The sequence below is a fragment of the Lycium ferocissimum genome, chromosome 3, assembly GCF_029784015.1.
Source record: "Lycium ferocissimum isolate CSIRO_LF1 chromosome 3, AGI_CSIRO_Lferr_CH_V1, whole genome shotgun sequence".
NCBI lineage: Eukaryota > Viridiplantae > Streptophyta > Magnoliopsida > Solanales > Solanaceae > Lycium > Lycium ferocissimum.
The window spans coordinates 46,431,151-46,503,239 of NC_081344.1; the positions used below are offsets into that span (position 1 = coordinate 46,431,151).

Below are 72,089 nucleotides of genomic sequence, written 5' to 3' on the forward strand. Positions count from 1 at the left end.
GTTTTAGATAGTAAGAAATATAGAGAAAACTCTGCCGAAATTTTCCTAGAGATTAAAGGAGATAATATATAAGCTTGTAATATGTCCTAATGGGAAAAGATGTTTTTGTAAAAAAAAAAAAAAAAAAAAGTAATGGAAGGACGGGATTAAGTTAGGAGTATCGTTGACAACTACAAGAGATGAGTTAAATGTTATTGAATTGATAGTAACGGCAATTATAAGATTGACATTGATATGGTAAAGAGAAATACTAAGAGTAAATTAAGGAGACTGGTAGTACTGAAACATGACATACAAGAGAAAGGGTAACTCCAATAGAGGGCAATATTGAAGTATTGATGGGATGGATAAGCATAAGTAAAATATGACAAGCCTATTAGCACATAAAGTAACAAATCCGAGACAGAGAGGTACAAAATACGAATGGTTATAACGAATGTGAATGCATTGGTAAGACAACTTATGTGGTTAGTGTAATAGGGCTAATCGTAAAAGAGTAACAGGTTAAGTATACTTACTTCACGAGGTTTATTTTATTTTATAAGCGGGTTGCAAATGAGATCAAGAAGTGGCACTCTATAGAGTTGATTATGATCACGATATAACGAGAACGTAGCAAGAACTGTAATACAAAGTAAGTAAAGTATAGTGAGGAAACGACTAAAGAGGTTTATATGCTTTATATGAATTAAGAGTGAATGCAAGTGTGAAACCAATAAGCAAGCCATGGGGCAGTAGATAAGGAAGCTTATAAGACCTTGTTAGGAGAAAGTCCAACATTGTCACGAACCAACCCTATGGGCCGTGACTAGTGCCTGAGCTGGACACTCGTAAACATACCTGTTAGATATAATCGTATCAAAACAAGGAATACCAGCGGAAACTTGCAAAAACAAGACATTGTCTTAGAACGCCATATGTCATAATAAACCCATCTCCTGAGGAGTCACAGCGAACCAAAAGATAACACAATACGCAAGCCGACAAGGCTGCCACTATATACGGAAACATCCAAAATAAGTCATATCGACACAGCTGAACAACACCTATATACAACCCACACATATGTTTACAGACCTCTAAGAGTATCAATAGTGAAATATGACGAGACAGGGCCCCGCCATCCCCCTGGATAAACATAAATCTACATCAAAAAATCTGTACCAAAATAGCCTAGGCTTCGGAACAATGGAGCTCTCAAGACAACAGTGAAGTCTGAGCCGGGAGGATCACCAAATCGAGTATCTGTACCTGCGGTGATATGACCCTACTGTCTACAAGCCTTTAAGAAGAATTCGTCATATCATATGGGCGGGACAGGACCCCGCCATGCCCATAAATATATACACAAAAGAATCAATACCAAAAGCTGTAGCTCCGAATGAAATGGAGCTCCGCTCTTTAGTCCCTGAGAAATATAGCTATGGATCAAGTCCGTTCCCTACGAGCGGGCATGACGCAGCGTCCACAAATAAAAGGACGTCAGTACGAAGAATGTACTGAGTATGTAAAGCATGATCAACATCAATATGAAAGCATAATAGACAACATATGAAGTAGCATAGGATGGGAGATAATAGTATCATCGTCATAGCACTTACTTGCTTTTCATAGGGACATTCCATTTCTATTGCATATCCGTGTACACACATCCATATCCGTATCCGTACTCATTTACCTTTCGTATCCATTTTCGTATTCGTATTCATATTTCCATTCATACTCATATTCATATCTTGTGCATTGCATATACATAGTCTTTTACATAGCATTTACATATACTTAGCATAGTTGTACTCATAGTGATGTCATATACATAGCATTTGTGTAGCATACCTGACCACGAAGGTTCGGTGTTTCACATACCTGGCCCTACCAAGGCTCAGTGTCATACATACCTGGTCCTACCAAGCTCAGGGTTATCCGTACCCAACTGCAGTGGTGCGCGCGCATTGTATATATATACATATTTACTATATTCTACCCGGCCATATAAGCTCGGGGTTCCATAATAGCCATACATAGGCACATATACATATGATCTCATAAGCATCTTTAGCATTATTACTATCGTCGTTCATTTCATCTATCCTTAGAGGATTACTCGGCCTACAAAGAATTTAGTACAATCGTAACATATCGAGGATCATGAGCTTAGTAGCTTTTTAGAGATAGAATCATTGGAGAATATCATAGGCTCATAGAAGAATAGATAATTGGCCAAAGAACCATGTCTTATGAAAAAAGGGTTAGCCTTACATACTTTTCCGTTCAACTATTCTATCACTTGCACGTTCTCCTTCAATGCTCACGTTTCTACCTTCATTAAAGGTATACTATCTGTCACACCCTTAATCCGATAGGGTGTGATGGGCACCCGACCCTTACCTAGGGCCGAGCGAACCCGCTGACTCTCGTAATCGTACTGGGCCCTTAGCCATAACACAATTATGTAATGAAAAATTTTCTCGGAAAACAAACATGCCTTTCCGTCTTTCTCAAACCAAATAAAAATCTGTAATCATATAATATCTGTAATATAATGCATAACAGTACATCGGCTTATAGAGCCGCTTACATAACTGACACACTATACACATGACTATTCCGCAAAGTCTCTAACATAGAACAAACTTTCATAACATAAACATTCCGACTCCTGAAAGATTCTGAGGAAATGGAGCTCGCTAATCCCGCCGGAACATCTCTACTAATGTCTTCGGGCCACAATTGGCTGCAACGCGCGTTGCAGATGAAACGCAGCCTCCCCGAAGAAAGGGGGTCAAGATGAATATGTACCGAGTATGTAAAGCATGGAATACAAGACGAGATCGTAACCAAGTAAGGAGTACGTACAAAGCCGAACATAATAACCAAAATGTCAAGGTGCTTGTATCCGAAAGGCAAATCATACATACGAGGTGCGTAAGACCAATATAATGATCGAATGCCGAAATGCTGGTAGCTTTCTTTTAAAAAACATTGCCTCATATATTTGGAAAATAGTTCATATCATAGTAGCCGACATTAACCGACGTGGATTCGCCAAACCAATGTGATTCCCGCCAAACCAATGCGGGATTCGCCAAACCAAGATGGAATTTGCCTCATCACCGGGTTTGCCCCACCATTGGGTTTGCCCCACCACCGCTCGAAACCAAAAGTACCATATTTCCGAATACGTATATATAACATATCATCACCTTAAACACAATCATCATATTATCATATCATCGATTAAAGTAATCGTCATATTATCATATCATCGATTAAATAATCATCATATTATCATATCATCGTATTAAAATAATCGTCATATTACCAGATCAATCGTAACAAAGTTCATTATATTAATGATCATCACATTATCAAATCATCATATCATTAGATCATCAGATTATCATATCATATACCCTACGCGGTCCGTAATGTGACCATGATCGAACGCGGTCGCCTCTTCCCGCCCCTGCGCCACAACTCATCATACTTAAGTTTTCATATCTCCCTTCCTCACACATCATATCATAGTAATCCACGGTGCATCTACTAAGAGGGCCTCGTGGAATGACACATCATAACACCATAATATCGACGCCATCATACTTCGGAAGCTCATCATACTTTGATCACAAGACGATAGTAACCGCCCGGACTGCCAAGGAAGTAACAATAATGTGCACGGATGTTAATCGTAAGATCTATACGCAACTCAAAACATTTACACGTACTTAACTAATAATCAAACAAATTATCATTTACAAGCCAATGGCATTAGTCAATTCAAATCTCTTCCTGATATTACTCGAACTATATCAAATAAAACTTATCAATCATAGTTACGTATCCAAATCATATGCATACGAATTCTCATTTCGTACATTTACACAGATTCCATAAAACAATCAAAACAGACTATCATTTAAAAAAAACCAAGCCAATAGTCATAAATAAATCCAGCTTCTTTCGAATGTTACTCGTAGACTTGTCAACAGAACTTTAGCCATCATGGTTACGGATCAACATCATATACATACGATTTCTCATTTTATAAAGGCCGTATGTTGAGTAATCATATTCGAAAGTCGTTTTGTTAACTATATTAAGTTCTTTAACAAGTCATAGCAACTATACAAAGGAACGTCTTGCGGGCCCACGGACAAGTACCCAACGATCCGGGCCCGCCCGTGGAGGTTGAGATCATCATACGCTACGAATCCTCCTACGGACGTATCGAAGCGATCCGAGCCTTCCTATGGAAGTTACGATGTTCGTAGTTACCGTCCCTTTACGAACAAAATCTTTCTACGCATGTTCATATATAATCATACAAAAGGCAGGTGGACCACAATTTAACTATATTAATAATACGGATAGCACAACATAAAGAATCATAGACGTGCTCGGATCGTAGGAGTAGAGTTACCTCGGGGATCATATCATAGCCTACATGTACTAAGACATGCCAAAGAAAAGAGAGTCAAGCTTTACATACCTGTCGCCCTCTAAGCTAATCCAAACTTACGGCTCATTTCTCACGATCCACGATAATGTCATTAGACATCCGATTGTATTAGCCAACAGTACATTGAAGAACCCAATTCCAAGCCATCACTTTATCTACAAAAATTTCAAAGATTTCCCCTATATATTCACCAACCCCGAGAATTCAACTCGGCCAAATCTTCAACACAATACCAACAATCATATAAACAACATCCATAATTAATTCAAAACGCATTCTAGCATTAGCAATTCTTTCAGACATAACTCATCAACATTCCATTCACATTCAAATAAACTACGTGCCTTCAAACCAACATCATTGATCATACGTTCAAGTATTAATCCGAGACCATTCAAACGCGATTTAAGAACATTCCAAGCAATCCATACGATATTCAAAACAACCCAACCAATAGGCTATTCCACCCAAAACTCCCCACTACATTAAGCGGACATCTATAACACATTTTCGTCTTCCAAATTCATAAACCATGTCAACATTCCGCATGTTAACAATCATCATTTTCATCAATATATGAAACCATATTAAAATCATATCGATCTCCAAAACAGCCCACAACAATTTACAACTCCATTTAAATCATTAAACCTTCATTTTTCATCATGAAATTCACAACCACGACAAGCAAAATACTAAATGAAATTTGTTCATCTCTTCCACACGAAACAGCCACCATTCGGCCACTACACCAATCACACACACAACTTCATGAATTTCATCTATTTCAACACATTACAACATGCTCTAATGTCCATAATACAACAATCCAAACATGCCAAATAGATTAGTTCCTCACTCCTATACAACCTAAAAACACACACGGCCACACACAACTCACCACAACTTCATGAACTTCATTCATCTACACACTCCACAACATACACAATCATCTATAACATATGAAACGAGGATTAAACCTTACCTTCTTCACTCCACTTCTTCTTCTCTCTCTCTCTCGGCCAAAGACTTCTCGTAAGAACGGATGATTTTCTTGTTCCAACAACCACTCCACGTTGACGAGGGTCTTCCACTTAGTAGGAAAGCTAGAGGAATTAAATTTCCATGATCAATTTTAGTGATGATGTTCGCGGCCCCATCCTTGGCCGAACTCTCCATGCCTTTCTCCTTCTCTCTCTCTCTTGAATTTTCTAAAGCTTAAATGATGAATCATGTGTCTTGTTTGCTCCTCCCTTATATATATATACACATGCACATGGCACATGACCGGCCATGCTCTTTATTTTCTCCACTTTTCTAGATTTTTCCTTAAATAATAAAAGATGACTAGTCTTGCATGGTCATGTTTTTTATCTATGTATATTTTTGGCCCTTACAAATATAAGCATGGACACATAGGCCTCCTTGATGGCTTGAATTAATTGGCCAACCATGGAAGGGCCCACTCCTCCATGTACGTCACTACCACTTTGGCCTTTGGCCACTTTATGAAATAATTTTTCCAACTTCTAGCCTCCAATTCTCCTTATTCCAAATTTACCCTTAACGCTCCATACCAACAAAAAGATGAATATGCACTTATACTTAAATCAAGGTCGGAAAGTAGCCTTGTCCATAACTTCCCGCAATTGGCTCGGAATGTCCCGACGTACGAAATGCGGGATATAACACTATCATTAGGAAATTGATGACTTAGCATATATGACTAAAGCTAGAGAAAATTGGACAGCATCTCCTTTATTTATACGACTTTGCCCATATCATATATCAACTCCCAAACATTAATAATAACATTCACAACATCATCACAATAGCCTTTATTCACCTACATTATCCTTACTTCTCAATTCACTTCCAATTATCCATATTCATGGTCATATCACACGATTACGTTCATTCATATACAATGTCGATTCCATGTTCTCAATACTATTTATAACATGATCATAATCACAATGTATCAAGAATCATAACTCAATCCAAACATTTACTCAAAAATGACACTATTCCCACATTCATGACCCATTTCTATATTCTTTTGTAATCCAAGTGTTTCAACTTTCAAATACCTTAAACATCATGGAAATATCATAAAACTTACCTTAGCTGGTGTAGGAATGAACCTTGGGTGCAACCACCTCATTTGAGCAAAACCCTAGTTTCACCTTCACTTGAATTCTTGTCTTGGATGAACTTTAATGGGTTTCTTACACTTGATTCACTTGGTTTGATGAAGTTGAACACTAATTTCTCTTGAAATCTTGTGGGAGAAATGTAGAGAGATGTTATAGAGAGAAGTGGTGTGAAAGGGAAATGAAATAAATGAAACTGATCCCTTTTTAAATACACAACTGACCGATTAACTTACGATCCAACATACGGTCCGTAGCAATTTATACCGACCGTATGTCCGGCCGTAGATTTGGTCCGCAGAAGGTGTCAACTGGCCGAATGTGCCTATCAACATACGGTCCGTATGTTTTATGGTCCGCCGCATGTTTGGCCGTATAATGCCCAAATCATTCCGAACTTGTTCTCGTCGACTCGTTTGATCTCCAATCCCTTATGGAACCTTCTTGACACTTGTTTATCACCTCATTAATAATCTAAGGGATGTTATAACTCTTCTCTAAAGCATCGTTAAATCATCATTAACTTGTTACTCGTAAATCTCTCCCGATACTTATCATATGCCTTGCCTTCTCTTGGCAAACTTTCTCGTCTAACATCGAATGTCTTTACAATCTCACTTGGGGTCATCAAATGTCATTCTTTACTTATTGAAATATCATAAACTTCGTGTCCTTCCTTAGTCTATTCACTATACATCAACGAAAAACTTTTCGAGGTGTAACAACTAGCTTCTTATGTCACTAGAGGAGTTCAGAGTATCCTTTTCCGAGTCTTACATGCATTTATATATATTATATTATATATGGATCGGGCCGTACATTCCTCGGCACTATTATATTATATATGGATCGGGCCGTACGTTCCTCGGCACTATTATATTATACACCATTATATTATATATATGGATCGGGTCATACGTTCCTCGGCATTATTATATTATATATATGGATCGAGCCGTACGTTCCTCGGTACTATTATATTATATATGGATCGGGCAGTACGTTCCTCGGCACTATTATATTATATATGGATCGGGCCGTACGTTCCTCGGTACTATTATATTATATACGGATCGGGGTGCGTTCTGACAAGACTATCGTTTATATTATAACCCATGCCTATCATACGCCGTTAGTAAGTTTCATATAGAGTTACTAGTATATTCTCGTATGTTAGCCACAGATGCATTCAAATATTGAGACTATTTTTCATGATCCATCTGTACTTGATGTTCATATGTCTTACATACTCGGTACATTATTCGTACTGACGTCCCTTTGCCTGGGGGCGCTGTGTTCATGCCACATAGTCCCAGATTATTTTGCAGGTAAAAGTATTCAGCTAGGATGGTCTGGCTATCGCCTAGTATTAGCAAACCTCCATTTTTCTTCCGGAGCGCGTGCCGATTCATTATGATTATCATATATGTGTATGGGTATGTCGGGGCCCTGTCCCGACTCATATGATTCAGGTATTTACTCTTAGAGACTTTGCAAATAGTGTCCTGTGGTTAGCATGTTAAGATGTCGTATCGTGCCGAGTAAAGCGACCGTAGGCGATATGTCAGTTTGACTTGCTCGGTTTTTGATAAATTGAGTATCGTTCGCAAATTTCTATAGTTTGACAGAAAGTACTTTATTATATTTCAAAAAAAAATTTATATGTCGAGCTTAAATTAGCGTGAATGCCGTAGGTTCGTCGGCCTTAAGTGTTATATCCCGTATTTTTGTACATTGGGATATTTTAAGCTAATCGCGATAAGTTTAAGGACAAGACTATTTTGGGATATGAGATAGAGACTTTTAATCCCCAATTTTTATTAATACACGAATTGCTTATAAATTCTAATTGGTATGGAAATATTAGTGGAGATTAGGGATTAATTAACCATGATTAGATTATTAAATGAGGATTAAGATTAAAAAATTCACTAATTATGCATTGCGGGGCGTGTGGACCCACCCATGGCATGGCCAAATTTGATTGGCTCGACCCTTGAGTGGGAACGTGTCCCTCTCTAGGCAGCACATAAATACCAAATTGGATGACTAATGAACTCATTTTCATCATCTTCAAACTTGAGAATTATATAGAGATAGAGAAGGAGAAGCTCTCGCCATGGTCGGCTGAACTTGAGCTCTTGGTTGTTGATCCAAAAATAATTTTTCCAAGGTATTTCAACCCTTTGGAAGGTGCATAGCAACGTGAATTAATCCTTCAGGGCAGCAAGAGTGGTTATTAATTGAAGTTGCCAAATTCATTAAATTAAGGAGCTAATTTGTTAAGGTAAGACTTAATCTTTTTCTATGTGATTTAGAGTTGGTTTAGACTTGTATAATGTTGGTGGATGTGTATTGGATATAGAAAATTATGTGTGTTGATGATGGAATGTTATCGAAGCGGGGGGGGCTACTGCTTTATGTAAAGATGGTGAATTGATTGTGATTAGTATTTTGGTTGTTGTTGTTATGGATTTTGATGAGAATGAAGGCATTTAATGGTTAAAAGTTGAAGTTAAATTTGTTGGTGGGGTACATTAGAAGGATTATAGCGATAATAATGTAGTTTACTTGCATATGAATAGGTGATGTAGTTGTCGTGTAATTTTGCTGTTATATTTCACTAAAATTAGATGAAAAGATTGTATGAAATAATGTGTAAGAATCGTATGTGGTTTACTTGGTGTGTTCGTAGGTATTCGAAGATTTTTCGTAGCATCTTTTATGTTGTTAGTTAGGGAAATTTGTTTTGATATGTCGTTGTTGTTCTTGTTGAGCTTGGAAGATTAAGTGTGACTAAAGTTATACATGATGTTATCGTATTGGTTGGGCTGTTAGAAGATCATTTCGATGAAAACGTTAAGACTATGGGTCATTAAGGATAATTTGAATATGTGGTAGTCGTATGTGGATTGTTATCGAATGTTATGAATGTGGGCTGTTTGGAATGTTGTGCGGGCTGTTCGGAGTGTTCTCGAGTCTTGTCTTGAATAGTCTCGGATTAGTACTGAACGTGTGGTTACTAATGTTGTCTTAGTTGTTATGTAGTTGGTTTGAATATAAGGGAAACGTCGTCTAATTATCTAGAAAGGAGTTACTAACGTTGGAATACGTTTTGAATCTCTCCGTAGCTTAACTATAGTTCTTAACGTCTTAATATAGGTTGAGACACTATTGGGCAGCGTATACGTGTTGTGTTGCGAATAAACGCTAAAGGTATGTAAAGCTTTCCCTTCCTTCTTTTGGCATGTCTTAGACGTAAGTGATGTACGACATGAGCTTTGGGGTAATTCCATTCATAAGTTCCGAATGTGATTCATGATTCTTATTCACTTCTTGATATTAGAACTATTGAAGTAGTTGAACTATTGCCTCTTGAGTCTTCTATACGTTGGACAGTAGTTGGTATGTAAAAGTCCCTATTCTGAAAGACTCTATAATGATTAATACCCTTAACGTTCATAAGCTGTTTCGCATTACCTTGATACATGTCTATGATCCCCGAGGCTTTATTTGATATAGTTCATAATGACATTCAAAGAGTACTGAACATGACTATCGCCCTGATACTCGAGTGTTAATTAGCCTACTTACCTATTGAGTCTCAAATGATGATTTAAATGCATATGGTTACTCACTACTCTGCTCGTGCATACTGTTATTACATCTTTCACCGAGTCCCGGGCCGGGTATGTATTCGTGCACGCTTCATCGCATTGTTCACCGAGTCCTCACTAGAGAGGGGGCACGGTATATATATATATATATATGATGATATGATGACGGCACCGAGTCCCACGATGGGCCGGGCATGATATACATGTATATGACAACTCCACCGAGTCCATAATGGGCCGGATATGGTATATGATATAGGCATGCATGATTTTATTTCATAAGACACGGGTATGCTGATTCCTTGATTATCATACTTGCCTCCCGGATTCTCTACTTCGCTTATGATCTTTTCTTATTGTATTTCATGCTTATATACTCGATACATATCTCGTCGACCCCCCCTTTCCTCGGGGGGCTACGTTTCATGCCCGCAGGTACAGACACTCGCTTTGGTGATCCGCCAGCTTAGGATTTCTATTCAGCTATCTTGGAGTGCTCCCTTGTCCCGGAGCCTAGACTTTTGGTAAAGATCCTTTTGATGTATATATGTTTATTCAGGGGTACGGCGAGGCCCTGTCCCGTCCTATGTTACTGTCGATACTCTTGAGTGTCTCGAGACATATATGTGGGTTGTATATAGATGTTGTCTAGCTGTGTTAGCATGAATTATGTTTTGGGACGTTCCCATCGTAGTGGCGGCCTTGTCGGCTTGTGTATATGTATGTTTTGGGATATTTGCATGTAGTGGCAGCCTTGTCGGCTTGCTTATATATAGTTGGGACGTTCCCATACGCTATGACAGCCTTGTCGGCTTATGTACTATTTATCAATTGATGGTTGCGACTCCTCAGGAGACAGGTTGCATTGATATATATATATGTGACAGTTCTGAGATGACATTCTGTTTCTTTAAGTTCCATATTATGTTTAGTTGTGGATTGATTATAGCTAACACGGTGTATACGAGTGTCCAGCTCGGGCACTAGTCACAGCCTACGGGGTTGGGTCGTGACACTAAGTAAGAGTTGGGTGCCCATCATGCCCTGATGGGATTGGGGTGTGACACACTGTGGTGCTTCTATGTGGTTTTTGGGAACCTTAATAGTCATCCCTTCGTTTTATTGACTTGGCCTGTATTGGCATTATTGTTATTGTTCGTGAGTGACTTGATGTTGATCTTAAGTTCACAAATGGAGGACTTAATCTTGATAAATGAAATAATGGATTGAAAGTTTTTTAACTCTTCTTAATGGTTTCTCTAAGCTTGGTGAACGGTTTTATCTCTGGATTTCGAACTGCTTTATTTACATTGTTTCACTGCCTTATATTATATTATTTTTATTTTATATTATTTATTGTCTCGGAGACACTCACTGAGTACCCAGTACTCAGGCATACCATTATTGTTTTTGATGGTGTGTCAGGTAACGTAGAAGAGCCGGTTCGTGATACACCTATGACTTAGGAGAACTTGCTGCTTTAGAGACTATTTGATGAGCCCACATAATTGTTCGTGGGGCACCATTCTATCTTTACTTTTAGTGTTCTAGTTTTCGGGTTGCGTCCCGATGATTTAGACATTTATTCACTATCCTTGAAGCTCCATAGATAGTTATCAGATTGTGGGTAGTGTGTTGGAGTCTCGTATGACTCGTTGGGGTATTTTGCCATGTTTATTAACTAAGTATTTGATTTGAATTCCACTGAATTATCTCTAAGTATGATTATTCTTTTATCTAATTCATTAATGACATGTTTTCGTACTGATTAAGATAGGTTGTTAAACAGAAAGAATTAGATGTTTATTGATTCATAAGGTACTTCCGGTGTTATCCATAGCATCGGATGCCTGTTACGTCCAAGGTTAAGTTCGGGGCGTGACAGATGCAGGTACAAATTTGCAGGACGACAGGACCACACGCTAGGATCCGCACATATTAGCTATTGGTGAGCCCCACTTCATTCGGGGTGTTACCTTATATTCAATATTCATGTCATGTTACTCAGTCAGGTATTGTCGGGGGCCTTGTTCCGATAATAGTTTAGTATTTAGACTCACGTTAGAGGTTTCATAGACTGGTTTAGTATGTCATGTTTTCAGACTAGTTTCGCACTTATATGTACAGACACTATTTTCAGTATTATTATTACTTGCATGCATTACTCAGCTCTTACTGTTAAATCAAGTTTTGAATCACATTATACAAACAGTACATGTCCCATGTTGATTCAGCAAGCCATGTGATTCGCTCGGTCACATGCAATCAGGAACTGAGTGTCGTGTTATGCCCAGACCATAGCTCAAGGCGTGACAAACTTAGTAATTTTGTTGCAACAATTGAAGTAATCGTTGCAATAACTTAGTAAGTTGTTGGGACAACTCACTAATTTATTGGAGACAACTTCAGTTTTTATCTCTGTTTCATCCAACAACTGTAGAAGCTGTCGAACAACACCCACAGTTGTTACAACAACTGTTAGGGTTGTTAAAAATTATAGAAGTTGTCCAACAACTTTCACAGTTGTTGCAATAATTAGGGTAATTGTTGCAACAACTACAACAATTGTTTCAAATTTTTTATTATTTGTTGTAACAACTTCATAAGCTTTTATACAACATCTTTAGCAATTGTTGCAACAACTATAGTAGTTGTTGCAATGTTACAACAACTACTATATTTGTTGCAACTTCCTTATTAGTTGTTAGGATCGGGCTACTACCTAAGCACTCAAAGAACTAGGTTCTTTAAGCAACTATGTGAGAAGGTAATGTTGCAGAATAATAAATCAACACAAGAATTTTTGCGTGGAAAACTCCTTGCTAAAGGCATGCAAAAATCACGACCTATCTATTATAGGACTTTCCAACTTCACTAAACTCGAGAAGTTTATGCTTATAATCTTCCTTGAAATACCTAAGGAACTATTCCTTAACAGTCCTGCCTCTACCTACTTAACAATCTATCTCAAGACTCTACTCAGTTAAAAGATCCCTTATAATTTGATAAAAACACCTATTGCACAATGCTGCTAAAGGTAAATAGGTTGAACAACAGTTCGAACCTAACTATGAACAAAGAACTGAAATATAAAACTTGATAAGTGTCGCGACCTAAACCAATGATTCATGACGAGTGTCTGATCTCTAGTGACCAAACTGAACATCAAACGTCCATAAGTAACTCAAACTGATCTCATACTGCCTCACGAAAGGGATGACCTCATGAACTCTGCACAATCTGAATATAAATACATGCTGAAAAAACAGTGCAAGTCAACTAGGCCGCTACATATGTTGTACACAAAAGAGTAGGAGCCGACAAGGCTACATCATCAGGAGCCGACAAGGCTACATCATTTGACATATACTGATAGCATCCATGGTAGCTCAGAATTATTGAAGGACGTGGATGAAGATTTGGAAGTTCCAAGAAGACCCATGACAAGATCTCAAACGAGGAAATTGCAAGACAAGCTTAATGGGCTGCAATCAACAATTCAAAAGTGTCTTGTGATGGAAGAAGAGCTCCAGCCCAATTCGGATTTTTTCCTCAAGTCTTACACTTATTTGGAGGCCCAAATTAAAGTCCAAAGTGAGATGGAATGAGGCCCAAATCAGCCCCAAAAGAAGAAGTTTCAAAGAGCCCCATAATTAGCCCAAATATTAGTTTCTAGAATAAATATTTAATTGTTGTTTTAATCTATGTTGACTTGCATTGGTCCCAAGTGTGGGTAGTCTTCTAGGTTGTTTTAATCTATGTTGGATTTGCCTTGGTCCAAGTGTGGAAGTCTTCATGCTTCTAGGGAAGATAATTCCCATTTATTTCTATTTTGACTAGCTCCTTCTTTACAACTATATAAAGGGGTGATTGTCCTTCATTGTAAATCAGATTTTGAAGAATATATTATATTGAGAGTTCTTTTGAACCTTTGTGGCATTACTTTCGGATTTATCTTTCAACCTAACTAGTTCTTAGTTCAAGGTAGTAAGATAATTTCTTCTTTGATATCTTTGATTTCTTTTTGGTATTCTTTCGAAGGCGTTCTAAATACTAATTGTTGTCTTAAGTTACTCACAAAGCGGTCAGGATCCGAATCCTCTCGTTTTTGATTCGTTATCTCAAGTAAAGGCGTTAGATTTCTTCCTATAAATCTATACGTTGTTACTTGGATCTTGTCAAGACTTTAGAACTTACGTTCTTGGAAATTCGTGGATTGTTCCTTCGAATTTCCCATATCTTTTATTTTCTAGTTTTTAGATTCTTTTCTATATTTGCTTCCGCACTTCTTATATTTTAATTATAAATTTGGGATCTCCCTAACCTCGTTGTTATCAAGTGGTATCGTAGCGGTTCTATCAAGATTCCGTTCTCGATAATCTTGGGGATTTCTTGAAGAAAAAAAAAAAAAAGAGCAAAAAAAAAAAAAATTAAAAAGTATCGTAGAAAGGAATGTGACGGAAAAAAAAAAAAAAGGTTTAGTGTTTGCTCTTCAAGAAATTTCTTCCATTTATTTGTTTTCTAAAGATTAAGATAGGAAAACAAGAAGAGGGGATCTCGATCTTTAAAGCTAAGAGCAATCAATTTTTTTTTTCTTACGCCTTTGATCTTGTTAAAAAAAAAAAAAGTCCTTTTTGTTCGAGTCTTGTTTCAACTAAATTCTAATTCTTTCTAGGATTGGTTCTTCATTTTCTTTAGTGCCCCAAAATTCTTTATTTTACTACTAAGGGCTTGATTTAGCGGGGTTTAATTATAAATTCATGAAGTGTTTTCCCAAAGGTTATTTGAGGGAAAAGGCAAGAGTGAGTGAGAACAATTGAGGAAAAAAAAAGCCAAAGTTCGAGTGATAAATAGTTTTTGAGATGACCAATATAGGTGATAGTGATGATGAAAGAAGGGCTCGTCAAGAAGCCGAGATCCGAGGAAGAAATGACTTCACTCTACAAGCTATGCACCAACAATTCGAAAGATGGACCTTGCAATTTCAAGAGATCAAGGATGCCATTGCTGAACAAAATGAGACAATAGCTGAACTTAGGAGGGGAGATCAACATGTTGTACAACCACAAAATAATCCTAGGCCTCAAAATAGAAGAAATATGCCCCATGCCCCCATTGTAAATCAAGAAAACCCTATAGATGATTTTGTTAATGATCTTTATGTAAATCTAGATAGGGTAGGGAGAGATAGGAGGGGACAACGAGGAAGAGTGGAAGATGACATTAATAGCATAAAGATGAAGATGCCAACTTTCCAAGGCACAAGAGATCCAGACTTGTACCTTGATTGGGAGCGGAAAGTTGAAGCCATTTTTGATTGTCACAACTATTCTGAAGCTAAGAAGGTAAAGCTTGCCGTTGTTGAATTTTCTGACTATGCTTCTATTTGGTGGAAAAAGCTTACAAGGGATAGACAACAAGATGGAGAACCACCCATTGCTACTTGGGCTGAGATGAAGAGAGTCATGAAGAAGAGGTTCGTGCCTTCCCACTTCCAAAGAGACCTACAAATGCGTCTTCAAAGATTGGAGCAGTGGAACCATGACTCGTTGATGAATACTTCAAAGCTATGGATATGGCTATGATCCAAGCTAATTGTATGGAAGATGAAGAGGCCACTATGGCTAGATTTCTTAATGGTTTAAATAAAGAAATTGATGTAGTAGAGATACAACAATATGTAACTTTAGATGAGTTAGTGGATATGGTCGTAAAAACTAGAAAAGCAAATTAAAAGAAAACGAAAGAAGCTAGCTCATGGAGGAGTCGGCCAAACACCAATTCAAAGAAGCCATGGCCGAAACAAGATGTGACTTCTAGCCTCGAAGGCAAGGGGAAGGCCAAAGTAGATGACAAAGAGGGAGGTAAAACTTTTAATCCTAAATCACCAAAACCTTCTAGTTCTATTCAATGTTACAAATGTCATGGAAGAGGCCATATGATGCATGAATGTCCAAATAGAAGAAATATTCTCATGAAAGAAGATGGAGAGTATGAGAGAGTGAAAAAAGTGAGGTAGAAGAAGAGGGAGGTGCGAGTGAAGATGACGTAGAGTTTCCTAATAGTGGTTTTATTGGGGTAGCTAGGAAGATTCTTGATGGAGAAAATGAGAGTAAAAAAAGCAAGAAAGAGGAAGAAGAGGTGTGTAAGTGAAGATGATGTAGAACTTCCTTTTAATGATGGTTTGGTTGCGGTAGTTAGAGGATTATGGCTATCAATTTGGGAGTCAATAGTGAAGAACAAAGGGAAAATATATTCCATACTAGGTGTGGGATAAGGGGGAGAACTTGTTCTATGATTATCGACTTGATGGTAGTTGTGCTAATGTAGTGAGTTCACACTTGGTAGATACGTTAGGGCTTGCATGTACGAAACACCCTAAGCCCTATAGACTCCAATGGTTGAATGATAGTGTGAATCGAAAGTCAACAAACAATGCATGATTTCATTCAATGTTAGCGAGGTATGAGGATGATACTCTTTGTGATGTTATTCCTATGCAAGCTTGTCATATCTTGCTTGGTCGTCCATGGCGTTCGATAGAAATACTTTTCATGATGGAAGGAAGAATAGATATTCACTTGAGCTTAATGGAAAGAAGTATACTCTTGCACCTTTAACACCTTCTCGGTGTGTTTGAAGATCAAAAGAGATTGAGGGAATCAATGGGAAAACAAAGGGGAAAAAAAAAGGTGAGCTTGAGGGAAAAGAGATGAAAGATGGCCAAGAGAGAGAGAAAGAGAGAGAACTTAAGCAAAGAGGTAAAAGAGGGTTTGAGTGAAAAAAAAGAAAGTTTTGGTGAGAGGAAAGAGGCTAAGGAAAAGAAAAAAGAGAGCCTCTATATAAAAGCCAAAGAGTGTTTGAATGCAAGAAAAGAGGGACTGCCCATAATACTACTTACTTACAAAGAAGTCTTGATTAATTCTGAGCTACTAACTTCTTCTTTGCCAAGTAGTGTTTTTTCTCTTTGCAGGATTTTGATGATATCTTTCCGAAGATATTCCTAAAGGTCTTCCACTGCGTGGAATTGAACACCAAATTGACTTTGTGCTCGGTGCGCGAGATTCCAAATAGGCTTCGCTTATAGGAGTAATCACGAAGAGACAAAGGAGTTGCAAAGGCGGGTTGAGGGTTGCTTAAAAAAGGGGTTTGTGCGAGAGAGCACGAGTCCTTGCTCGGTTCTGTTCTATTGGTGCCCAAAAGATGGATCCTGGAGGATGTGCGTGGATTGTCGAGCTATCAACAAGATTACGGTAAAGTATCGTCATCCTATTCCTCGTCTTGATGACATGTTGGATCGGTGCATGGGTCCAAATTCTTTTCTAAAATTGATCTAAAAAGTGGTTACCATCGATTCGAATGAATCTCGGAGATGAATGGAAAACTCGCTTTTAAGACCAAATATGGGCTTTATGAGTGGTTAGTTATGCCTTTTGGCTTGACTAATGCACCCAAAGCACGTTCGTACGAGATTGATGAATCACGTTTTTAAGGATTTTCATGGAAAGTTTGTGGTGGTTTATTTTGATGATATCTTGATCTTTTCCAAAACTCTAGATGAACATGTAGAACACCTAAAACAAGTTTTTGAAGTTCTTAGAAAACAACAATTGTTTGCTAATCTCAAAAAGTGTGCCTTTTGTGTGGATCGTGTGGTATTCTTGGGTTTTGTGGTCGTTCTAAGGGAGTTGAGGTTGATGAAGATAAAATCAAGGCAATCAAAGAGTGGCCTAAACCCAAGAGTGTAACTGAGGTTAGAAGTTTTCATGGGCTTGCTAGTTTCTATAGAAGATTTGTTAGAGATTTTAGCACCATTGCTGCTCCTCTAACTAAAGTCATCAAGAAAGATAAGGTTTTTTACATGGGGGAAAGACCAAGATGATGCTTTTAACTTGTTGAAAGAAAAATTATGTTCTGCTCCTCTTTTGCAATTACCTAATTTTTCTAAGTCTTTTGAGGTTGAATGTGATGCTTCGGAAAAGGAATAGGTGCTTTTTTGATGCAGAGTCCAAGCCTATTGCATACTTTAGCGAAAAGTTGAGTGGAGCTACATTGAACTACTCAACTTATGACAAAGAGCTATATGCTTTGGTAAAGGCTTTAGCTATACGGCAACATTATTTGTGGCCTAGAGAGTTTGTGGTTAAGACCGATCATGAATCCTTAAGATATTTGAAGAGTCAAGGTAAGCTTAATCGTAGGCATACAAAATGGGTTGAATTTATTGAAACTTTCCCATATGTGATTGCTTACAAGCAAGGAAAGGAGAATGTAGTTGCTGATGCACTGTCAAGAAGGTATGTCTTGGTCTCTACTCTTACTTCTAAGTCGATGGGTTTTGATCAAATCAAGGGCCTTTATGCTAATGATTCGATTTTGGCAAGTTTTTTGCAGAATGTAAGTTGGGTCCTTATGATGGTTTAATCTTCATGATGGATTTCTTTTAAGGAGAATAAATTGTGTATCCCTAATTGCTCTTTGCGTGAATTGTTTGTTGGAAGCACGTTGTGGTGGACTCATGGGACACTTTGGAGTGCCCAAAACTTTGGATATACTTGCTGAACATTTCTTTTGGCCGGGCATGCGAAAGGATGTTGAGAAAGTGTGCTCTCAATGTCTTGAATGTAAACAAGCCAAATCGAAAGTGTTACCACATGGTCTTTATACTCCTTTACCGTTCCTACTTCCCCTTGGATTGATATTTCCATGGATTTTGTGTTAGGTTTGCCTAAAACTAAGCATGGTAAGGACAGTATATTTGTGGTGGTAGATAGATTTTCAAAAATGGCTCGCTTTATTCCATGTTTGAAGACTAATGATGCATCACGTGGCTGATTTGTTTGTAAAAGAAGTGGTTAAATTACATGGTATACCTAAAACTATTATTAGTGATAGGGATGCTAAGTTTTTAAGTGACTTTTGGAGAGTTCTTTGGGGAAAGTTGGGAACTAAACTACTATTTTCTACGTCTTGTCACCCGCAACCGACGGCAAAAAAGTAGTTAATAGGACTTTAGGGAATATGTTGAGGGCTGTTCTAAAAGGAAAATTAGCATTTTGGGAAGAACATTTGGCCATGGTAGAGTTTGCCTATAATAGAACCGTCCATTCTTCTACATGTAAGTCTCCTTTTGAAGTTGTTTATGGCTTTAATCCCTCACCCCCCTTGATTTCTTTGCCTTTGCCTACCGATAATATTGTTAATCTTGATGGTAGGAAGAAGGATGAAATGATGAAGAAGAAGATTCATGAACAAACAAAGCTTGCAATTGAGCGGAAGAATGAGCGGATCGCCTTAAGGAGAAATAAGGGCGAAAAATCTATTATTTTTAAGCACGGGGATCAAGTAGGGTGCATTTCGGGAAGGAAAGGTTTCCGCCAAAAGAAGATCCAAACTAGACCCAAGAGGAGATGGTCCATTTGAAGTCCTTGAAAGGATTGGAGACAATGCTTACAAACTTGATCTTCTCAGTGAGTATCAAGTTAGTGCTACTTTTCAATGTTTCGATCTTTCCTTATTTGATGCGGGTTTAAATTCGAGGACGAATTCATCTCGAAAGAGGGGAATGATAGCATCCATGGTAGCTCGAAATTATTGAAGGACGTGGATGAAGATTTGGAAGTTCCAAGAAGACCCATGACAAGATCTCAAACGAGGAAATTGCAAGAGAAGCTTAACGGGCTGCAATCAACAATTCAAAAGTGTCTTGTGATGGAAGAAGAGCTCCGGCACCAATTCGGATTTTTCCTCAAGTCTTACACTTATTTGGAGGCCCAAATTAAAGTCCAAAGTGAGATGGAATGAGGCCCAAATCAGCCCCAAAAGAAGAAGTTTCAAGCAGCCCATAATTAGCCCAAATATTAGTTTCTAGAATAAATATTTAATTGTTGTTTTAATCTATGTTGACTTGCATTGGTCCAAGTATGGGTAGTCTTCTAGGTTGTTTTAATCTATGTTGACTGCCTTGGTCCAAGTGTGGGAAGTCTTCTATGCTTCTAGGGAAGATAATTCCCATTTATTTCTATTTTGACTAGCTCCTTCTTTACAACTATATAAAGGGGTGATTGTCCTTCATTGTAAATCAGATTTTTGAAGAATATACTATATTGAGAGTTCTTTTGAACCTTTGTGGCATTACTTTCGGATTTATCTTTCAACCTAACTAGTTCTTAGTTCAAGGTAGTAAGATAATTTCTTCTTTGATATCTTTGATTTCTTTTTGGTATTCTTTCGAAGGCGATTAGTTCTAAATACTAATTGTTGTCTTAAGTTACTCACAAAGCGGTCGTAGATCCGAATCTACTGTTTTTGATTCGTTATCTCAAGTAAAGGCGTTAGATTTCTTCCTATAAATCTATACGTTGTTACTTGGATCTTGTCAAGACTTTAGAACTTACGTTCTTGGAAATTCGTGGATTGTTCCTTTGAATTTCCCATATCTTTTATTTTCTAGTTTTTAGATTCTTTTCTATATTTGCTTCCGCACTTCTTATATTTTAATTATAAATTTGGGATCTCCCTAACCTCGTTGTTATCATATACATACATCTGTCTACAGACCTCTACTGGAGTATAACGCTGTAGAAAGGATGGGACAGGGCCCCGTCACACCCATATGTATATACATCTCAAAATAATGGAATACCAAAATAGATTGCAGCTCCGGACCAAATGGAGCGCGGACCGCCCCACGGATGTAGAGTCCTGCGGGCCCCGGACCACACAATGCTACCGAACCTAAGGGCATGAACGTAGCCCCCCGAGCAATAGGGGAGTCAACCTCGCGGATAATGTGCGAGTACGTGAGCATAAGAGTAACATAAACATAAAGCATAAGAATCGTGAACGGAATCGAAACTTAAAAGCCAAACCAGCGGGCGGTATAGATTTGTATGAACAAGTATACGTATAATCGACAATGCCTGCGTGGGCACATAATCTACATGCTCTCAACTGATAATCATGCTCGTATGATATAAATACAGTCATTAGTATGTCGAGGGAACGTTCGATTTCGATCCATATATCATATCATAATAACCGATAGAACATATGACTCTACGATCCATAGATAATAGTGCCGAGGGAACATCTTTTGTCACGACCCAACCCCGTGGGCCGCGGACTAGTGCCCGGCCGGGCATTCAAACACATTCATTAATCCGATTCACAAATAGATAGCTTACGCGCGTATACAAATATCTCACGCCGTATCAAATGCAACCATATATATCGAAGCGGGAAGGCTATCAAATGGCGCAACCGGCCCAAACATGTATATATACGAAGCAAGCCGACATATGCCGCACACGTTTAATAGGATCGCCCGGAACATACATATTACAAACGCACCGTACGGGGATAGGCCTAACCCACGTATACGTGTCACGGACCTCTGGAAATCAACGAAATCATATGACGGGACGGGGCCCCGCCGTGCCACGAACAAACTGTACACATATACAACGACGAGTATATACCAAGATGTGGGCTCGGAAATAAAGTGAGCACTCCATCGGTAAGAATGGGTGTCCTAGACGGCGGATCGTCGGCCCGACGTCCGTACTGCGGGCATGAAACGCGACCCCAGAAGAAAGGGGTCGGTGCGGAATATGTGCGAGTATGCAAAGCGAGAAATATACAATAATCAAATCGAGGTCATAATCGAAGCGAAAGTACGTAAAAGTAAGTACATATCCCAAAAATACCAACATGTTTACTTATTATAATATTTTTCTCAAGAAAACAAATTATGCATAGGACTCGACATCACACCACATACCGCGGTCAAAATCCGGCGGCGGTATCGCGTATCACCTAACATACCGCGGCCAAATACCCGGCGGCAATATCCACGAACATACCGCGGCCAAATACCCGGCGGCGATATCCTGAAAACATACCGCGGCCAAATACCCAGCGGCAATATCACAGAACATAACATGACATAACATAACATACCGCGGCCAAATACCCAGCGGCAATATCACATAGCGGCATACAAATCATTATTACAAACCCGAAAGATAAATAACCTGATCGTACTTGAAATCGGAATCATAATCGTATCATATTCTTTCAAAAGTCGTCAGAAGTTCATAAAGAAAGGTCGCGGGCCCCACGGACGGGTGTCGACCCGCCGGGCCCGCCTATGGAAAACATGGTCATTATACGTTACGGGGGCTTCCTACGAACCTTTCATAGCAATCCGAGACCGTACACGAGAGTTACGACCATCGTAGTTTTAAAATCGTTTAAGAACAAAATTCTTTTTAAAAACAAACTTTTTAAAGTTTTAGTCATCTACAAGACATAAGATCCTTTTTGAAATAAACCATTCACATAGCATATCAAATTCAATCGTATCAAGGACATACGGTCCATATCTTGACCACATTAAAGATGCCAACGTCACGGAGCAAATATGAATCACCACGTACTCGGATTTAAGAATAGGATTACCCTCGAAGCTCATAACTTACTTGCGTCGAGGGCATGCCAAAAGAAAGAAGGGTACGCTTTACATACCTCAAACGCTTCCAAAGCTACTCCAAACCCAAGCTAATCACGACCTACGCCTCGGGCTCCCTAAGGTCTACAATCAAGTCATAATATGTCAAACATTAGCTATAGACATTTTGGGCATTTAATTCCAATTTAGCCCTTAATTCTACGAAATTTGGGCGACATTTCCGTAAATAGGCCACCCCCGAGAATTTAACTCGGCCAAATCAATCAACAACAACAACAACAACCAACTTAGCAACATCAACAACCAATCCGAAAGGCAATGCAACAATAATAGCTCTCTTTTTCCATCATTCAACAACATTCATAATTTCAATTCAACGGCTTACCTTCAAGCCAACATCGATACTTATACATTCAAACATTAACCGAACCCATACCAACCATATTTAAAGACATTCTAAGCAATTCATACAACTTTTCAAACAATCCAACAATTTCCCCAAGCTACCCGAATTCGGCCCTAAACCGAGAACCTCGCTTTAACCCATTTCTTATTTTCAATTCATGATTTGCATCCCTGATTCACATTCTACAATGCTATTCTCATCAACATACACACTACATTAAATGCACAATAGTCTCCAAATCAATCCGCAACAACTACAAAATCGGTTTGAGTCATTCAACATTCATTTCCAACATAGAATTCATAACGACGACGACTAAAACATTAAGCGATATCAATTCGTTCATTGTCATATAATATGACCCATTTCGACCAACACTACACATATACATATATGGATGATTCTCAATCGTTCTTCACCTTACAATGATCATAATATGCTAACTAGACATTAATTCATCACTTTAATACAACACAACACACACACCTATCACACGGCCAAGCCTCATACATGTGGCCTCAACTTCAACATACTTTATTTCATGATTTTCATCCATATTAACATACTACAACATACGAACAACCTTTATAACACATAAAACATAATGAATTCTTACCTTTTCTTCAACTTTCCAATAGCCTAGGGTTTCCAAGGATGAAAAATAAAGGGTTGATCGCTCCAACGACACCTCCACGCTACTTAGGGACCTCGATATAGTGGGTTAGCATCAACAAAATATTTTTGGAGTGGCTCGAATTGAAGTTGATTTTCCAAGGGCTTGGCGAGAGCCTCCTTGAAGTTCATCCAAGTTCCCTTTTTTTTTTTTTTCTAAGTGTTGGATGAATATAATGAACTAGTAGTCATCTTTTATGCAAGTATAAGACTTATTCAAGTGCCTTGCCTCCACACCATGTGTTGTTCAATTAAAAATGAACACAAAATGGGTGGGCCAATCCCAAAACCACACGGCCAAATGCATACAAATTGCATGATTTGCAAGTTCCATTTATTCCAATTTTGGTCCCAAATTTTCCTAATTGTTCCATACCAACAAATTCATGCACAACTTATATCTCAAAATAAAATCGAAGGTCAAGAATTCCAACTTTGTATCCCGAAATAGTTTTGTCTCTAACTTATCACAGTTAATCCGAATTGTTTCAATATACAAAAATGCGGGATATAACACGTACGGCCCGATCCATATATCATCATCAAGGTGCACCAGTTGATCAGGTGGTAATGTGTATATAACGCCTATCCATTTCCCCATACCCCATATACATATAATATATGCGTATATAACGCTTTCTGGTCATGGGTCAATATGCATATGTATATGAATGCAATGCATAACTGAAATGTATACATAGACTCTCGGAGTGACATGGGGTCATATTACCTCCGCTGAACAACCTTTGAGCTAACATCATCAACATAAATAATCTTAAGACCCATGAACAGAAGGAACAATCATACGGGGTATAAGAACATCAAAGACCGAAGTACTCATGGTCTTCTAAGAGTAGAGTAATATGAAAGTTCGTTTAATCGCTTGGCTCATAACATAGGATCATGCCAAAATGAAGAAGGAATAGCCTTAACATACCTTAACGTCTCCTTAATCGCTTAACGTTCTCCTTCCAATTCGCAAAGTCTACATTCAAGAGGATCATACTAAGGTTAAGTCTTGGAAAACACTCTTAAGCTCAATCTAGCATAATTAACGAGTTAACGAAATTTGGGCAGCACTTCCCGTATTTTATCAACTTCCACCATATGGCAAAACAACTCCCAAACAAAAATTATCCCAATCAAGAATTTATATTCAATTAAATCCCAAGTTGGGCCAAAATCCCTTTTTTAAGTTCACTTATAGTCATCTTCTTCATTACACCATCCATGGCTTCTCCACTTTTATTATTTTCCTTTCTAAGGGGTACTAAACCTCTATATCAACTCAACCATAAGAATAAGATGGGAAACATACTTTTTAATCAAAGAAGTTCACTTCACTCAACTTCTTCCAAGCTCAAGTTCACCACCACTTTGAAGAAAACAAGAACAATCACCTTCCTTGGATCACTTTTGGGTTTTGACGTTGATTCTCCCCTTGGATGATATGGAAAGGTGGGGAGCGAGTAGGAACCTTCAAGAACCCTTAGGAAGCCTCTATAAAGGTATGGAAATAAGTGAGAGGAGGTGGAAATGAGTTTGGGGTCATTTGGGTTTTAAAAAGGTTGCCAAATCACACCCCGACCAACTTAGCGAAGAGTATGCAGCTTAGCACACTTAGTGTGCCGCCGCACACTCCACCCCTGGCCTGGGGAGGGCCTTGGGAAGGAAGACCAGCCATTTTGGCAAGTTGACGTGTAGTGTGCAGGTCAGCACATTGAGTGTGCGACCGCACACTGCTCACTTTCTCCCGGTTTCGCGAAAATACGATCTTTTCGATTCGTTTGATCTCCAATCCTTATGGAACCTTCTTGGCACTTGTCTAAAACTTCAGTAACCATATAAGGGACCTCATATCTTTTCCTCAAGGTGATTCTAGGCAATTCATAGCTCAAATGATATGAAATTTCTCGAAACATGGCGCGACCTTAACTTTCTCCGACGGACTTACTTCTTTAGCCTCAAATGCCTTTAGAATCTTAATTAGAATCGTCAAACATCCTTCTTAACCTTAAAAGGGCTTCATGTCCACTTTAGTTTTACATTGGCATGTCCATAATGCGAGCGACATGAAATTCCAAGGTGTAACAATAAGCCCGGGTTCTTTGTAGTTGGTTCTATAAGAGACTAGGTGTTGACTTCGCTCACAATGCCTCTCGTTGGAATTGTATCATTGATTGTGGTTAAGCTCTGAAGCTTGTTCGTGCTATGTATATATAGAAGTAGTTGCCGCCTTGTCTTGTTGAATCCAACCAAGTATTGGTTTCATAATTGTATTCCCAAACCATCTTTATTTGACATGGATCCTCATTCTTTCCTTGTATGTGTGTCTGCTTCCCTTTCCTACTTCAATACTAATTCCATGTTGATCAACATATGGTAATATTTTCATAATTTGAAATGCAACCTTTCATTGAATGTGGAATAAGTCAATATTCTATTTTCTCCCAATTTTTCAACAGTCTCCAGTGTTGCGTGATGAGGATCATTTCCATTGAGCAGTTCCTCTGATATTGTGACGGCTTCACTGAATCCTTTGGAGATTTGTTTAGACTTCTGGTTCTTCAATACCTTCCTTATGTCTCTCTTGATTGTCTTTGGGTACACTGGTTGTCATATCATCAAAACATCATTTTAAGCTCAACATCTATTATTGAGTCACCAGCTACTCATTATTAGTTGTTGCAATAAATTCAAAAGCTTTTATGCAACATCTTTAGTAGTTATTACGACTACTGTAATTACTACTGAAGGTGTTGAAAAAACAACTTCTTCACCCAGATGAACAATTGACACAAAAGAACATTGTTCACTTACCAAATTATCAGAAATCACCTCTGAAGTAATGCTCAGTGCTACATGAACGAAATCCAATCCAGAAAATGCATAAATCGGGTGAATTCGTTTATTTTAATTCACCAATTTACTGAATGAAGAAGAAGTAAGGGAGAATGGAATGAAGAACAAGAGTCAGCAACAAAAGAAGAAGAATAGGAGTCAACTCAATGAAAAAGAAAGAGGAGCTGGGGTGATCGTTGGCTGAATGAAAATGGCGCATTTTTTCCTTCCTCTTTTAGGTAATTTAGGATTTGAGTTTAAGTTTTGTGCCTTTGTTAGTGTACAATACTTATTATACTATTCAGATCATTTTATAGGTAATCACATTGACTTTTACCTTTTCTATATAGTTATTATTTAAGATACAAACAATTGAGGGCAAGTTAGAATCCTAGTTGTAGAGGTAACCAAAATTATTTTCTTTCCGAGTTTGTTACCTAAATTCTAGTTTTTCATGATTTTGTCTCAACATCATCATCAAAATCACTAAATTGGAGTACTTCTTCGATGTCGTATTCTATAAAAATACTTTGCGTAGAGCACCTTTACTCATAGCAATTTTGCTAGGCATCAAATTTCCTTTCAAGTTGGATATGTAAATTCATCGATCATAATTTTTCAATTTTTCACCAGTTATTGCACTACTGGAATTGGAAAACAAAAAGAATTTGGTATAGCCTGGATTTAGTGTATGAAAAGGTACAAATTTGATGAAATTAATTCAAGTAATTTAAGACTAAGAAATTTTATTTCTAACTACCAACATATAGATATACCCATCAATTAAGTTGTCACCGCCCCTGTTGCTTCAAACTAAAAAATTGACAATCTGTTGCACTAAGCTCCAGCTATGTGCGAGGTTCAGGGAAGGGCCGGACTGGACCATAAAGGCCTACTGTAATGAAATCCACTATACCTAGAGGCAAAAGACCATGAAAACAATAGAACCCAAAAGATCGAAAAGGAGGGGTAGAGGTTTCGAAGGAGAAAGAGAGGCACACATAGTAGAAGAAAAGAGAAATTGAACAGACAGATCGAGAAAGAAGCAGGGTTTGAAGGATGAGAAAGAATACAAAAAAAACCCAATGTTAGATTAAATTGAAAAGGGATTAAGAAAAAGCTAGTGATCTTATTGTAAATTAATATATCTGATGGTGTAAATATGTGCAAAACTTAAACTCTTAGGGGTCGTTTGGTAGTTGGGCAAGCGACAAGTTATCCATGTATTAATTTCTTCATTAACTTATACCATGTTTGGTAGCTAGTAAAGATACATCTTATTCATGTATTAATTTCTGCATACTTATCTTAGCGTTTAGTAGCTAGTTAGGAAGTAAGTTATTCATTTATAAAATTAGTACGACGTTTGGTTTGCAATTTATATAGAAACCCGCATAACTAATACATGCATAAGTTATGGGGAAATCTATGTATTATTTTATGCGGGATAGAAGATGGAATAACTAATACATGAATGAAAATTTGAAGTGACAATATTACCCTTATCATTCCCCACTTAAATACTTTCCTTTTCTAAACCATATTTTTATATAATTTTTTAATATAATATTTTACTATATTATTTTAATTTTTTTTAAATGAATAATATTTTAACTTTAATCGTAAATAAACATTTTATTTTAAGAAGTATACAATATTTATTAACTTTTAATGTAACAAAGCAACATCCAAAGAAATAATTTATGCATAACTAAACCCTGCATAACTAATACCTAAATTATTAATACCTGCATAACTAATAGCTACGTTACTAATACCTGCATTACTAATATCTGCATAATCCTAACCAGCTAGACAAGAGGCAAGTTATTAATATATTAATTTATGTATTAACTTATACCACGTTTGATAGCTCGTAAAGAGATACCTTATTCATATATTAATTTCTGCATACTTATATCGCATTTGGTAGCTAGTTAGGAAGTAAGTTATTCATGTTTAAAATTAGTACGACGTTTGGTTTGCAATTTAGAAACTCGCATACCTAATACATGTATAAGTTATGAGGGGATCTATATATTATTTTATCCGGGATAGAAGATGAAATAACTAATACATGTATAAAATGTTGAAATGACAATATTACCCTTATCATTCCCCGCTTAAATGCTTTCTTTTTCTAAGCAAATTTTTTTAGAAAGTATATAATCTTTATTAACTTTTAATATAAGAAACCAACATCCAAAGAAATAATTTATGCATAGTTAAACTCTGCATAGTTAAATCCTACATAACTAATCACCGTTCTTTATACATAGCATTCTTATCAATTCTTATCTGCATAATCTAATTCTACCAAACGACCCCTTAGGATTTTATATAACTTGAACCAATCAAAGTGTTGGAAGAAAAAAAAAAAAAAAGTAGGGGCTTATCCCAAAAAATCACCAACCATAAAAAAGTGCCTTCTTTTTCCTTTTTTTTTTTTTGTTCCTTTCAATTCCCATTTCGGCTTTGAGAGGTTTAACCGCCATCTTTTTGTTGGGGTTTATCCTTTGAGAGGTAATAGAGAAATGGCGATGGGTTTCCTTCAGTACTACGGCTGCTCAGTTCCCCTGGCTCGGGCTTTGCGCTCTCGCACTTTTACAAGCGCCTCTCTCACAGTACCCTTACCCTCACTCAAGAAGGCTTCTCAAATGGAGTCGCGCCTCCTCCTTGGTTTGTCTGAGGAACAACTTCAGCAACTTGCCCTCGACTTTGGTCAGGTTTGTTCAGTAAGAGCCCACCAATTTCTTACCATACACTTTAAACTATTTGTTCATTACTCTGCTTAATCTTCTTAGAAAAGTTTTAGAGGTAAACAACTCTATCATCTCCTCTACAAGAGAAAGCTCAAGGACATTCACGAATTTAGTCAGCGTGAGTTTTTACTTTCTTTATATTTTACCTTAATGATTTTTATGTTTGCTCTACTAATTTGTTGCTGTTAAATTGGATAGTGCCGTTGGAATTCAGAAAGGATTTAGAGGAAGCAGGATGGAGGGTTGGGAGGTCTCCAATTCATAAAGCAGTTACTGCAGCTGATGGGACCATCAAGGTCCACATTCTTCCATCCTTATATTTTGGTTATGCTAGTCTACTGGTTTTGTCATCAATTTCATTTACAATTATGAGGCTATGGAGCGCTTAACTTTGGTTGACTGCTCAGTTTGGTGTAATTTTAATGAGTGTATAAAAAGATGGCCACCTGAAGCTGATCTCTAGCTTGTCAATGTACCTATACAAGGCATTTTGTATATGTCTGGTGCGTCCATTATACCATGGAGTGCAGGCTTTTTGCAGTGTGAAAAGCCAAAAGCGCAAAAAAAGATAGAGCTCATGAGACTTTAAGTGAAAAGCGAGGCTGTTTCCGAAAGACCCTCGGCTCAAAAGAAAACAAGGGAAAAGAGTCAGATATAGACAAGCAAATCAAAGCAATGCGAAAATGAGAAATAACAAGAGCAAATAAGTCATGATAAAACAGCATGGAAAGAAAAGACCCCGACACGCCAAAAGCATGAATCAAGGGCAATAAACGATGACAAAACTACGCCTACTAGTGCGAAAAGAAAAGTGAGACTACTTGCTTATCCTAATCGGGTCCTCCACGGCACCTCACCATCTAAGGTCATGTCCTCGTGTCCCGAAGCTGGCGCCATGTCTGCCTAATGCGTCTCTCCCCGATATTTCTTTGTCTTCTCTTTCTCTGCGCTTAGTCCGCAACCGACCTCTCGCGCCTCCATGCGGGGCGTCTGTGTCTCTTCTTTTCACATGCCCCGAACCATCTCGACCTCGCTTCCCGCATCTTGTCCTCCGCCCGATGCCACTCTGAGGCTTGTCTGGATGTCCTCGTTCCGATCTATCTCTCTGGTGTGCCTGTTGCGTCCGTGCTTGACATTCTCGTTTCCTTACTTTAAATGTACACGTGAGAGTTCTTGGTAGCCAGACACTGCGCCGTACAACGGCGAGTCGGTCTAACACATAGCTTTGTAGAACTTGCCCTTAAGTTTTGGTGGCATTTTCTTGTCACGCGGCCTTTCCGGGAAGCGAGGCTGCATTCGACCGTCACAACGATACGATGTGTGACATCATCGTCGATATCTCCATTCCTTGTAAAATAGACTTAGATACTTGAAACTTCCTTTTCTTTTGGATGACACAGGTTCCGAGCTTCTCTTCCACGTCGGCCTCACGAGGTACGCCATACCCAGCACACACTTTCTAAGTACTCGTTTTGGTCTGCTCAACTTGAATCCTTTAATTTCTACGCGTCATCACCACAATCCTCTAGCTTAGAGTTAACTCATTCTGATCTCGTCAATCGAAGACTATGTCGTACACGAACAACATACAATATGTCATCTGCCGAACAACATACACCATGACACCTCGCACCGAATTTGTCGTGTCGATCCATCCGTCACGAGGCAAATAAAAATAGGCTAGGGCGATCCCACGATGCAAACCCGTGAGCCCGGAAAGTGCTTTCAGGAGTCTCCTCACATAGTCCTTACCTTGGTCTTGACTCCATCATACATGTCGTTGATAGCTCTAATATATGCCACAGGTACACCTTTAGCCTCCAAGCATCTCTCTGAGAACCTCTCCTGGCACTTTATCATTAGCTTTCTCTAGGTCGATGAATACCACAGAACCTCTCTTGGCACTTTATCGTAAGCTTTCTCTAGGTCGATGAATACCATGTGCAAGTCCCTTTTCCGCTCCCTATACTACTCCACCAATCTCCTAACAATATGAGTTGAGGGATAATTCCAAGATCAAAGTGTTTGATGGGAGTAAAACTAGCTTTTGGAAGGACAATTGGCATGAAGTTGGCAGATTAGATGTGGTCTTCCCAAATATCTTCAATATAGTTCTAAACCAGCAAAGGACTATAGTAGAGATGTGGACACCTCAAGGATGGAACATCATTTTTAGAAGACATATCAATGACTGGGAAGTGCAAAGAGTGGTTGAATTCTTTAGTACACTGAGCAGTTTAGTGGACTACGGACAGGTGAAGATGTATTATGGTGGCAAGGCAGCAGTAAGGGTTTATTCAAAGTTAATGCAGCTTACAAGTTGATGAATCATTCCAATCAGCAGATAGCCAACTGGCCTTGGAAACACATCTGGAAAACAAAAATTCCTCACAAAGTTGCCTGTTTTGTGTGGCTACTGGCCTAAAGAAGCAGCTCTTACACAAGATAATTTGATGAAAAGAGGTTTCATTTTATGTTCCAGATGCTTTTTGTGTGAGGAAACATCAGAGACAATTAACCGTCTTTTCCTTCACTGTAAGATAACAGCTCATCTATGGAGAATTATTCTTAATCTCAAAGGCATTTTTTGGACCATGCCTGGGAAGGTTACAGATGCTCTTAAAAGCTGGGAGGAAACAGGGCAAAGGACAGGACTAGATGGAGAATTATCCCTGCTTGCATTTGGTGGACAATTTGGAAAGAGAGAAACTCCAGATGTTTTGAGAATGTGGAGAATGGGGTGCAGAAGATCAAGTTAAGCTTTATTTTGCTGTTGTGTTTTTGGTGCAATCAAATCTACTCTAATGATACTGTCAATATAATTGATGTTTTAGATACAATATAGAGAGAGGGCAGTAAAAGTTAGACTTTCTTGTAAATACGGTTTCAGTACTACCTAAGTTTGCTACATATGAAATATAGAAAAAGTTACTAGTTTCAAAAAAAAAAAAAAAAATCTCCTAACAATATGAATGGCTTCAGTAGTAGAACGCCCCGGCATGAATCCGAACTAGTTCTCAGAAATAGACACGCCTCTCCTCACCCTCATCTCTATCACCCTTTCCCACACTTTCATGGTGTGGCTTAGCAGCTTGATACCTCTATAGTTGTTGCAGCTTTGAATGTCGCCCTTGTTCTTGTACAAAGGAATCATTGTACTCCACCTCCATTCTTCGGGCATCTTCGCCGTCTTGAAAATGACATTAAACAACCCAGTCAGCCACTCCAAGCCTGCCCTGCCTGCACTCTTCCAAAATTCCCCAGGAAAAGATAACTTTAATCACAAAATTAATTCTTATATTTGGCTAGCCAACTATTAGAAAAATTAAGTTGCAGTATAATAAAGTAATTGAACTAAGGGAGTAGAAGAAAGAAGCAATAGAGAACTCTGCCAGGAGAAGTAGCAAACCAAAGAAAGCAGAAGAAACAGTCGTAGAAGAAGAAGGGTTACAAAGGAACAAAAAACCGAGGGCAAAGAAACATTGGTGCTTATAGTTTTTCTTTTTTTTTTTTTTTTTTTTTAAATTCAAATTCTAAGAACTGATCACTTTTTGCTGAAGTAGTGTACGCCGCATTTTTTGAAGCGTGCTGTTCCCATAAGGGAATAGTTTCACCCATGACAGCCCCTGCTTTGCGTTGCTGTCCCTTCAAGCGACAAAATGATCAACCTCCTTTTTGATCCTTCAACAGAATTTGCATTTCTTGTCAATGGATTCCATAATATTGTGAATCTGTCCTGCCATGTACCATCTAATGTTGAACTTGCTCTGCCCAAATACCCCATTAGCCCTAGAATAAATATACATATAAGTGGCTTAACCTCATTGTAGATGGATGAAGAAGTATCGACCAAGAACTACAGTTAGTGTCGAATAACTACTTGGATCAAGAGTAGCGTAGAAAGTGATTTTAGTAGAGGTAGAACTAATATGTCTGTGTGTGCTGGTGTTTTGAAGACAATTTCTATTATTGTGTAAAATTGATTTTGATTTTTGCTGATTAATTGAATGTGACATGGGGGTTTATGGTGTTTACAAACACCCATAGGACTTGCTTATTTTTGAATGACCAACACTAGCACAAGGGTTGCCTTCTGGAAGAGACATCGTGAAGATTTATTCTGGTGCTAAGGAGCTATTAGAACTGGAGTTAACCCAGGATACTAAGTTACGAACTAAACTTTGTCTTTGCCAGAAGGTGCAGAATTACATTGGCACCACTGAAGCAAGATCCTTGCTGCCATCTCCATGACTGGTGCCAATATTTAGGTTGATGCCCTTTCCATGGCATACACTGCTTATGTGCTATATATTGCTTTCACACCTCATTATAACAACCCAAGCCCCAAAGTAAAATTAATCCTGATAAAGCAAAACTTTAGTCCTATCCTATGGAGTGAGCCAAGCATGTGGGAACAGTATCACTAAGGGAACATGAGGATGCCTGGTTTGACAGTTTGTTGCACAGCAGAGGTGTCTGTATGTGGGCCTTCTTCCAAACAATACCATGAACCTCCCTTGATTGATGCACATCACTTTGGCCTTCTAACTTGTGGGCTTCTGGCCCAGATCTGCTCCCTTGGTTTAAAGCTGTCTTCGGGTTACCCGTTTTGGTCAAGATGGGTCCAGCCAATTATATTACCAACACTGTTGAGTTGGTTTGTTTCTATCTAGGAAAATGGACATATTAATGCAAATGAGATCAGATAACCAGAGTATATATGTAATGTATGTTGGTGTTCTGAATTTTCAAAAGCTTCTTTCCCTTCCTTCATTTGAAGGAATGAAGATGTTAAAAACTTCCAGCTAAATTTTTTATGGACGTTACTGGCAGACCCTGGTTTTTTTCTTTTTGGGTGACATAACTCTGTTAACATGGAAGGATGCATGTCCACATTTAGCTACAGGACGAGAGAAACTTGGACGAGTCAGATAATGGACTTCCAGCACATGCTATATACAAGTTGTGGTTTTGCCCTGAGACGGCTATCTATTTTGTTTGTCTAGATGTTTTTAGGTTAAGTCTTTCCTAATATTTTCAGTGCTAATTATTTTTTGGAAGGTTATTGTACATATCTCTTTCTTCTGCCCATCCTTCCACGCTTTCACTTACTTAGAATTCCTGCAAATAAACTTCAGTTGTTAATTAAACTCGAGGACAACCGATTGGTCGAGACTGTTGGAATTCCAGTTAAAGACAAAGATGGTTCATTTCGCTTGACAGCATGTGTTTCATCTCAGGTAACTCATTGTGGTCATAGATTAAATATATGCTCTCAGCACTAACTACTGAAAACCTATGGGGTTTTTAATCATGTTTCTGCCACCATGGTCATTCATTTTTGTGCTAATCAGGTGGGCTGCCCGTTGCGCTGTTCGTTCTGTGCAACTGGCAAGGGAGGATTCTCAAGGAACCTTAAGAGCCATGAAATTGTTGAGCAGGTTTTCTTTGCATCTCTGTTATGCTCATATTTTTATCCCTAATATAGCTGCCTCTTCGTAATTTCTTTTCTGTGGGATTTTCAGTAGATTTCCTGTCCATCATTTTGCTCTATCGTGCAAGATAGAGGTGTGGATGGTCTGTTCACATACCATAGTTGCTAAAAGTGAAGCATCGCTGTTAATTCTTTACCTTAATCAGTCATGATTCTGAACTCTAACTTAATCTTAATCAGTCATGATTCTGAACTCTAACTTAATCACTGTCAAGAGGATTGTGTGGATAGGCATGTGTTGTTTTTTGTTTTGTGGTGGATGCCAAATTCAAGGGGACTATTTTTATTTGTAATTACCTGGTGCAGGTCTTGGCAATAGAAGACCTATTCAAGCAGAGAGTGACAAACGTTGTGTTTATGGGTATGGGTGAGCCAATGTTGAACATGAAAGAAGTCCTCGAAGCACATTGTTGCCTAAATAAGGTCTAGTAACATCCTTGCTATAAGTATTTTCTGTCCCTTTTAAGTATGTATTTTATATGTTTTTCTTGGGATAAAAGGCTCCATAAATTCTGCTGCCTTCATGGATAATGACAGATTCTTAGATTTAGTGGTGTGTTGATTGCTTAAACATGCATGTCATTGGATTACTGGTTTCTGTTTGAGTAGTTTTTGATCAATATTCACCTTAGAAAGAATAGGGGACTTGGTTCTTACTCCTTGTCAGAGAGTAAAAGTATCTCGAATATGCAAGTCATTTGAGAGATCTATTTGTTCTTGCTAGAGAAATGTTTCCCTTCAAATGTAAATCGAACTTGATGAAATAATATCAAGGCATAGGACAGCCGGTGCCAAGAGTGGGAGCAAGAATGGTGGGAGTGGAAACTACTGAATCTCATAGTCTTCCATATAATCGACCTTAAAGTTCTGTATGAAATCAGCATATCGTACATGTTATTTCATAGCTAAAATTTTTAAGAGGTGTGGTATGAAATTTGAATCATCTGTTTTCTTATAAGGATATTCTGATTGGGCAAAGGATGATTACGATTTCAACGGTGGGAGTTCCAAACACCATAAAGAAGCTTGCATCTTACAAACTTCAGTCTACACTGGCGCTCAGGTAGTAGTTATCTCCGTCTGCGTCATCAAACCCCCTTCCCAATAACACAAACAAAACACAGTATGCCCTTCGTTAATAGTGTAACTCACATATGCCCTTACCATTTAATAGTTGGTCCAAATATGTCTTCAATTTAGCTGGAACCCTGAATGATAAGGAATCGATTTGGGGGAAATACCAAATCAATCACAAAAACAAGGAATTAAAGGATAACAAGAAATTGGGATGAGAATTGAAGAAAAGGGGATGAGAAATAGAGGATAAAAGCTAGACCCTAATGATAATGAATCTATGGACACACCTAAGTATGTGAAACCTAGACCCTTCCAATTGGATTCAATCAATAGAACCTAAGCTATCTGAAATCAAGGCAAGAGATATTCAAATGAAATCCACAAATGAACAACTCTTCATGAAATCAATGGAAATAAGGTTCAAAACCAACAATGGAATCCACCATTAACTATCCTAAATCCTAAAGGCTATTAAGCCAAACAAACTATCACTCATTTAGAGTATTCAATACATAATTCATCAAAATCTTTCTAATCAAATGAAAGACAAGCTATATATACAAGCTAAGTAAAGAAGACTAATAGGCAATTACAATGCTATCCTTAATGAAGTAAGGGCCTTGTTTGGCTAGTCTTCTTAGTGTAGTCTTCAACTCAAGGATTGACCTTGATAGCCAAACACGTCCCTCCTTGCATAGGCGGCCCTCTAATCAACCTTGCGTGCATGGCCTTCTTGCAAGCATAACCCTCGCTATGCAAAGTAGCCACTTTGCACAAATAGCCCTTTGCGCAAATAGCCGTCTTCCGGCCTTGAATCACCCGAGTTTGCAATTGTAGCCTTTAAGAGCGAAGCCTTGGGCCTTGGACTCTTGGGTCTCTTGACTTCATCCATGCTATCTTCCATAGCTTGAAGGCCTCTCCAATGACTCCCGCTTTCCTTAGCTTCATTCTCCATAACATGGCCACAAGCTTGAAAGTCCTTGTCTCCGCTTCGCACAAGTTCTTGGATAAAAGAGCACTTGAGCCATTCGGATCGTATCATCCTCCTTTCTTCAAAAAGGATTCGTCCTCGGTCGAACTGGCAAAACTGAGGAAGACATACGAAAACATGGTCCTCAAAGCATGAGGGTTAGCATAAAAGACAATAATTTTTTTCTCATGCCAAGGGTGTGCAAACTTGTGGTACAACCACGGGTCAATGATTACTACGAACAAAATCTCCACACATGAGGCATCAAAAAAGTGATTCCTCCCAATATCATGAAACAAGTATATGGTAGGGAAACCAATGGATTCAAAATACAAAGCACGTAAGACTACATTGGTCCTAGCAAGCATGGAGAGCAAGTGATCCTTATTATTCAAACAAGAGTACTCACGCAAGTTTAAGACATCACCGGGGTCAAAATAGAAGAATTCCCACACATCCTGGTCAAGACAACAACAATATACCCCAATAAGTCCCCTTTCAACATAAGATGGACCCTAAACACAATCATGAGCGTCATCATATGCAAATAGATAGTAAAGAAAGGTGTTACACAAAATAACTTCATCTATGGTCTCGTCAAATGTAGGCTCACTAGTAGGTTCAAGAACACAATCGTGCCTACTACTACTAAACCTTTGAACACACAATGAAGAAGTAGCAATTTGTAAACAAGCATCACCTTCCCTTTCGAAACATTTCTTCCCCACAAGTGGATTGTAATTCCCAAAGGGAAGATCTCCATCATTGGGAAGAATGTTATCATTCCTTAGTGGATTACCAAACACTTTTTAGCCTTCAAAGGTGGCTACATGTTCACCACTACAATGCATATCACCCTCACTAGTCATGTTATCATCAAATAAGACATTATCTTCAAAGAGGAAACAATCACTACATGATGAGGATTCAAAACAAGTGAATTTACTCTCATAAAGATAAACATCATTTTTCAAAGCACTTTCCATTTCATGACTATTCATGACACACAACACTCATAACCTTGAGTCTTATCAAATGTTAATAAGGTAAGATTAGGGGACTCATCTTCATATGTATCAAATAAGGGTGGTGTGTTATATTCATAATCTTCCACATTATCAACTAGTTCAAGATCATCACTAATTTGATTCATTAAGCACAACACAAAATTTCTCAAATAGTGGATTAACATTACAAGCAAGTTGATCAACACAAGTACCCACACTAGTTGGACTCAAATTGATCTTGCTATAAGAATCAATTTGGTCATCGCTAGGATTAACTAGTGTGTGAGCTATCATATCACATGACAATGTTCTAACATGAAAATCACAAGTGTCAACACTAGGTGGACTCAAATTGACCCCACAAAGAGAATCGATTCGGTCATCAAAAGGATCAACTAGTGTTGGAACACCAACATCAAAGACATTGTCAATATTCATTAAAGATTCATTAGACTCAACACATGGTAAAGGGCTATTAAGCTCACATAAGCATAAGCTATCACTCACACTTGAATCATCATGCTCATTCATAATATTTGGAGAGTTGAGTTTAGCTATTTTACCTTGACGCATACACAAAGCATCTTCTTTACCTTGGTTTTCAACGTTAAAGCTCATTTGCTCATTTGGAAAGCCTTCAAGCCTTCAATTGCCTCATGTATTTTCGACACTGGAGGCGCTTCACTTGGCTTGCTCCTAAGAATATCTACAACATCATCAAGACAACTAGAGACAAAAGAAAAATTACATGAGTTAGAAAAAGGTCGTGATAACCCTTTCACATCACTCCTCACAATCTCACCTTTTTCCACTCTAGGGTTGTCACTTTTCTCTCCCTTAAATCCTCTCAATCTTTTCTCTCTTAATTTGTTCCCATCTAGACTCCAAACTTCCTATTCTCTTCTCCACTCCTCCTTAGCTAGTCCATGAGTTTATGGATGAGAGAAAGTGAATTCATGATAGCCTTTGGGTCTTTCCCTTCTTGGGAATATTTTCCAAAATTAGACATTAAACCTACAAAATTTAGCAAACAACGTTAGTAGTAAAACTCCTCACGTCACTCGTGTTTGCACTCAAGCCTTACCACTCAACCTAAAGCTTCTTCCAAAGTTGGTCACGAACCGCTTATCCCATCAATTTCACAAGGTTGCTAAGCTTTGTGGAAGAATAGATTCTTGTTTAGATGGAAGAAGGACGACTCAAAAACAAACGTACTTGAATCAAGAAATGGGCAACGAAGTTAAAAGAGAAAAGCTAGAAAGAAATTGGCAAGAAATGAAATTCGGACGCAAGAACTAATTAGCAACTAATAAGATCGATTACTATTTGTTAAATAGTTGTAAGAATCGAAGAAAAGAAGTTAAGAAAGAATCAAACCGTTTTTTTACTTCATCAAAAAAAAAAAAGAAAGAATCAAACCGTTATTGACACTTAGACAAATTTTTAGAACTTTTTAGGAACTCAGGCTTTTCTCATGCTTAGCGGAAGGATCGCGCAATAATCACCCCTCTGAAGTTGTGCAACACGCGCCTTGCAAAAATCAGCAATTTTTCGAAATTTTTCCCATGCACGCGATTGGTCCGCGATGCATGGAGAAAGCGGACCGCTTTCCTTCCGCTTAGCAAACCCGATGCGAGGTTTTCTGTGACGATTTTCTCAAACTTTGGGCTTGATTTTCAGAATTTGGCTGATGTATTGGACCCACTCAATCTAGGATCTTTGCTTTTTGGGGTGGGAAAACAACTTTCCACAACTTGGGTGAAATTTTTTTGGATCAAACTTTCTTTTTGGTCATCTTCTTCCTTATGAAGATTTGAATATCTTCAAGAACATGAAGAACACCCAATTTTCAAATCAACTCCAAATCAACTCATCTTTCTCCAAATTGTAGATCTAGACTCCTAATGAGTAGGAGAACAAAGCCCAATAGTAAATAGACCCAATTAATCCCCCAATCAACAAACCCACTTTGAATTTTTCAAGCTTTGAAGGTCCTTCAATGGTGGAAACCTCAAATCTCTTCCAAATACCTTCAAATTTCGTTTCCAAGGGTTTTTCACACCAACAAACTCATATTTAACATCAATGGAATGATCCCTCTACTTTGCTCTGATCCCAAATGATATGGATTCGATTTGGGGGAAATACCAAATCAATTACAAAAACGCGGAATTAAAGGACAACAAGAAATTGGGATGAGAATTGAAGAAAAGGGGGATTAGAAATAGAGGATAAATGCTAGACCCTAATGATAATGAATCTATGGACAAACCTAAGTACATGAAACCTAGACCCTTCCAATTGGATTCAATCAATAGAATCTAAGCTATCTGAAATCAAGGCAAGAGATGTTCAAATGAAATCCACAAATGAACAACTCTTCATGAAATCAATGGAAATAAGGTTCAAAACCAACAATGGAATCCACCATTAACTATCCTAAATCTTAAAGGCTATTAATCCAAACAAACTACCACTCATTTAGAGTATTCAATACATAATTCATCAAAATCTTCCTAATCAAATGAAAGACAAGCTATATATACAAGCTAAGTAAAGAAGACTAATAGAAAATTACAATGCTACCCTTAATGAAGTAAGGGCCTTGTTTGGCTAGTCTTCTTAGTGTAGTCTTCAACTCAAGTATTGGCCTTCAATGGCCAAACACGTCCCTCCTTGCATAGATGGCCCTCTAATCAACCTTGCATGCATGGCCTTCTTGCAAGCATAACCCTCCTTGCGCAAAGTAGCCACTTGCACAAATAGCCGTTTGCCCAAAGAGCCATCTTCCGGCTTTAAATCACCCAAGCTTGCAATTGTAGCCACTTTAAGAGGCAAGCCTTGGGCCTTGGACTTTTGGTCTCTTGACTTCTTCGTCCATGCTATCTTCCATAGCTTGAAGGCCCTCCAATGACTCCTTTTAAGTGCTTCCATAGCTTCATTCTCCATGAACATGGCTTCTAAAGCTTGAAAGTCCTTGTCTCAGCTTCTAGCACAAGTTTTTGGATAAAATTGAGCACTTGAGCCATTCCGGATCGTATCACTGAATTAACCTACTTAGTTGATTAATAAGAGAAAAATGGCCAAATATGCCCTTAAGGGATGCAAAATTGAGCAGATATGCCCTTCGTTAATAGTTTACCATTTCTTTAGCATGTACAAATTTAACATTTCTTTTCTACTTGTGTTTATATAACAGCAAAGCAAAGCACCAATTTAAATAGGTTAGCTTAAGTTAATATTGTTACCTTTTTTTAATACCGGCAATGTAAACAATATATTGATGTAACAGATGTTCATATCTTCGGTGATGAAAATTGTAATTTATAAATATCCTTTCGTTCTTCAGTTTCCTGAGTTTTCTTTACAATCGTTTCACGTATTTTCTACGCTAATTAAAGACGGGATAATTTCCATCATTTTATTCTAAAAATAAATAGTAACAGAGCTTGCGTTAAAAGCTCAATAACAATAATCCTCAAGAGTCCATTTTCTCAGCAGTGAAACACTGTTATAGAAAATCAGTGGGGTTGGAAGGCAAATTTTTTTGAACTTGGTTAAATCTGATAAAATCTGATTTGATTATCAACCATGAGTATTATTAATGAAAGGCATATCTACTCAATTTTGCATACTTTAAAGGCATATTTGGCCTGTTTTCGCGTATTAATCAAGTAACTGGGCTGATTGAGGGCTCCTGTTAAATTAAGGGCTTATTTGGACCAACTATTAAACGGTAAGGGCGTGTGTGAGCTAAACTATTAACGAAGGACATAGCAGCTTAATGTCAAACACTTTAAGGCACATTTGGAACTTTTCTGTCAAAAGAAGGAAGAAAAAGAATAAGTACAGAAAGGTACATAAACATATCCATTTTTCAATTGGGTTTGGCAATACTTACTTGCATATGATAGCTGAAAAAAGCATGTTTGTGGCAGATACTTCTGGATTGTCCAATATTAACTTCTAGATGTGTCCACGAGATTCAAAACATTTTGCACTGCTATAATAGTGGTGCGGTGCTTATGTCCTTGAAATGTTGTCTATGTTGCAAGGAATATTCTGAGCCCTCTTTCTGTATATCTATATAAAAAAGGCATTACAGTGTGCCCTTTTTACAGCATAGATATTTTTGTGTGCCTCTTCTCATAATGTCCTCCTATCCTCCCGATGTATGCCTTTTTACGTTATTTTGGGAATTTTTCTAGTCCATATGTGGACTAAACTGGAACCTTCAAAGCAAGTAGCGGAATATGGTGTGCGACCGAATCTCTAGTGACGACGTTAGATTAAGAACCATGATGCGAACACATTTCAGTATCAGGACAGTTGATAACCCACTTAATTTCAGAGAAATGTGGCCAATAGAACCTGACAAAATGTAACAAAACAAAGTATACTGAGATTGTGTCCTAAATCTTGTTTTCTTACAACTCAATAGGAACACCGGATTTGGAAAAGTGAAAGAGTGATTGTGACTCAAAGGTTTAGGCAAGGAATTTAAAAAGGGACATTTCAGATATTGGTGGAACTTGACATGATGTGATTAGTTTTCATCTTTTCACTGGGACTTTATACCATTTCTTTTCGGGAACACCAAGTTATCTCAAGATGCTGCATATTAACCCATACATTCTTTTGTTCCCTGCTAATTTATCCCTAGCTATCTAGAATTTCTGATCTCTACTTTGTTTCACTGTTGTATATCAGCTTACATGCTCCAAATCAGAATCTTCGGGAAAAGATTGTACCAAGTGCAAAGTCCTACCCTTTGAATGCAATCATGAAGGATTGCAGGGACTACTTCCTGGAAACTAGAAGAAGGGTTTCCTTTGAATATACACTTCTAGGTGTCAGTGAATTCTTCTCTTTTCCTTTGTGGTAGACTTGTCTCTCCCAGTTCCTTTGCTCCGGAATACATGTGCCAAGGATGTGACTTTTCAATTTTTGTTTTTTGGCAGCCGGAGTGAACGATTCGGTGGAGCATGCAATTGAACTGGCAGAATTGCTTCATGAATGGGGTCGTGGTCATCATGTTAACTTAATACCATTCAATCCAATAGATGGTTCGGAGTATAAGCGTCCATCCAGGAAATCTGTATGCTTCATCTAATCTCTTCACTGGCTAATCCTTTGCTGATGGGTTTCCTCATTTATCTTCCTAAACACTCCATCTAAGTTTATCTTTCATTGATGTATTCACTTCTGAATTTTTCTGGCGCAGGTTCTTGCATTTGCCTCTGCTCTTGAATCTCGTAAAGTAACTGCTAGTACACGTCAAACAAGGGGACTTGATGCAAGTGCTGCTTGTGGACAGTTGAGAAATGAGTTTCAGAAGAGTCCTTTGCTTACTGAAAGTATAAATCAGGAATCTCATTCTGAAGTTGCACTTGCATCTTGATATCGTAAAAGTTCTCCAAGCCTTGCTGAAAATACTCCACTTGTGTGCTTAACCGTGTAAAGCAGCGCTTGACAGCTTCTTTAGAACAGGTCTTGTTTGGTAAAAGCTGCTTTAAGATGAAACAGTCCCAAGAGTGGTTACATGAAGGTGGTCTCGTGTGCAGGGCTTGCAATCTTGGTGAAATTGTCGGACTTGTTTTTGTAGGAGGATGATTGATGTCCTCACTTATGTCCTTGAATTCGTCTTTTATCCAAGCATGCTCAACATAGATTCTTTTATAGCAAATGCCCTACTAAAACATACTCCCTCTATTTCAATTTATGTGAACCTATTTCTTTTTTAATCCGTGTTAAAATGAATGACCTCTTTTCTAATTTGGAAACAAATTCACTTTATGAAATGATTTATAGTCACACAAATATTCAAGATTTATTTTGAACCACGAGTTTCAAAAGTCTTCACTCTTTCTTAAATGTCGTGCCTAGTCAAATGGGTTCACATAAATTGAAACGGAAGGAGTACTATCTATATCGTTGACAATTTGAAAAGTCTATGGTTCAGTGGTTTTCCGTCTTACTCTACTACCTATGTCTACTGAATTCTCTATCACCAGCAAGGCTAGTGGAGATTCAGGGAGCTTGTTCAGTCACAGCAGATCATAGCTCACTTACCATGAAGCTTTTTTATGGCCTTTATTTTCAGAAAGTGTTGAAAGAACTTTTTGAAGAATTTCTACATGGTGCAAGGGTAGTGAACTTTTTGCATTGTGTCAAAAAATAAAATTGTTTTCTTTTTAATAAAAAAATTATTCTTCTTACCTTTTTGTTTTGTTTTGTTTTGTTTTTTTTTTTTAAGAAAACGCCACATCCCTAAACGCCACTGGACAAAGCTCTATACAGCATATTTGTTGCTAATTCAACGCATCATGGCGAAAGGATGGACGAAATCTTTGATTTGAGAGGCAACAATTATCAGGGGAAGATGAGTTGGTGAGTTAACGTTGCTGTATGACAATGGGCATGCAAAAATGAGTTCGTTTACACCTTTTCACTCCTATTGTATTGGCCAAATACATAAATGACTCCTAAATTTGTCAAGAAAATTAACTTGGACATTTTATTTGAGCGTATAGCTTATTAGAGAACTGATATAGTTGAAGATGAACGGAATAAATACTCCACTAATTATAACTTCAAAAACCAGGCGCATGATGATTAAACGCGCTGACATGATAAAACATCTTTTTTTTTTTTTTTGCCCGGATTGCCCTACATTTGGGTTGGTATTTAATCTTCGGAAACGAATTATCGGAACTGACTCATTTATGCCACTAATCAATAGTTTGGCTCATTTTTGCCATCGAACTATCGGAAATGGTTCATTTATGCCATTCATCAATAGTTTGGCTCATTTATGCCATCGCCTGTTATCAAAATGACTCATTCATGCCATTTTTCATTGACGCTGGTTTTATAATACCAGATATGACACGTGACTTCTAATTAGAAGTTTACGTCGTTTAATTAAATTAGCCCAATTTTAAATCTCAAATTAATAAAAAATCTGACCCATACACCCTACCCACCCACAATCATAATCTATTTGGAGGCCACGTGTCAAATCTGGTATTGTAAAATCGGCATTAATGAAAAATGGCATGGATGAGTCATTTTGGTAACGGGCGATGACAAAAATGAGCCAAACTATTGATGAGTGGCATAAATGAGTCATTTCTGACAGTTCATGTCACACCCCGATCTCGCTAGGGTGTGATGGGCACCCGACCCCATATTTGGAGCCGAGCGAACCCGCTGACTCTTATTACATATATACTTTCCTTGGATTCTTAGATCAATCAAAAATAAAATACATGGTAAAACTCCCAAAATCTTTTTGTCGTTTCTCAAATTAAACACAATCTGTAAGCGTAAGAACTATGCAACATAGTGTACAATAAAAACACATCGGCCAGTGGAGCCATAGGAGGAAATTAGGGAATAGCGGGCCCACCTCGAGTCAAATGAGGTGGCGTACACAATTTACATACATTAAGCTTCATGGAGTCACTTATGAAGGTCTAGGGGTCACTTGGTTCCATTTGGGCAAGTTGGGAGTCTAACCAAGCAAGGAAAGTTAAGTGAGAAAGGTATGTATTCAATCTTCATTTATGTGTTGTGAGTATTGTAGAAAGTAGAAATGGATGAAGTTCGTGAAGCATGAATGTGGAGGTTGTGGCCGTGTGTGTTTGTTGTGGTGTGGGAAGATTGAATTAGTTTTATGTAGTATGTTGCTTGTTGTTGTAATGTATAGAAAAAGATAAAAATTCATGGAAATATGTGTGTAGTGTTGTAGCCGTGCATGTAGAGGCTTGGCCGAATATATGTTGTGTTGGGTAGATGTGGTGAATTGACTCTATTCAATATTTTGGTTATTGTCGTTATAGATTCTATAATGTAAAACGAGGATTTAATGGTTGGAAATAAAGTTGTGATTGTTATGGATCATGGAAAAGGTTAGTGTAACATTGGTATGGTTTCTTATGTTGGTAGGAATGATATTGCCAATATGTTGATTATGAATATAATACATGAATGTGAAAGTGAAGTATGTGTTGGAAGATTGTAAGATTAGGGTTGTTGGAGTTGAATTGAATTAAATATAAATGGAATGTCGTTGGCAAGATTGTTGGTATTGTTTGATTAGTGATTTTGGCCGAGTTCCATTCTCGGGTTGTTGTTGTTAATATTGGCCGAGTTAGATTCTCGGGGATGGCGCATTTACGGGGGAAATGTTGCCGAAATTTCGTAGACAAATGTGAATTCAAGATTTGGTTCTAAAAGCTCTAATTAATGTTTGGTAAATGTGACCAAATGTAGATTTTGGAGAAGTTGGAACTTGAATTTGGAGGAGCGTAAGAAGCGGAAAAAGGTATGTAAGGTTTCACCTTCCTTCTTTGGCATGTCTTAGACATAATAGGCTTGAATACGCGCCTCGGGGACACCCTAGTAAGATCGGGGTGTGACAGTTCAATGGCATAAATGAGCCTAACTATTGATGAGTGGCATAAATGAGCCATTTTCGATAGTTCGATGACATATTTGAGTCTTTTCCGTTTAATCTTTGCCCTTCGCTTAATACCCCAAGGTTGTGGGTTCAAACTCCAGCTCAGTAAAAAATAAAATAAAATTGCAAGACAGAATTTGCTCGTGCAAATTCTGCCTTGAAGGCCCAAATTCTGTCTTACAGCGAAACTCTGCCTAAAGGGCAAAAGTTAAAGACCACCATTTCGAGGGCTAAAAATTAAAGACCACCCCAGCGAAGGACAATCCTGCAAATTGCCCATAAAACATCAAACAAAGACAAAAATGTTGCTGGCTATTTTATTTTTACTTTTTTTTTTGGGAGCAAATACCATTAGGCAAATTGCCTAATGGTTGGTTATCATATATAAAAAATAGAAAAAAGAGTCTTACAAGGCTAAATAAAACAAAAACAACAAGAACAAATATAAAAGTACCGGATCCATTGCCAAGAAAATCTAATCAACTAGTGTTGTATGTCTTTGAAGTAGATTAATGATTGTGTCTATATATTAGCACCTCCAAGTTCTCATCAAGTTAGCTGTTATATATTGTTAAGTATAATTTAATAATAATACTAATAGAAAAAGGGAAAAGTAGGAACTAATCCTAAGTACGTATTGTTTTCTAGAGGTTATGTCCCTTCCTTCCTAACTAACTCTCACTAACCTCTAAATTAACCGTGGGCTTTATTCTTGTATAAGCATCATCTATTAAAGAGAGATACAACAACAACAACAACAACATACCCAGTGAAATCCCACAATGTGGGGTCTGGGGAGGGTAAAGTGTACGCAGACCTTACCCCTATCTCGAAAGATAGGGAGGTTGTTTCCGAAAAACCCTCGGCTATTAAAGAGAGATAGAAGAGGGTAATTATATTTTAAGAGAAAAACAATCCTTTTAAAACACTTCTTCCAGTTCTTCTTTTATACGGTTCTTCAAATTTCTACTCTAATTCTAAATTCATTATTCTTATTGGGTTGAGTTCTTGTGGTAGAAGAAAACAAAGAGCGCACTTTTAATTTCCATAGTAGCATTGCATTATGGGGTTGGACTTTCCCATTAATCACTTGCACAGTGTGGGGTTGGGGGGGGGGGGGGAATTTGCAGGCTTGCCCTTCGCTGTGGGTGGTCTTTAATTTTTGCCTCTCAAATTGGCGGTCTTTAATTTTTGCGGAAAATCAGAAAACGAAGGGACGTGCCTTGTCAGAAAATCAGAAGATGCGGAAAAGTAATCACATCAAAGCAACGGATCAAGAAGAAAATGTGGTAAAGTTACTCTGCAGAGAAAAGAAAGTTACTCTACAAATCGGGCTCTACTTTCTTGGGCAAGTGTGGTGACAGGTCCCAAAGCTAGATCTTTCTTAGTTTCTGGACCCCAAATTTTAATTATTAGGTAGCAGGATCCCTTTTAGGATTAGTGCTAATTAAGTTGAGACAAGTTAGCTGAGCGTCAAAACAAGCCCCTAAGATTTAAAAAATACATTTTTGTCCAATGATTTAAAATAAAATAAAATAATAATAATTACTATTCCAAGCTTCCAAACCAGCCCCCAAGTTTTAAAAATTACACTTTTGTATGAATCCAATTATTAATAATTTCCCCAAAATAACAAAAAACACAGCTGCCCGAACTACTTATTCTTCTCAACGATTACCGCCATTAATTCTCTTCCCCTAGTTCGTTCCAGATTGTAAAATTGCTTAAATTCAGCCTTGTCCCCTTTGTCCTGCTCAGATTCGTCACCCTCAGCTCCCTCTATTCTTCCCGTTCGATTTTTGTTCCGATAATTTTCATTCAAATCATCGAAATTGGTCACCAATTTATGAGTGTAATGCTTATGCATTAATGGCAATAGCTATAGTCGTCTATGCTTGCATCTGGTAAGTTGTAAAATCTTTTGTTGCTGTGCATTTCTAAGGATTTGATTTTGTGGTCTGCAGATCTCTACAAGTTTTTTTAATAAATAATTAATTATTTTCCAATTATTTCTTGTTTAATCCGCCCTAGTGTACAAGATTTATTTGATTGAAGTTATATTTGACGAGCTGATATTTTATTAGTCTGGTTGAAGTTATTTTAGACGAGTTGTTATTTTATTAGACTAGTTTAGTTATTATGGAGGACGGTATTGTGGTAGGCGGAGAATACTAATATATTATGGTGAATGAGAGGAGACTTCAGATTGCTGGATTTGGTGTTCGAGAACAAAAGTTGACAGTACCAATTGAAATTCAAAGGCCATGTACATATAAGCAGTTGGTTGAAAGCGTCATTGAAAGTAGCCAGTTGAAATGCTCGCCTAGCGATATGACAATTAGTTATACGATTAGTGTTGCGTCTACAAGGGAAAAAATAGCTCCTGCATTCATAAAGGCGGATTATCATGTTCGCATGTATCTTCTTGATGTTGCTAGTGATGGTTTAAGGACCATTCTAAGGATAAATGTGGCTAAGAGTTCCGTTGGAGGTTCAAATGCCACGCCGGCAACATCACCCCCTCCCCCCCCACCATTATTTGCTGAACAATCTAGGAATAATCCTTGTCAAGAAAATGGCGATGATTTTTTCATTGGTTTCAACAAATACGGTTCATCCGAGTATGCTACAACACAACTCAGCCAAAATCTTATCGATGACACGAAGTTTTTACATGGGCAAACATCGTTTGTAAATGCTTGATGCTAGCTTTCATGAAAATAACTCATTGGCAGTGAAAATGGTGTCGAAGCCATACTATGGATATCAGGGAAGCATGTGTATCCAGGAAGAGTAGATATAAATGCTCAATGTGTAAAAATTATGGCCACAAGAAGACCAACTGCCCAAAATCTTTGTCACACAATGAAGACTGATTTGTTTTCCCTCAAGTTGTTATAATTTTCAATGTTGTGTTCTGATTTTTTTAGTTTGAACTTCTTCAATTTGTTGTGTTGTGTTGTGTTGTGAGCTTGGAATTTCTATTGTATTGTCAAGGTATTGAATTAACTAAACTATTTAGTGTTCCTGTTATGTTACATATTTAGAATCGATGATAGGCAAACTGATCACTAGACCACCTCTACGTTTATTAGAATTGCAGATTTCAATATTTAGATTTCAAACTGGACCAATTGACAAATTGTAAAGTCTAATTTAGGACTGAACATGGGCAAAATAAATTTATACCGAAAACTGGAAGTAATACAAAATAAGATTAGACAATATTATTAGTAGCATTAATATAATATGAATGATTACACCTGAGGGAGAATACTAAATTCGCTTTACAATTAAAAAAATAGACATCGTGAAAGGGAGAATTGGTAGGGCTGTTGAAGTTTGCTGCATGTCCTCTTTCCGCGAGAGGTATAGTGAGTATCCTCTCTATTCTTCTGACGGCCTTGTTGAGTTCTTCAAACCGTCCCTCATAATCCCAATATCTAGCGTTACATCGGTTGATATCATGCTGCACATCCCTTATGTCACTTCAAGACTTCCAAAATCCCTTAACAATCGGCTTATCATTCGGTCTACATAACCGAGGGTGTTGGAGCTATGCCATTTGGTAGACCATTTGGTACGCCATTTGGTAAGTTGTTTGGTAGGCCGTTCACTTGATCTATAGTGAATTTGTCCTTTGGTCATTTGGGTAATGAAAGTGAATTGTGAATGTTACTAAATTCGTGAAGCAGGGTAATTGTGAATATCACTAAATTTGTGAAGCATAGTATTTATGTTATATCCCGTATTTCGTACATTGGAACAATCCGGTTTAGCTATGGTAAGTTAGGGACAAAACCATTCCGGGATACAAAGTCGGGACTTTTGACCTTTGATTTTGTTTTGAGATATAATTTGTTCGTGAAATTGTTGACATGGAACATTTAGGAAAATTTGGGACCAAAATTGGAATTAATGGAAGTTGAAAATCATGCATTTTTCCCTTATGTGGCCGTGTGGTGTGGGAGTTGGCCCACACAATTTGTGGACAATTTTAATTGGTCCAACACTTGTGTGGGCCAAGGGACACATGTATAAGTCTTATACTAGCTTAAAAGATGATTACCAATTCATTCATCTCATCCAACACTTAGAAAAAAAAATAGAAGTTGAAGAACAAGAGAGGGAGACTCTCGGCCAACCCTTGGAAATTCCAACTCCAATTCAAGCCATTCCAAAAATATTTTGTTGATGCAAATCCACTAATTGGAGGTCCCTAAGTAGCGTGGAAGTGTTGTTTGGGTCATCAAACCGTCCGTTGTGTAGATCGCAAACCCTAGCCTATTTGTGAAGTTGAAGAAGAAAGGTAAGATTTGATCTTGTTTTATGTGTTATAAAGGTTGTATGCATGTTGTAGTATGTTAAAATGGATGAAAATCATGAAATATGGCATGTTGGAGTGAAGGTTGTGTATGTAGTGCATAGCGTGTGAGGTGTGTGTGTGTTGTGTTGTATTGAAGTAATGACTTGAGGTCTAGTTAGCATGTTGTGATCATTGTAGGGTGAAGAAATGAATGAGAATCATTTATATATGTTTGTAGGAAGTGTTGGCCGAATGTAGGCTACTTATGTGACAAGAAATGGATTACTGTTAATTAGTAGTTTGATTGTCGTCGTTATGAATTCTATGTTGGAAATAAGAGTTTAATGACTCAAGATTGATGTTGTAATTGTATGGGTTGATTTGGAGAATCATGTGTATTTAATGTGATTTTTATATTTAAGAGAATGACATTGTTAGAATGTGGATTGTTGGTGCAAATCACGATTTGGAAGTGAGGGATGGATTATAGTTGTGTTCTCGGGTTTGGGAATTTGTTTTCGGGTAGATTGGAACAATTGTTGGATTGTTGGAAATGTTGTATGAATTGTTTAAGATGTCTTTGAATGTTGTTGGTATGGGCTCGGGTTAGTATTTGAATGTATAAGCGTTGATGTTGGCTTGAAGGTAAGTCGTTGAATTGAATATGTTGAAAGTTGTTGAATGATGAAAAAAGAGAGTTATTAATGTTGTATTGCCTTTCGGATTGATTATTAATGTTGCTAGGTTGGTTGTTGTTGTTATTGTTGTTGATTTGGCCGAGTTGAATTCTCGGGGTTGGTGTATTTACAGGGGAAGTGCTGCCCAAATTTCTGTAGAATTTGATGTTCGTTTGGAAATGAATTCCTAAATACCTTTAGCTAATGTTTGGCATATTATGACGAAATTGTAGATCCTAGAGAGCCCGAAGTTTGAGTTTGGACTAGCTTCGAGGGCGGATAAGGTATGTAAAGCTTACCTTCCTTCTTTTGGCATGTCTTAGATATGGCTAAGTTATGATACGTTATGAGCTTCGGGGGTAATTCTATTCTCAAAAATCCGAGTACGTTTATGAGTCGTATTTGCTTTTGATGTTGGCATCCTTATGTGGACAAGCTATGGTTTATATGTCTTTGTATGTTTGATTTTCAAAAGTTGCATAAAAGTTGGGTTTTCTTTCTTAAAAGAGTCTCGTTCCTAAACGATTCGAAAACTACGAACGTCCGTAACTTTCATTTACGAACCGGATGGCTTTGATATGCTCGTATATGATTCTATGACGTATAAGGACTATGATTTTCATGAGCGGGCCCGACTTGAGTCGACACCTTTCTGTGGGCCCCGCGACTTTTCTTATGTACTTCTGACGATTTTGAAAGGATATGATATGATTATTATTCCGATTTCAAGTACGATCAGGTTACTTATCTTTCGAGTTTGTAATAATGGTTCGATAACACGTGATGACTATGACTTTCGTAGGCGGGCCCGGATTGGGTTGACGCTCGTCCGTGGGTCCCGCGATCTTCTTCTGTATGATCTTGATGGCTCTTTGAAAAGAACTTAATATGACTACCTTTCGACCCCGAGTATGATTATATGTGTGTACGTGAGTCCGAAATAATGGTTCGTATACCTATGATTCCGATACGTGACTATGGATTACGAAGTTCGGTCTGATATGTTCCCGAGTGATATTCGGAGGAAATTTGATTTGGTTATTGTCTTGGTTTGGAAATAATAGTTCGCTTTGGTTATTCTATTGGGTTTGTAATAATGATTTGTATGCCGGTATGTGATATTACCGCTGGGTATTTGGCCGCGGTATGTTATGTGATATTGCCGCTGGGTATTTGGCCGCGGTATGTTCTGTGATATTGCCGCTGGGTATTTGGCCGATGTATTTCGTGATATTGCCGCTGGGTGTTTGGCCGCGGTATGTTATGTGATGTGATATTGCCGCTGGATTTTGACCGCGGTATGTGGTGTGACCCTGAGTCCTATGCACAATTTGTTTTTCTTGAGAAACAAAAATAATTTAACAAATAAACATTTTGGTATTTTTGGATATGTACTTACTTTCTGTACTTCCGCTTCGATTATGACTCAGATTTGATTCTTTTCTTTTTCTGCATACCTCGCACATATTCCGTCTCCGACCCCTTTCTTCGGGGCCGCGTTTCATGCCCAGTACGACGCACCGTTCGGTGATCCGTCGATCTAGGACATCTTATCTGCTGTTGGAGCGCTCCCTTTATTCCGGAGCCTACATCTTGGTATATGTTCATCCGTTGTATATGTATTTGTGTATTCAGGGGTACGGCGAGGCCCTGTCCCGCCGCATGATTCTGTTGTTTTGTTTAGAGGTCTGTAGACATAGATGTGGGTTATGTACAGTTATGTTCGGCTGCGTGTATGTATGCTTTGATATGTTATGTATATTATGATAGCCTTGCCGGCTTATGTGCAGTATATTGGTTTGTATGCGTCAGTTTGGAGCCACATTTGATTTTTATAAATGTATGAGTCGGTTGTATGCCAAATCTGGTTAATGAGCGCATATGGGTGCCCAGCTCGGGCACTAGTCACGGCCTACGGGGTTGGGTCGTGACAATTTATAGACCCGAAAGGTGAAGAGGCACCTTGAAAGGCGAAAAGGTACCTTGAAGGTGAAAAGGCACCTTTAAGTGAGGCGGCACCTTTTCATGTGCGTTAGAATCTATACATATTCTAATAACCTATCCGTTATAATGATATTTTAATTAATTATCCAGATCATTCCCCGAAAAGGAACCTTTACGCGAAGCAGCATCTTATCAGGAGAGGTTTCAAACGTGTATGTTCTAATAGACTGTATTGGTATTCTACTAAACTATAAGGACTATTGCTATTCCAATAAACTATCAGGACCATTCTAAGTTTTCATGAACAAGGTACCTTTACGTGAAGCGGTACCTTTACGTGAAGCAGCACCTTATCAGGAGAGGTTTCAAACGTGTGTCTTCTAATAGACTGTATTGGTATTCTACCACACTATAAGGACCGTTACTATTTTAATAAACTTCAGGACCATTCTAATTTTTCCCAAAATATCCAATTATGTAGTATTAATTATGGTATTTCAAAATAAGCTTAAACTACCGATATGTATTTTACCCTTTAACCTTGTCAAGATTTGGGGATTGGTAGTATTTGAAACTACTTAATGAGGTGATTTAGGACCTGAGAAAGGGGCGTAATCATATTAATATATGCAGTAACTATATAGACTAGGCGTGCACATGAATTTACTTTATACAGATGAACAGTTTATTAGAATAGTCAAAATCACAAACATAGAAACCCAAATTAAAAGTTAAGTTGTCTTACTTTAATTCAAATAAATGATTATCAAAATATTAATCTCATGGAATTTTGTTTTAACACGACCAAAAACTTCATTATTGTTGAAATCTTACAAAAAAACGTCATTATTGTTGATATTACATGTTTTTCGTTATTAATATCAACATTACAAGTTTGTAAAGAGTACTGCTTAGCTATTGTAACGTTTTGAAGTGTAGTTGATGTCGTAGATAATGTGTGATCACCCATTGTTTCTAATAAATAATACATCAAGTCACCCATTTCATGCTTTTAACATACATTTTCGTCACCAATTTAAGTTTTTACAATTTAAGTGATGGGGTTAAATCAATTATATACGAGTATTTTATTATATTATAATAATATGCTACAGTAATATCCCAGAAACAAATTATTAATAGACTCCAGCTGTTCATCTTCCCCTCGTCAAATCACTTTGTAAAACGAAGTGATCTAATGGATCACTGCACCAATCGACGCAATGGATCACTAAATGACAAAACACCTTTACACCTTTTCACTCCTATAAATTCAACACCCACACCTCTTCCTCTTCTCACTTGAAATCTTTCTCTATTTTAATTTTTTCTTCATCTTGATCCAAAATACCGCCAAGGAGAATCCACTAATACCTGTGTCCAGACTGTATCAACTTTAAAGCCGATCTTAATTGAGTTTGGTGATTTATCTAAACTTTGAGATTATACATTTATATTTCAGTATAATTGAGAATATTTATATTACTACAAGAATACCTTTGTCCTCTATGTTAATGCGCTTTAGCAGTGCCACAAAGTATTTCTTTCGCATCCAAAGAGATTGGTGAAGGTGATAGAGTCAACTTATAAAGTTGCTTGGAAGAATTCCAAATTTTTATCAAGTTGGTAAGGATTTCAGACATGAAACAAGAAAGATAAAGTGTTTGATGGGTATTTAGAGAATGATATATATATATATATCCACAGAGAGATACAGAGTTATACATAGAGCCCTAAATGTGGCCGGGCAGATATACATCGAGCCTTGTAAGGCCAGACAGATACACACCGATCGCTATATGTGGCCGGGCAGACATACACTGAGCCTTGTAAGTCGGTCTGATACACACCAAGCCTATATGAGGCCGGGCTGATTATTTTAGAATTGCTCATACGATATAAGTCAGAGGTAGGTAAGTATGTCCCAGATTATCTATGATTCCTCATATTAAATTCAGTATATTATGTATATCAATTCAGTTTCAGTTTACAGTTATTCAGTTGCCTTACATACTCAGTACATTATTTCGTACTGATGTCCTTTTTGCTGGGGGGCATTTCATGCACACGGTGTCCCGATAGACGGATAGAGAGATCCCCGAGACGATGCAGTATCGCCTGATTGGTAAGCTCCACTTCATCCGGAGTTACTTGGTCCAACGCATTGTTTGGTGTATATGGAGATGATGGGTAGGTTGGGGCCCTATCCCGACCACAGTATAGTTTGATCTTCTTAGAGGCTTGTAGACATGTCATGTATATTCAGTATATCAGTATGGTGGCCTTGTTGGCCCTTGTTTATATCTTGTTTTGAATTTTTCTATTTGCAGAGACATATGTTGGTCTTGTCGGCCCGTTCATACATATATATATGTCTCTCTGTAAATAGAAAAATTCTGTTGGGTTGATCCCATAGCAGTTAAGATAGTTGTTGTTACAGATTGTTCAGAGTACGACCTTGTCGGCCCAGATTGTTATACGTATGTTTAGAGTTTGTAAGTTATAAATGGTACGCTCATTGTCAAGTAAAGCACCGGGTGCCGGTCACGCCTCCCCAGGTTTGGAGTGTGACAATGGACCAGTGTAGTGGTGGTTTGAGATATTACATCGACAATAATTGATTATTTGGTATTTTTCTAGTGGAAAGGCTTCATGAAGGACTGTATCGATGATGCGATTGACTTAGATGAGTATTCAGTTTTGAGGGTCAAGCGAGGCGAGGAAAACTCTCAGTTGCTTGAGTTTGTGTCTTACTACTATCTCCAAGACTGGCTCAACTATTTTACAAGATTTATGATATTTCGGTACACTTTTGAGTCGATATGAGTGATTTTCGGTCGCATGAATTTTCACTGAGGCTCATTGGTGTGTGGATGTCGTGGATTTGTAAGACATGATGTGGTAGAGTTTAGTAGTAGTTTGCTGGTGGTGATCCGACGATTTAGTGGTATGATATTGGTGGTTTGATTTGGTAAAAAAGATGATGGGATAATATTATTAAAAAAAGTTACGTGGAAAATAGAATTTATGCGTGTAATGCACTACTTCACATAAAATTGCTGTTGGTCACGAAAAAGATAATATTTATACTACTTCGAACAAAGATAGATGGGACTCCCACAAACTTTATGTATAGAAAAATTGGATGAGTCCAGTGAAACAAATATGTATTAAACCCAGTTAAAGACCAGGACAATAACTAATTCCAGGTAGCTTGGTGACTGTCGTTCTATTTGTCAAAAAAGTAGAAAGCTCCCAAAAATAAATTTGATAATGTGATTCATCTCCGTAACATTCTACTTCTCATCACATTAGATTTTCATGAATTTGACAAGTGTGGTCCACTTCCTCCTTAAATGTGATATCTATCATTTTTCCTCAACATGTGAAATTCATATTTAAACTTACTTTCAATCGTCTTTCGTAAACCTGTCAATTGGACTAGGCCAATCCCAACCCAACCCCCTAAGGGTAAGCCTTGTCGGTATCGGTTCTTGGTCAGACAGGGGTTAGCCTTGAGGTTGGGTTGGGCGGTCTTTAGTGAGAAAATGGAGTCTGGCCCCGCCCCATACCCATTAAGAAATCGATGCGGACTTGGAGGGCCAGATCGTGCTGATTTTTTTTATTATATTGCTTCATTTAAATTGACATTTACATAAGCTATGTGCAGCCATTTTAACATTGAACTCTATTTTATGCATTAAAAATCATATACCGAGGGATTAAATTTTATACTAATGTGGGAAGATTAAAAACGAAAATAGAATTAAAATGCAAGAAAAGAAAAGGATAGATAATTTGACACAACTTAAGACCTAATTTAGAAACCAAAGTTATAGAAAACTAACACCTCTAAATTAAGAACAAAAGAAACACCAAATTTTTAGGATGACCAAGAGGGATTTGGAATCCCTAATAACCATTCCTCTCAACAAGAATTCAATCCAAGGCTAAACAAGCTCTCACACTCAGAGTGTTTACAATCTCAAAATATCAATAATCAAAATAGTCTAGGTCTTGCAAAATGAAAGAAACTACTATTATACTAAAGCTAAAAATAAGATAACTACATTACTACACTTTTACCCTTAATGAAGTAAGGGCCTTGTTTGGGTGTCTTCTTTTGGGAAAAGAACTTGAAATTGCAAATCTTCAAGTAATAGCCATATTGCAAGCAAGACCATCTTTAACCCTCTTCTCCAAACCATCCTTTCAAACAATCTTCCACACTTGAGATCCTTGGTATGGCGCTAATGCATGCTCACAAGCGCCTATCTTCATGCGCAACCCTTGTGATGTTTGGGGTTCCTTGACTTGATTCCACATAGGTGATCTTGGGGCAACTGGGATTGTCTCCCCACTTGAAAGGAATTTGTCCTCAAATTTAAGGGGTCACCTACACATATTCAACAAGAAAAAAACATGCCTCCACTACAAAATTCATTAGTACTAGAGAGATCCGCAAGGATCACCCCACAATGACAATCATCATAAGCAAACAAGTAGTAGAGAGGAGGCTGCGGGGCATTTAGGAATCAGTGACCCTTTTTCTGTCCTAGATCGTACGATAGAGCCAAGTCATAGGAAATGAAATTTCTTACACTAACCTTCGATTTCAGCAGAAGGACGACACTAACAGAAGGAAGCGACTGATGATATTGGAAGCTACGAAGCACGCAGGTAAGTAAAGGCACGAAAGGTATATGTTGAATAAGGCATCGAAATGTAAAGTTGAAAACTGAAAGCGAAAGTAAACAGGAAAGTGTAACAGGTGCAGTTCGAGTTGGACATACGAGGTAAGTCCACCGTTTTCATACGTCGTCGATACGGGGAGTCCGTGTGGTCGTGATTTGATATGATATATATATATATATATATATATATATATATATATATATATATATATATATATATATATATATATATATATATATATATATATATATATATATATATATATATATATATATATATATGAGGCATTGTTGGTATTTCCTGCGTACAGGTTTTGAGATAGTAAGAAATATAGAGGAAACTTTGCCGAAATTTTTTCAGGAAATAAAAAGAGAATAGGAGATAGGTTTGTAATATGTCTTGAAACGGTTGTGTCAACAGTAATTATAAGATTTGACAAAGTTGTCAGTACGGCTGATCTTGAAAAATAAGTTAACTACTAAATTGGCGGTAATGGTAATTAGGAGGTCGATATCGACATGGTAAAAATAATTTGGAAAGGGCTTGTGATATTAAGAGATGAGTTAGAAGAGGTTGGCGAATCATGATAGAGTGTTATATTAAGGTACCAATTGAATTGATAAGCAGGGATAAATTATGACGAGTTTATAGTCAGAAGAAATAATAGTATGATTGAGACAAGAGTACAGAGGAAAAAGAATTGTGACGGATATGAATGTACTGACAAGACAGCTTGTGAGATATTAAAGATAAGATTGACCAGAAAGGGTGAAGGGCTAAGAAGTGTTACGCTATAAGGTTGATTACGAACAGGATATTATGCGAATATAATAGGGATCATTATGAAAGTGCGCAAAGCCTAGCGAGGAAGCGACTAAAGGATATGACGTGATTTGTGTGACTACAGTATGAAGGTGAGTTAGTGGAAAAAAAAAGTGGGATTTATGAAGTTCTTCTACAGGGAAAGTACAGAATAGAAATTACGAGATAACGGAAACGATAGCGAGCACAAAAAAAGAAGAAGAGAGAGGAGGAGATGAAAAGAAAGGCAGGTAAGATAACAGTGCAGTAATAGATGATGACGGGTGTAGCCGTGAACACGAGTAATATCAGTGACGGAACGGTGAAAGACCAGATTATAGAGAGACGAACAGCGAAGTAGAGGGAGTGCTAGGAAATGACTGGCATGATAAGAACATAAGGACAAATAGGGGTAAACAGAATGGGATTTGAAAATAAGAAAGGGATTATGTGGGAGTAATATTTTCCGAAAATGTAGCGGTATTATAAAGCTCCTCGTGCGCAGAAAAGGATGGACATAGACCGGAGAAATAGGGTAAGGGAATACTAAAGAAAGCACCTGATATAGATGTAATTAAAGGAGTACGAATATGGAACGAAAAGGGAATACATAGTTATGAATTTAAAGGCGCAGTACGACGACATGACGATAAGATAAGACCGTTATTGAGACGAACTTGGTATGTTTTGAGTAAGTTAGAACCCTGTGCTGGGTACACAGTAAGGATAAAAAGGCATAAAACATAAAGGGGTACTGCGTGCACACGACTTCACCCTGGAAATAATGGAATCTTTAAACGACAAAGACGGTAGGCTCAAGGAACAAATGATGCAATATAATTTCATCAAGAGAAGCAGATGGTGTAGGTTGAGGCAAGGATACCATTCCAAGAGAACTTTGGACACTTATCGTTGGGATATGAGTGCCCCTAACTGAGAATTTGGAATAACTACGAGTATTAAATAATTATCGGGTCGAAGTAAGAGACCCTTTTAATTCGGCGGGAGATGTGTTAGGAGGGCGTTTTGAAATCTGTCAAGACATCAACTTACTCCAGATTATGTGCCGAAGGTCATGCGGCGAGGTCGACGCAATCATACTAGCGTTAGAGCATCGAATCTCATCAGAGTCCCAAAGTTAAGCGTGCTGGAGTGGGAGCAATTTTAGGATGGGTGACCCCCTGGGAAGTTTTCTGAAAGTCTCACAAATTCAGACGCAAGAAGCAAATGAGAAGCTAGAGTAGCCTAAGAGAAGTTAGAATATGCGGGGCGAGCAGAAACCTTAAGAAGTCACATAGGACGAGGCAGACCGAACCAGTGAAAAGAAAGAAGGCGCCTTACAGCTTTAGAATCGGGGTAAGTTGAATAGCGCTTGGGAATATTTTTGTAAATAAATCTGGTAGCAATTATGTAGACGTATGTATATGATATCCCGTACATGGCTATACCAGCGGGTATGTGTGTCCCAGAAATCGACGCTGCGGCATACTGGGAGGCATTAATTGGACAGGGGTACGAAACTCAAAAATTGGCACAAATGTTACAAGGTAAGCTGATGCTGTTTTCATTACAGGTTAAGCTCGGAAAGTTCTAATACAATGATATTCAGGAAAGGAAAGAGTGATTAGGCCATGCAACGATACTAAGAGATTCCTAACTCTCGAAAAAAAATAAGTGCCAAAGACGATGGATTTCAAAAATTATTGGTGTATTAGGACCTCCTTAAAGGGGGGAAGAACATATTGGACTCGAAAGGGGTTATGGCGTTCTTATGCTCCAGATGGGGAAATTTATTAGCTTGGAGCTAGAGTTCGAAACGATCGCCGATACAAGGAAATCGAAGATACGTATGCTGGTGTTATGAGAGAATCATAAGGGAGTAAGGATTTTCCGTAGCCTATGCTTTTGGGTTGTATCGTAAGATTTGAGGGATAAAGATTAAAGAAACAGTTGTGGCAGAAAGAATTAGAAGGAATAGTTTAAGGGACATAACCATTATACCCCCTAGCAACAAAGTCATGTTGAGTTAGCACTCGGAATGTAAAGGTAAACGGTGACAAGGATGTAGGGACTAATGACGCTGACCATTGGACCGCAAGTGAATCTCGATACAGTATGTCACCCGCAGTCTGACGAACAGACCGAGCGTACTATTTAGACGCTAAGGAATATGTTGCGGCCTGCGTTATTGATTTCGTAGGCAATTGGATGATTATCGCCACTTATAAAGTTTGCCTATAATAATAGCTACTATTCTAGCATCCAGATAGCCGTATGAGGCTTCGTGTAGAAGTGCAGGTCACCAATTAGTTGGTTCGATGTTGGCGAAACTAAGCTAATTGGCCCAGATATGGTTCAACAAGTAATTGACAAAATGAAACTCATTCAGGAACGATCATTAGCAACTCAAAGTCGATAGAAATCATACGTGGATAATCGACGTCGACGTTTAGGGTTCGTATGGTGATTGGGTAATTCCGAGAGTGTCGACCATCAAGGGTGTTATAAGATTCAGAGAAAGGAAAGCTAAGCTCGAGATACATTGGGCCTTATCAGATTGTTCGTAGGGTAGGCAAGGTTGCCTATGAATGGGACTTACCATCGATTTGGAAGCGAAGACATCCGCCCCTCACGTGTCAATGCTTCATAAATGTATTGGTAACCCTTTTAGAATAATTTCCCATGGATAATGTTCAAGTAATGGAGGAATTGTCTTATGAGAAGAACCCTATCGCTATGCCTTAATTGCCAAGTGAGAAGGTTGCATACTAAAGATGTGGCTTCGTCGAGTATTGTGGTGAAATAATAATCGGGAAGAGATGACTTGGGAAAGCGGAAGGGAAAATAAAGAATGAGCATCTTTACTTGTTCCCTATGCCTACAGTAATTTAAATCCCTCATTTGATTATATTGATTGGTGGATGAGACTATAGGTTCTCGCAATAAAAGAAACTTCCTCGAAACCTTTGTGAGACCTTATGAGGCTAGTTCAACATTCGAGGACGAATGTTCTAAAGGATGTTATACCCCGCGTTTTCAGAGCATGAGGTTGACATGTACCTCATCGTAGTAATGGGATGTTTTGAAAGGCACAAGCCATGGAGAGTACGTAACAACGAAGAAAAAGGGTGAATTACGATCTCGTAAGTCGTAATCGGGAAAGAATATTTTGAAACATGGGAACATGGCCATTATTAGTGTAATAAGTGATAAATATCATGTATGGAGAATTTTGGAATATTTCGGGATTGAGCAAATTGAAGAAAATAAGTTCGACGAAAATTTGAGAAACGCGGGACGGATTTTAGTCAACTTTGGAGATGCATATCTCATAGTATATGTGGAGTTTTAAGGTGTTTCAAAATCCTAAAATGAAGTTCGTCGAGTCTAGTTTGTAATGCAACAAACCGTTCATTGATAGGACATCGGAGTAGAGAATTATAGACGTTACAAACTGAACGTCGACGCGAAACAACATTCCCGATGTACCGCTACACTACCGTAGCTACAAGAAACCGACTTCAGTATTCCGTTTTAAGGGACAAAAATCTCATTTTTTGAGCACAAAGGTTCCCAATATTTCCAGAAAATTCAGCCATAAAAAGGGCCTCTTATGCCACCTAAAATTGAGGATTTTGAGTGAAATTTCAAGCTACGAAGTACTAATCGAAGCCCGGGCAACGCATAGTCACAAATATAATTTCATTTGGAGTTAGAAGAGCATGGGAACAAGAAAATGTTGAAGAACTAAGTGAAGAAGGTAAGTTTTAATCCTCTTTTCATATGTTATGGATGGTTTATGTGTGTTGTGGAGTGTAGAAATGAATGAAATTCATGAAATATGGATGTTGGTGTGTGGCCGTGTACATGTGGTGTTTTGGTAGGATGAGATGAACTAATTTTATTTAATGTTTTTGATTGTTGTTGCATGGATTCCATAATGAAAATGATGGTTTAATAATTTAAATGGAAGTTGGAATTGTTTGTAGGTTGTTGGAGAAGATAATGTAATTTTAATATAGTTTTTGTATTATTGTGGTTAATGTTGTTAATGTGTGGAATGTTGGTGTAGTTTATGAATTTGGAAGAAAGAAATGTATTGTTGTTGTCCCTATGGGAATTGGAAGGTTTCGGGTGGCATTGCCCTTGGTTGGGCCGTTTGAACATTGTGTAGATTGTTTGACGTGTTCTTGAATCTTGTTTGAGTAATTTTGGATTAGTACTTGAATGTGTGTGCATTAGTGTTGGCTTGATAGTATGTGGTTAATTTGAATAAAAATGGAATGTCGTCGAAATATGTAGAAAAGAGTTATTGATGGTAGCGCTTTTGAATTAATTGTTGATGTTGTTAGAATGGTTGTTGGTATTGTTGTTGAAGATTTGGCGAGTTGAAATCTCGGGGATGTTGAATTGATGGGGGAAATGCGCCCAAATTTACGTAAATGGAGTGCTAGCTTAGAATTGGATTTCTAAGAGCTTACGACTAATGTTTGGCGTCTAACGACGTTGTTGTAGATTTTGGGAAGCGAGGCTTAAGTTTGGATGAGCTTAGGAAGCGGACGAGGTATGTGAAGCTTACCTTTTCTTTCTTTGGCATGTCTTAGTTGTAAGTAGGCTATGACACGAGTCTCGGGGTAACTCTATTCTTAGGATCCGAGCCCGTATACGATTCTTGTTCACTTCGGATGTTAATGTTCTTGATATTGTCAAATTATGGTTCTTAAGTCTTTTGTATAGTTGGATTTCAAATTTGTATAAAGAATGTTGTTTTTAAAAGATTCCGTAACTACGAACAACCGTAACTTTCATAGACGAGCTCGGATCGCTTCGAAACGTTCGTAGGAGATTCCATAATGAATAAGGTCTCCAACTTTCATAGGTGGACTCGGATTGGTTTGATACTCGTCCGTGGGCCCCGAGACTTTCCCTTGTGTAATACTAACGACCTTTGAAAGAATTTGGTGTGACTATTGTCTTAACCCTCGAGCGTCAACTACTTACTTCTCTATCGGGTTGTAAAGACGATTATGCCCTTAATTTCCATAAGCTATTTCATATGGTTTGATACGTAGATATCTACGAGTCCTAAAGTTCTATTTGATATGTTCTCGAACGACATTCGGAAGAAACTTGATTTGACTATCGCCTTATTTTTTTAAAATAATGGTTCATTTTGATTATTCTATCGAGTCTTTGAAAATGTTTTAAAGCGCATATAGTTGCTCACGACTCGCTCGTGCATTATGTTATTACATCCTTCACCGAGTCCCGGGCCGGTTATGTATCGTGCGCACTATGTTATATTCCGGAGTATGATGTGTCCGGTTCGCCGAGCCCTTCGCTAGAGGGCCGGGTACTGTGTATATTTGGCGTTATGATGTGTTATGATGTATTATGATGTGTGACGGGGATACGGAGATATGAAACCTTCTGGTGTGATGCTGTGTTATGGCGCCAACGACGGGCGGGCGACCATAGTTCTAAGAGCCCCATGCATGATTTGTGTTTTTATGAGTAAGCATTTCGATATTCTGGATATTGCATTTACTTTCTGTATTTCTGGTTTTGACTTTGATCCTGTTTACTGTATTTCATGCTTTGCATACTCAGTGCATATTCCGTACTGACCTCTTTTCTTCGGGGGCTGCGTTTCATGCCGCGCAGGTACAGATACTTATTTGGATGATCCACCAGCTTAGGATTCCTGTTCAGCTGACTTGGAGCGCTCCCTTGTTCTGGAGCCCATACTTTGACCCAGATTCTGTTATTGTATACATGCATATGTTTATTCACGGGTACGGCGGGGCCCTGTCCCGTCATATGATTTTGTTATGATCCTTAGAGGTCTGTAGACATATATGTGTGGGTTATGGGTAATCACTGTTCAGTTATGTCTGTGCGATTTGTGATTTGGACGTCCCCCTACACTATGATAGCCTTACCGGCTCATATGTGATATTTTCTGCTGGAAGTTATGACAGCGATATGTATATGTATATTTGTGACGGCTTTGGGGCGACGTTTCACTTTTTGTACGCATATGTTATTTGTATACTGTATAAGTTATTCGTACGCTATTTCTGATTAGTGGGTATGTGCGGGTGCCCAGTTCGGGCACTAGTCGCGGCCTACGGGGTTGGGTCGTGACAATCATCATAAGAGATTTCACATGAAAACAATTTAGCAAGAAAAGTATCTACTAAAGCAATACCATCAACATAGCTATCATCGAGATGACTCACAACATCAAAGTCAAGCTTATCGATTGACATAGGGCTACTCAAAGATGATACTATACTCTTAGCATGAAGATAACTTTCCTCACTAGCGTTCTCATCGGGAAATGGATCACTTGAATAAAGCCAAACATGAATATCATTATCATAAATAGGAGGAGAATCATACAAGGACTCACTATCAATGCTAACATTGTAAGAGTAATCTTTAGTCGGGTTTCGCAAATAATCGAGCAAATCAAATTCTTCCTCAACCAAAGGTTCATCTTTTTTCAAGAGAGAAAGGTCCACATCAACAAGGGGATAGTTAGCACAACCTTCATCCAAACCTATGTTCTTAATGGCATTCATGAAATAGAACAAAGAATGAATTTTTGTCATGCTATCTTTCCTTTCAAGCAAACTACCCTTTCTACTCTTGCCAACACATGACATTGCACTTGCATTCTTCAAACTCAACTCAAAATTAGTTGTACAACTAGAGTTCATGCCTTTACAAGAAAAGGGATCAAGACAACTACATTCACTTTGGTTAATAATGCAAGAAGACGAATTATCAAGATTACACAAAAACAAGCCACTATTCACATTCAAGGTGTCAATCATATTACCATTGTTACACCTCGAAACATTTTCGCGTCGTTTGCGTTGTAATTAAACTAAAGTAAGTTCGGAGAGGTCATGGAACCCTTATAAGGTTAATGAATACTCTTAACAAGTGTCAAGAAAGTGCCCAAGGGTTCCGGGACCAAGCAAATCGAAGAAAATAAATTCATGGAAAAATTTGGAAAAAAAAAAGTTGGCAGAATTTTGGGCAGTTTTTAGTAAACTTTGGAGGGGTATATCTCCTGGTATATTAGGAGTTTTTAGGTGTTTCAAAAGCCTAAAATGAAGTTCGTCGAGTCTAGTTTCCAACGCAATAAATTGCTCATCGATAGAATATTGGAGTAGAGAATTATGGATGTTACAAGTTTGGCTGACAAAGCAGAAACGTGTGCTACAAGAATGCTACGATGCGGCCGCCTGCAAGATCTTTGCTACGTTGACCCCGAATTTGAACCTTATATAAAGGGTAAAACCCCCTTTTTTCATCAGATTTTCCCAAGAAAATTCTAGAAAACAGTTGAAGGGTGAGGATAGCATAAAATTGAGGGAATTTTAAGAGGCGGAGTGTAGTTTAGGTTCGGATAGTGCGCAACTGTGATTGTAGTGTCATTTTACGGCGGATTTTGGTTTGGATTCTAGGAGAACATCAAAGATATTGCCGTTTTAGTAAGAACAAGGTATGAATCTCATCCTATTTATGTTAATACCGGTTGATTTACGAAGATAGAGTGGTTTAATGATTGTATAGCGAGTTAATTAGTTATGGAAGTTGGAAAATAGCGTGTGGGCTGTTTTATGGAACACTTTGATATGGGAAATGATATTATTGATGTTGGTATTGTTGTTGTTATTGTTGGTTGGTGAACTAATAATTCAGGCTAGGCACATAAACAGGGGAGATCTTTTGCTCGATTTTTGGCAGAATATAGACTAGTTTAGTTTGAACACTAGGACAAGTGTATGATAATGAGTCTAACGTTAGTGTGAATCCTCTTGAATGTAGATGTACGAGCCCGGACGAATAAGCGTAGCTAATAAGAGGTTGAATAGGCATGTTAAGGCTCGTCCTTTTCTTTCAAAGGCATGATTCCTATGTTACGATTTCATAAATGCTTCCATAACTTCTTTGTTTTCAAAAGTTAGAAGTCTATGATTCCAAGGCATGATTCCTTTCCCGATAACCCGTAAACGTTTTTCCATAATGTCCGTATTTTTCCAAAACAGAGGCTTATGATTTTGTAAGCTCTTATGACAACAAGGATGGACATGTTTTTATCATGATGACAATGATGCCAAAGATGAGAATATTTTTCTATGGTGACTATGATGAGAACGATTTCATGTTTAAAGGTTCCAAGTTATGATTTCAATCACGATATAAGAATGTTGAGCTATTTCTTGATTTCTCAATTTTATTCATAGATGATGACTATTTTTTAAAGATTCCAAAGTACATGAATTGATGCCTTATGAGATTTATGATCTTATTCTATGTTTTCTCTTGATGCTATTCTTCATTGATATTCTCACCTTATAATAATTGTTCCTTCAAGGTGAGATAAAGCGATGATGATTATTTCATAATATAATCGGAGGTTACCGACCTTACTCACTCCGATAGAGACATAACTTTCCTTGGGCTCTCCTGCATGCTGCTGATATGATATATGTATATGATATATGTATATGATATATGTATATGTAAATGGGGAATATGGGAAAAAGGGCGAGGCGCTATAGGCGCATGGCCACCTGATCAGTTGGTATAATATGACATGTTATCATCCCGGACGCGGGATGCCCGTACGCGGGACATATGTGGTTACATGAATCGGAGCTGACGTTCCTCGGCAATAATGAGGCTCCCTCTCGTACTGCTCACACTCCGCCTATATTAGGGGAGCAAGAAAGGGTCTCCACCCCAGCTCCAGCACCCCCAGTTCCCCCACCGATGCGAACGGAGACGAGACGAGCCGTCCTTTTGTCGACTCAATTGGTAGCCGCTCCAAGCTCGGCGAAGGGGTGTGGGTCTGGTGATAGGGGTCACGGGGAGGAGGACGTGTCTTCAAGGTTTGACCGTGGGTTCGAAGGTACCTCAAGGTAGCGATTCTGTGGGTACCCGGCTCGTTCAACAACAAGTGTACCTCTACGGTTTCTAGACCCGGGTTTGATGTACCCGACTTATCTCGGATCGGGTCGGGGCTATGGAGTTTTTGGGTTCCTGGTATAGAGGTGAATTTAGTCAGATGAGACCACCTGTACCACGATGCCCTCAGTGCCGTAGACTACATATGGGGCCGTGCCGCGTGGACTTAGAGGTTTGTTATGCTCGTGCTCGGCCGGGTCATTTTTGCGCGCAACCGCCCATTTCGACGCGTGGCGGTAGCGTTCGGCCCACGGGAATAGCGGTTGGCTCTTCATCATTGGTACGCCCTCTGATGCAAAGGCCGCAGATATCAGTAGGCTGTGATAGAGACCGAGAAGGAACGCCCAGTTCAAGTGGACCCCAACATCATACCTATATGCTAGTTGGGTGATAGGATCTTGAGTCATCCCCCGATATTGTCCCAGGTATATTATCAGTATTCTCTTATAATGTATATGCATCGATTGATTCAGGTTCTACATCGTCATATATCGCTCTTTATATTGCTGAATGTATTGGGTTGAAACCCGAGCCAAATCAAATGATTTGAGATGTCTATGCTGTTGGTGACCCAAAGAATAGCGAATCATGATTTATGAGTAAGCACACCTCTACGAAGGGAGCTGATTGGCGTAATGTGTAGAAAAAAAATAATGGAATTCTAAAAAGAGCATGCAGGTTTGGGATTGTTATGTTTATAAAGGAAATTCGGCCAAAATTCCTCCGGGAGTCTAAGGGAAATTATGGGAACTGTGGGTAGGATTGTGGCGAAGAGAAAGAAAGGGCCCAGCAATGAGTGATTAAGGACGGAGCTAGTAGTTAAATGCGGGATAAATGTAGCAAGTATGTATTAAGCTAAGGGAATGATGAGTAGGTTAGGATGAAATAAGGAACACGAGAAGGGAGAATGATGTGTTTGGGGGTAGGAAGAAGTCTTACATACCAAGGCGAATTAAAGAGATAAGCATCCCAGAAAAAGTTACAAGTTAGAAGAATTTTGTTAGCTCTTTTATGTTTTGGAAGATCGAATTATGGAATGAACTTGATATATATATGTATAGACCGATGTACGTAACACCAAATCAGATTATTAGGCTAGGCTTTGCCCCTATGAGCTAGACTTATTGACCTCGGTGATACCTCGAGGAAAGGGATCAAGAGAGATGTGTTTACAGAAGCTCTTTGCATGACAACTGGTTAATCTTGTAACCGCAATTGTGCTCTGTGGTATAGTTTAAGATATGTATGTATATATATATATATATATATATATATATATACTCAAACGATTATATAACAGGAGTTGTTACTGCTCGGTATAAGTGATGTGTGTAGCGGAAAGCAGAGAGAGAAGAGAGAAGGAAGTATTGGAAACAAAGAAGGAAGGGTAGAAGTGAGCCAAATAGGAGGAAGGTCTACTAAAGCAGTAACTCGACAAACTAAGGGAGGAAGAGAATTAAACCTTGTGGATATTCTAACACTAGGGAGGATGTAACAAGGAGTTACGAAGAAGTGGAAGTTTTGAATCACGCTGTACGAACGGTGTGGCCCATTAAGTTATGACGAGAATTATGGGGCCATTTGTTAAGTAAGCTATCTTATGTGTAGCGAGTTTACACGACATTCATATAAAGACTTTTAGAAGGACTATGTGTCACCCCGTTATTAGTACGTTGGGATAGCAGAGCACAATACTCCTATGGCAGTGTGAGCGGATCGTAAAAGAGTGTAGAGGGATTGACGTTGAACCTTAAGTTACAGTTTTTTAAAAGATAGTGTTTTGAGGGAAAAGAGAAGAAAAGAAAAAGAAGCCAATGGTATTCTGAAATATGTTTAGAGTTATTGTCCTGTGAACGGAGTTATTTGATAAAAGGATGAGGGGTACGATAAAAGAAAAAACAAGGTGTCAGTCCGATTAGATGGGAGTTTAGGCCTATCAAGGATTTGTACGCCTACGAGAATATGTGACTCATCACAAATGTGTGCAACCACCCAGATAAATTCTGACGACGAATAGTCACAACTAAGACTAGCTATGGACTCGCTGAAAGTATGCATTTGCAAGAACAAAAAGAGGGGAGAACTAATGGGACGCTAAATATAGGATGATGGACCGACACCCTAAGGGGGAAGGTAGAGATGAGCGAGTATGGGATCAGAAGTAGGCCTTGTCAAGAGATGGGAATATGGTGAAAAGAACTAGAAACCACCTAAAAAGGGGCATTACACTAATAGGCTGATTAAATGAAAGGACAGTTGACAATAAGCATGACTAGTCAGTTATGTGCATGACCAAGTAGAGATTGAAAAGGAGCACACCAAGGGAGAAATTACGTGTAAACTCAAGATAAGAGTGTAATGAGGAGTCTAGAAATAAAGAAGCAAAGAAGGATTGAGCATGATGGTATTCAAAGTAGATTAGACTAAGGGGAAAGTTGGGTGAAGGAGCCACCGTGAGCTAGTTGTGTGGATACGAAGTCTCAGCATCACAAAATAATTAGAAAACAATGGTACAAGGAAGCCTTAAAGGCAAAAGTATTTAATCTAGAACCTAGTAACATCTTGTCGATAGAAGGAAGTAGAGTTACCGTATGAGAGGGACTGAAATAAAAATGAAGTATTCAAAGAAACGCGATAAAGTGATGACATAAATATGTATGATGGTGATATGAAACAATTTCGGCATAGGATGTACACACAGAGGAACCTAAAGAATATAGACTACTCCAGTATTCCTTCCCGCTTTGAGGACCTTTCCGCCTTGAGATAAATGGATGAGTAGAACATACCTTTCTGACGTTTAAGATATGTCATGAGCATGTATGTTAGAACCATGAAGAAAATTTGGGTAACCAGTTGATATGGATTGAAATTACGTATGGTACCAGTCATCACTCCAATGTCCATATGGCTCGGATGAATGTTTTACAAGAATGGGGGATTATCAGATTGTTTGGAATTTGAAAATTCAAAGTTAACAGTTGGGTATTCTGGTAGGTCGCCAATGGAAGGTGTGATGAGATTTGGTAAGGAAGGTAGGCTCAGTCCCCAATTCGTTAGGCCTTACAAGCTATGCGCAAGTGATGTGGTATCTTCGAATTAACAAAGAACCAATCGACCAGGATCTTGTTCTTGAAGCGATTTGATGGGCAGATTCAAGAAACAGATGTATCTCAAGTTATAGGCGTTGGATTAAAGTGATTCAAAAACTATGTGAAAGATAATGATTTGAACTATAAAAATAACTATTGAATCGTTTAAATCTAGTAAGTATTGAGGGCAAAACGATGGAAAGAAAATTAAGGTTCTGGGTATGAACTAGAACGAATTTTAATCAAGAAACGCGTCCTTGAATGATTAAGAATAAAGATGAATGATTAAGAATAAAGATGAAAGATGAAGAATATCAAGAAATTCAAGAAAATCAAGAAACAAGAATGGGAAATAATCTTCAAACTTGAGCTTCTTGGACTTTTCTTTTTCTTGAATTTCAGTCTTGTGTTTCTTGATTTTTTTGAGTTTCTTGATATTCTTCATCTTTCATCATTCTCCCCTTGTTGAGAAAGACTCGTCCTCGAGTCTAAAGGCTCCATAAATGGTGAAAGATTAGCAAACAAAAATTTTTTTTGGAACAACCCATACCACCAGGCTTTAAGTTGCATTTTTCTAGTTTGTCATAGAGCTTCATCATGTTGTCAACAAGCTTTGCATATGGTCAAACCAAATCCCACTTTCTTAGTAGTAAGTTTATTCCATGATTTCTCAAACATATCATTTTAAACTGATCTTCAATGTTTAAGCCATAATCAACACTTACATCCTTTTGATCTTCAAGAATCTTGAACATTCCCTTGTCTATGTGGTGTTTGCATGACAAATCTAAGTTACTGCCATGAAAACCATTAAATAAATCAAATTCAAGTACCTTTGGATCAAGGTGTGAGATCAAATCATGTCTTCTTAAGAGATCCTCGATGGTTTTGCTGCTCTCATATTTGACATGATTATAGCCATTAACCTCAATGAAATTGAGAGATATTAAATAGCACTTTCTTGCAAAGATTCAACCTTTTGATGAATAATTCTTGCTCGAACTAGATCATAAATTAAACTCTTATTCATAGACTCCTTTTTCAAAAACTCATTCTCTTTCTCTTTCAAATCTTCATACACTATTGGTCCTATGCAATCCACTGCATTGGTTGGTGTGGAGTAAGAAACAAAATATATATTCTTTTCAAAAGCTCTTAATGGTGGAAACTCAATCTCACAAATGGTTGG

The 72,089-nt window shown here is 38.1% G+C and overlaps 1 protein-coding gene across 1 annotated transcript; it reads left to right on the plus strand.

Moving 5' to 3' along the window:
• Window positions 1–29,075: 29,075 nt before the first annotated feature.
• Window positions 29,076–43,677, plus strand: LOC132050252 (uncharacterized). The gene is made up of 10 exons (XM_059441411.1): window positions 29,076–29,349; window positions 29,428–29,503; window positions 29,584–29,681; window positions 34,524–34,625; window positions 34,740–34,826; window positions 35,186–35,302; window positions 35,839–35,942; window positions 42,644–42,783; window positions 42,895–43,031; window positions 43,158–43,677. The coding sequence occupies exons 1-10, from the start codon at window positions 29,158–29,160 to the stop codon at window positions 43,332–43,334; spliced, it is 1,230 nt and encodes a 409-aa protein (XP_059297394.1). The 5' UTR covers window positions 29,076–29,157; the 3' UTR covers window positions 43,335–43,677.
• The last annotated feature ends 28,412 nt before the right edge of the window (window positions 43,678–72,089 follow it).

What these genes read in the sequence shown, in the direction of transcription:
- LOC132050252 (XM_059441411.1), top strand. Translation starts at nt 29,158, where the DNA reads ATGGCGATGGGTTTCCTTCAGTACTACGGCTGCTCAGTTCCCCTGGCT. An exon ending in CACATTGTTGCCTAAATAAG is followed by an intron (nt 35,303 to 35,838) that starts GTCTAGTAACAT and finishes TTTTCTTATAAG; the next exon opens with GATATTCTGATTGGGCAAAG. An exon ending in CTTTGAATATACACTTCTAG is followed by an intron (nt 42,784 to 42,894) that starts GTGTCAGTGAAT and finishes GTTTTTTGGCAG; the next exon opens with CCGGAGTGAACGATTCGGTG.